The sequence below is a fragment of the Pan paniscus genome, chromosome 1 (assembly GCF_029289425.2).
Source record: "Pan paniscus chromosome 1, NHGRI_mPanPan1-v2.0_pri, whole genome shotgun sequence".
Classification (NCBI taxonomy): Eukaryota; Metazoa; Chordata; class Mammalia; order Primates; family Hominidae; genus Pan; species Pan paniscus.
The window spans coordinates 223,834,712-223,906,800 of record NC_073249.2 but is presented as its reverse complement, the minus strand read 5'-3'; the positions used below and the strand labels follow the sequence as shown (position 1 = coordinate 223,906,800).

General features: G+C 46.4%; 1 long non-coding RNA gene across 1 annotated transcript; it reads left to right on the top strand.

Annotated features, from left to right (window-relative positions):
• Window positions 1–23,966: 23,966 nt before the first annotated feature.
• Window positions 23,967–37,791, top strand: LOC130540850 (uncharacterized). Its single transcript, XR_008954854.2, has 6 exons — window positions 23,967–24,551; window positions 27,474–27,508; window positions 28,237–28,473; window positions 34,584–35,011; window positions 35,172–35,272; window positions 35,818–37,791. It is a non-coding gene; the product is annotated as an uncharacterized LOC130540850 (long non-coding RNA).
• Window positions 37,792–72,089: the final 34,298 nt, after the last annotated feature.

Below are 72,089 nucleotides of genomic sequence, written 5' to 3'. Positions count from 1 at the left end.
TATGGCTTCTGCTGCTTGTTAATTTCTTCCTATGTCTCAAGTTCTTGACCTTCCCCAATCCATGCCGTGAAGAAGGTGCTGTTGACAGGCAGGATAGCAGTGACGGAGGGTGTGGCCTGGACCTTGCTGGCTCAGCAGGTGACCTTGGGCAGTTTACCTTGACTTCTTTGTGCTTCAGTTTTCTCATCTGTACAGTGGGGATCAAAATAATAGCATTGGAAATATCACCAGGTTATTTGCAAGAATTAAATACATATATATTTCACCTAGGATGGGGCCTGGGTTCATTTTTGCTATTTTGTGTTAATGTATTTGTTTTGTGTGTGTGCTCTTGTGCATGCCTGTGCCTGTGTATGCACATGTGTGCATGCATGCATGTGAGCATATGTACCTTTGATGTGCCAAGCACTGTTCTGGTGCAAAGATGCAGTCATGAACAAGAGATAAAAATTGCTGCTTTCAAGGAGTTTATATTCTTTTGGGGGAGACAGAAGATGAGCAACATGGAAAAAGAAACTATACAATGTTTTCCATGTTATGAATGCTGTGGGGAGATATGGACCCTGGCGCAGGGTGGGGCTGCGGACGGGGCTGCAGTTCACTCTGGTTTGGTTAGGAAGTGGAATGGGGGAGGTGAGCGTGGAGGGGAGAAGAGGGAGGTGAACATCAGTCAGGGCAGGACACGTTATGCTGCTGTAACAACAACACCCAAAACCCAGGCCCTCCTGCCCTGAAGACTTATTTCTTCTCCGTGCTATGTGTTCATCCATGTCAGTGTGGCTCTGGGCTGTGTCATCTTTTGTCTAGAACCAGAGTGATGAAGTTACCTTTCTCCAGAACATTTCTGAAATCATGGTAATGAGAACAAAAACTGCACCATGTGCTGGCTCTTAAAGCTCCTCTGCAGCTGGGAAACAGGTTGCTGCTGCTCACGTGTCATTGGGTGGACTGGACCCGAACTAACTTGACATCAAATGGGTCAGGGAAGCCCCCTCCTCCCCTGGGGAGGGCCTCTGCTGTGTGAACAATGATGCAGCCCACCAGCAAAGACTGAGGAGGGATCTGAGAAGGTGAAGGCTGGAGCCACTTTGCAATTGTGGGAAATGAGGCACACTGAGCTTGGTGACTCACCGAGGGTCACTTGGCTGTGAGCGTTGGTGGCAGAGCCTTGGTTACAGCCAAGATCAGTCCTCCATGTTCAGAGCAGGACCATTAGCGCCTACGTCCCCTGAAACTTCTGAGCATCTGAGGCTATTTGAATGTGCCCCCTTTGAATCTCATGCTGAAATGTGATTCTCGATGTTGGAGGTGGGGCTTGCTGGGAGGTGACTGGATCATGAGGGTGAATCTGTCATGAATGGCTTAGCACCATCCTCTTGATGATGAGTGAGTTTTTGCTCAGTTAGCTCACTTGAGATCTGGTTGTTTAAAAGTCTGGTACCTCCCCTACCTTGCCCACCTCCAATTCTCTTCCTGCTTTTCTCTCCATGCAACACATCTGCTCGCCCTTCACCTTCTGCCATGATTGACAGATTCCTGAGGCCTCACCAGGAGCAGATGCCGGCACCATGCTTCCCATACAGCCTGAGAACCATGAGCGAATTCAACTCCTTTTCTTTATAAATTACTGAGTCTCAGGTATTCCTTTATAGTGATGCAAAAACTGCCTAAAACAGTGTCCTTGGTCTATAAAATGGGCTAGCTGTGATGACCGGGCAGGGCCATGGAGAAGATGGAGGTTCACTGCACACAGTGGCACCTGCTTAGGGATGCCATATTTTTATATCATCTTGGCTGGGGATTTCCTCCTTGACTTTCTAGTGAGTTCTCTTCAAAGTGGCCCTTGTCACAGAACTCCAGGCTATGGATTGGCATCGTCATTCTCCCAGTTGGCACTGCCTGCTGTCCAGCCCCTGCAGGCCACATGGAAGCCACCTCTCTCTCCTCCACACCAGCCAGTCCTTTCCAGAACAGCTCAGAACTCAGTGCGATTGGCAAGGCGAGCTGGCTGACTGACTTTTGGGATAGGGCCACACCAAGCCTACGCCCAGCAATGCCTACACAGGTCTGGCAGGCTGGCTCTGTGGCTCCAGGCATGTGGGCAGGATGGAGCAGGCGGGACAGGGGTTGTATTTTCTTAATCACCTCCCCTGGTGCAGCCGGCCATGCTGGACTGTGGTGACCCCAGATCCTGGCTCCCTGGTTGGTCTCCCTTTCTCCTGTGCCCTCCCTGCTACTCCACAATCAAAACTTGCCTAAGAAACGTTCCCTCCGAAACATTCCCACCTAAGCCAGTTTTCCCAGCTGTCTCCTCTAACCAGCTGTGTGGTCAACTGGAGTCCAGGGCTCCCTGCAGGTTAATTGAGAGCGATTCTTCGGCCTCCCTGCCTCCTTCTCTTGCCAGAGTGCATCTCTGCAGGGGACTTAACACCTTATTCTAGAACTATGAAAGGTGGGGTCTATAATGAGTAAAAGGAGGACCATAAGAGGTGTCTTTTGCTGGGTTCTACCCTCAGCTCTTCGCTTGGAGTGTCTCCTTTAACCATTCTGCAAGGTAGGACCTACTGCCCCCATTTCGCAAAGGAGGAAGCAAATCCCCATAGACTGTGTCACCTGCCCAAGGAGTGGGACTGAAGTGGCCTGGATTCAGCCTCAGCCACACCTCTCTGGGATGCTATGTCCCTAACAACTGTGCTGGGATTCCTAAAACAGGGCTTTCTAAGTGACTTAGGTCATATTGACAACTTGCCAAGACCCCAGGCTTTTTCTTATCTCACAAAACAAAATCATTTTGCTCCTCCCAACCATTGACTCTGCTGTCACTTGTCCTTCCCCCACCCACATTTGTGGAATCTTTAAGAATCCCTCCATCTTGGGCACAGGCCCAGGGGTTCCCAGAGGTTGCAGTGAGCGGAGACAGTGTCCTGCCCTGGTGACTCAGTCCACGCATCTATCTTCTTAACCTCTCAGCCTGTGGGCTTTCCACCCTGGTTGCCCTCTGGCTGATATCAAGGGTGCTGGTGACTGAAAATGGACAGTTCTCCCCCTGATCTCTTCCTGGGAAGATGCACTGAGCCACTGGTATATCCTCACTCTCTCTAACCATTCTTTCCTGTGTCCACTGCAAAGAAGCCCAAAGCCCTTTTGGAGCCAAGATCATAGGCCCACATCAGGGACTGGCAGCTGCACCCAATCCCTCAAGAGCCTCCCAGTTTTGCCCCCTGCCTGTCCTGCTAGCACTTACATGGACTTCAGCCCACAGGGCCTACACTTCCCAGCTTGCTGATTGGCTATGTCAGAGCAGAGGGCCAATATATGTACCCCAGCATGACCTTTGCACTGGACTGATGACTGGTCAGTCATGCTGTGTAGCCAACCCCATCTGTTGGGCTGCAGTGGACAGTTCCTCATCTCTATGCCATTGGTGTCCTGAGTGCTGACACTCTGTGGAAAGTCTTGATCCTAGAAATGGCCCAAGATTGGGAACAAAGTGATATGGTTTGGCTGTGTCCCCACCCAAATCTCAACTTGAAGAGTAGTTCCCATATTCCCCACATGTTGTGGGAGGGACCCAGTGGGAAGTAATTGAATCATGGTTGTGGTTACCCTCATGCTGTTCTCGTGATAATGAGTTCTCATGAGATTAAGGAGCTTCCCCCACTCTTCGCTCTGCACTTCTCCTTCTTGCTGCCATGTGAAGAAGGACGTGGTTGCTTCCCCTCCACCATGATTGTAAGTTTCCTGAGGCCTCCCCAGCCATGCTGAACTGTGAGTCAATTAAGCCTCTTTCCTTTATAAATTACCCAATCTTCGGTATGTCTTTATTAGCCATGTGAGAATGGTCTAATACACAAAGTAAGGATGTCCCAACTCACTACTCCTGTCAACATCATACTGGAAGTCCTAGCTAATATAATCAGAAAAAGAAAGGCAATAAAAGGTATACAGATTATGAAGAAAGAAATAAAATTGTCTTTGCTCACAGGTGACATTATCACTTAAATAGAAAATATGAAAGAATCTGAAAAAATGAAACAAAACAAAAACCCTCCTGGAACTAATTAGTGATCATAGCAAGGTTGCAGTATACAAGGTTAATATACAGAAGTCAATTGGTTTTCTATGTACCAGCAATGAACAAATGGAATTTGAAATAAAAAACACATTACTATTTACTTTGGCACCCTCTAAAATGAATTATTTAGGTGTAAATCTAAAAAAAAAATTGTACAAGACCCAAATGAGGAAAGCTACTAAACTCTGATGAAAGATATTAAAAAAAACTAAATAAATCTTGCCTGTGCATAGATAGAAAGACTCTATATCATCAAGACATCAGTTCTTTCTACCTTGATCTGTAGAGTCAATGCGATCCCCATCAAAAGCCCACAAGTTATTTTGTAGATATCAGCAAACTTATTCCAAAGTTTATATGGAGAGGAAAAAGACCCAGAATAGCCACCTCAATATTAAAGGAGAAAAACAAAGTCAGAGAACTGAAATTACCTGACTTCAAGATTTACTGTGAAGCTGAAATAATCAAGATAGTGTGGTCCTAGTGAAAGAATAGACAAATAGATCACTAGAACAGAAAAGAAAGCTGAGAAACCATCCCACATAAATATAGTCAAGTGATCTTTGACAAAGGAGCAAAGTTAAAATGACCAAGCAAAGATATAATCTTTTCAACAAATGATACGGGAATAATTGGAAATCTATGTGCAAAATAATGAAACTAGAAACAGACTGTATACACTTCACAAAAATTAACTCAAAATGAACTATAGTCCCAAATATAGAATGCAAAACTATAAAACTCTTGGAAGACAATATAGGAGAAAATCTAAATGATCTTGGATATGGTGATGACTTTTGAAATACACCAAATGCATAATCCATGAAAAAATAATTGATAAGGTAGACTTTACTAAAATTAAAAATTGTTCCTATAAAGACATGTCAGGAGAATGAGAAGACAAGCCACAGACTGGGATAAAATATTTGCAAAAGACACGTCTGATAAAAGATGTTTATCCAAAATGTGCAAAGAACTCTTAATACTCAACAATAAGAAAATGAGAAAATGAACAACACCTTATGTAAAAAAAAAAAAAAAAAAAGCCAAAGACCTGAACAGATACTTCACCACAGAAGGTATACAGAAGGCAAGTAAACATATGCAAAGATGTCCAACATCATATGTCATTAAGAATTTGCAAAATAGTAGACACCACTACACACTTATTAGAATAGCCCAAAATCCAAAGCACTGACATCACCACATGCTGATGAGGCTGTGGAGCAACAGGAATGCTCACTCATGGCTGGCAGGAATGCGAAATGATGCAGCCACTTGGGAAGGCAGTTTGGCAGTTTCTTACAAAACTAAACATTCTTACCATATGATCCAGTAATCACACTTCTTGGTATTTATCCAAAGGAGTTTAAAACATGTTCACACAAAAACTTGTGCACAGATGTATATGATAGCTTTATTCATAATTTCCAAAACTTGGAAGCAACCAAGATGTCCTTCAGTAGGTGAGTGAATGAAAATATCTGTGGCATATACAGACAATGGAATATTATTGAGTGCTAAAAAGAAATAAGCTATTAAGCCATACAAAGACATGGAAGAATAGCCTTAAATACATATTACTAAGTGAAATAAACCAATCTGGAAAGGCTGTGTGATTTGAACTATACAACATTCTGAAAGAGACAAAACGATGGAGATCAGTGGTGACTAGGGGTTTTGGGAAGGAAGAGATGAATAGATAGAACACCAGTCTGGAAGATTTTTAGGGCAGTGAGACTTCCCTGGATGATACCAAAATGGTGGACATGTGTCATTCTGCACTTGTCCAAATCCACAGAATGACCAGCACCAAGAGCAAACCCTGGACTCTGGATGATAGTGGCATGTCAATGCATGCCAATTAATTTCAATAAGTATATCACTCTGGTAGATGATGCTGATCATGGGGGAGGCTGTGCAAGTGTGGGTATGGAGTGTACTTGGAAAATCTCTGTACCTTCTGCTCAGTTTTGCTGTGAACTTAAAATTGCTCTAAAAATAAACTTTGTAGTTAAAAATAGGACTTTTTGGAGTGATGGAAATAGTCTATATCTTGATGGTGACGGTGTATGCATTTGTCAAAACTCTTCAAAATGGGGATGTTCATTTAATATAAATTATATTTCAAAAAGGCTGCTTTGAGAAAATTAGAATTGTCCCTCAAATCTGCTTCCCTGCAAAGGCAGCATTTTTACGTGCACTGTGTTTTATGATTTTGACTTGGCTAATCATAGAAAAGGATGAGGTTTCTACAGTTGATGTGGCAGCTCTGAGCTTGGGGCCTGTGTACTAACTGCATCGTCATCAGGATCGGAAGCTCCAGGGGCCCACCAGAGTCATCATGGGTGTGGGATTAATGTGTGTGATCAGCATCTGCCCAGACGTGGCCCATGTGCCAAGGGGAGAGTGAAGGAACAGTGGGCACCAATTGAAAGGCTGTGGAGCAGGGGCCTGGCAGAGTTTCACCCTCTGGCCAGTTCAGGGCAATTCAATTGAGTTCAGTTCAGCATAGGTTTGCTGAGGCCAGCTATGCAGACCCTGCTGCCAGAGCCGGCGAGGGAAGCAGAGAGGATGAGAACATCCTCCTTAAGCGGGTGGTCTGGGAGGCAGACATACACTGGGAGCAATGGTTTGTAGCTGGGGGGTCCCCTTTCATGATCTGTGTTTTGGAGTGTGGAGCAGAGGAGCTAGGGATCTCTAACTGGGGGAACTGAGGGCAGTTCCCTGCCACGGCGTCTTTACCTGGGTCTTGGCGTTGGGCAGGTTTCCACAGGTGACAATGCAAGAATGGCAAACCAGGAGGTGGAAAACTCGGGGTAAGGGATGTGCTATGTGTGAGCATATCTTGTGTGAACAAGGTAAGCAAAAACAGCAGAAAGAACCAGAAAATGGGCCAGCATCTTGGGGCTGACACCAAGGTGTCCCCAGGGGAGCGGGAAAACCCCCTCCCAGCCTTCCTCCCTATCACGTGGTGTGTCACCTGCTCTGCTGGTTTTTTGGTCTGAATGTCTGTGTCCCTTCGAATTTTGAAGTCCAAACACACAAGGTGGTAGCATTAGTGGGTGGAGCCTTTGGGAAGTAAGGAGGTTATGGGAGTGGAGCTGCCATGGTGGGATTAGTGTCCTTATAAAAGAAGCCCAGAGAGCTTCCTCACCCCTTATACCACGTGGAGACTTAGCGAGAAGGCACTGTCTAAGAACCATGAAGAGAGTTCTCATCAGGAACTAAATGAGTCAGACCCTTGATCTTGGACTTGCCAGCTTCCAGAACCATGAGCGATACATTTCTATTGTTTATAAACCACTCAGTTTATGGTATTTTGTTATAGCAGCCTGAACAGAAGAAGACAGGGGCAAAAACTCTCTTCAGTGTGTGGAGCTGACCCTCCAGCTATAGAGAAAAGAGTGGGTCCCAGACTCACTGAGCACCCCTGAGGGGCAGTAGGCTGGGGCCCTACCTATGCTGCTTTATGCCAAGAGTGTACTTGAGCCTACAGGGATGCACGAGGCTGTCTGATGCTGTGAACAGCAAAGTTGAGCTTTGTCTCATGAAGACCACCGGGCTGTGGGATGTGAATGGCCCGGAGCTAGGGAGTTCTTGCACCAGGGAAGGCTGGAAGTCAGTAGAATGGAGCCAGGTGGTGACACAGTAATAAAGGAAGGGGACAGATGCACGGAGCACTTCAGAGGTTGAGTGTATCATTCTTCAGCGCAAGTTGGACAGGAGCCATGAAGGGAGGGTAGCATGGATCTTTCTAGGACTCTCAGCCTGGGTGACTTGGAGAATAATTAACAATAATAACTACATGTGACTATTACTGAGTGCCCATGTGTGCCAAAGAAGTTGTACAGAATGCTTAGATAAAGAATTCTAATTTTAATCTTCGCAAACCCTCTAGGTGGGGAGGGCTGACAAAACAGTCTCAGGGAGGGTAGGTGTCTCGCCCAAATATCCAGGTGGGACTAGAATTCAGAGGCTCCACTCATGTTTGTCCACTCCTGTCACTCAGCAGGGGTGATGTTCCAGGCTTGAATCTGGGTGCAGAGATTCTGGGTTTCAGATCCAAGCTGACAGTCCTGAGAATAACCCAGCAGGTGGCTTGAGAGGAGTGTGGAGCTCAGGAGGCCGCAGGTGCAGCAGAAAGGGGACTGGAGGACCATGAATGCGTCCCAGTGGAGAACATGGCAGAGGCAAGGGAGGAGGCGGTGAAGGGACCTTGGAGGAGCTGTGCAAACACAGACTGCTACCTGGTCACCTCTGCTACCTTCCTGACCTCCCCTCCCCTCTTTTTCAAACCATCTTGTCTCTCCTTTCTCTCCATTTCAAACTACTAATTTCCTTAAATAAACTGTAGCTTAGACATAACGTTTCACCAGTGAAAATTAAGCACAAAAACTCCACCTGATTTTTTTTCTTTTAAGAACTATCCAGATCTAAGCAAAACTGGAGCTTTGATTTATAAAATCACTCTCCCGGGCACACAGAAGGAAAGATGCAAATGAAAGCTACTGTTTGTAGTGAACATGCTGAGTACATGACTACAGTGTTCCTTCAGCCAGGGGGGATGCAGCTGGCTGCAAACATTCATGAACCACTGGAAGGGAAGACAGGCAGAACAAAGGGCTGAGGCATGCGGCGAAGTCTGATGTCTTCATTCCCTCTCCCACAAGAAGCAATCGCTGGCGAGTGCCGCGGGCCTTTGCAAGACAGGAACAGGCCAGGGATCCAGGAGGGTGCAGGAATTTGGAAAGTAGTTAATATCAATTTTTTCATTATATGCTACTTTCCCTAAAGCAGAGCCGCCTCAATGTGCTTTGGGGTCCTCAACTTCCTTGGCTATTTAATATAAGAACCCTACATTGAAATTTGGGTGGGAAAAACACTGAAATACACGAAGAGAAGTTAGATAAGATTGGCAAAGTGAGCAGCACAAATTGATAAGCAGCTTAGATGGGGCCCGCCAATCAGCTGACGTCCCTCCAGGGTCTTCAGGTGACCTGGGTTCTTCTAGGTTAGCGGTGGGAGCTGGAAATGTTCCTGCCCCAAGAGATTCGGAAGCAATTATGGGAAAAGTCCTCGGGGAGCCGAGGGCATGCTCATGGGGTTCAGGAACACCCTACTCACCCCCTTTACTCTTCATTGTCCCAACTTCAGCAAAAGCTCAGGTTTTCTTTTAGCTGGAGCCAGGGCCAGGGCAGGTGGGAACCAGCCAAGCACCACCCCCACCTCCACAGCCCTGGGCTTCTCACTCCTCCATTCAATTTCTGTGCAGTGACTAATTACACTTGACTAGTTGCCAAACATCCTATTTTGGTGCCTGAGCTCATATGACTGAGCTGTGATAACAAGGCTGTCTTTTTTCACACCAACTGAGTCATGAATAATGATCTTATATAGATATTTTTGGTGTGGGTCAGAATTTTGTTCTGTTTCTAAATGTTCCATTTTTCTTCCTTTTAAAACCAGAGTGAGGCTTGAATGGTAGGCAGCTAAGCCTTCCTGAAAAAGGGTCAGAGACAGCTTTGATGCCAGGGTCTGCGGTCCCCCCTGGGAGCCAGGGCATCCCTCTCCTCACTCTTTTCCCTCCTCCAAACACAAACTTCCCACAAAACCAATTTTATGTGCCAAATGTTCCCCAACGCTGCAAATCTCGGTTCTGTGAGTGACATTGATTGAAAGACATGATATCAATCACAACATTTATTAAGTAGGTAAAATGTTGTACAACACCAGGTTTTTATATTGAGGAGTAAGCAGCACTAAATTAATAACTTCTGAGACCTTGGGGCCCCAAAATAGCCAGCAGATAGGCCTCGGGGAAGAGCAAATGAATCAATGTGATCAATTATTTGTCATTTACTATTTAAATAAGCCCTGGGGATAACATTAACATCGCAGTCAAAGTTGGATAAGACTCTCAGTAATATCTGGAGTTATTATTTTGGGAGCAGGTCAGTCTTTTATTCACACCTCACTTCCAAATTCCAATTATAGATGGCACTTGATCCATAGGAAAGGAAGCGGAGTGAGGATGCTGGAGGAGGGAAGGGTGCCCAAGAGGCAGCGGACAGGAGGGAAGGAGGCTAGGCTGCCTGGAATGTCTGCTCCACAGCCTGAGGGTGAAGAAACTGCTGGGTAGAAATGAAGCCTTCCAATGTGTGACTTGGCGAAGGTGGATATTTGAACACAGTCTACGGTTGACTGAGCAGCTCAGATTGTTCTAGTGAAGCTTTTCAGAAAGCGTATGAGCCTTTTTTAGTATTATTTTTAAAGAATTGGGTTGTTAATGGCAACCATTGAAAGGATGATTGAATAACTGCATGATGCAAGCAGTGTGCCGCCGGGCCTGGAAATGAAATGGGAGCGTCTCCATGGCTGTAGAGGTGGCATTCCAACCTCGTGTGTGTGTGTGTGTGTGTGTGTGTGTGTGTGTGTGTCTGTGAACATCGGTCAGGCCCTTCTCCCCTCTTCCAACCTCAGTGACTGAGAAAGAAGAACGGCTCCTATGGACAGGTTACCCCTAGGGCTCCAGTGTCCCACTCGTGGGGATGTTTTGCAACTCCCAAGAGAAGCACCCTTTGGATAAGTATTTGTGAGCATTGAAATAATCTTCAAAACGTGTCCTTTTTTCCCCCCAGCCCTCTCTAGTTAAGGGCATAACATTCAAGTCCTTTTGCCATCTCACCTAACCTTGTATTCAGCTTAGCAGCAGTGTGTGCTTTGGGTAGAAGCTCACACAGGGGGATCTCCAAGAGCTGATGAAGCAATCAATCATTTGGCTTCCAGAGTTCTCTTCCAGTGCTGGGGAGAATCGGCAATCCCCCCTTTCCCTGCAGAAAGAACATGGTGCTCTGAGTTCCTGGGCCATCGTTCTCCCTGGAGGGGCTGCTGAAGCCACAATGCTCTGTTCAGTCTTCTCAAGAATTGGCAAGAAAGACCCTTGTGCATTGAAGGCCACTGAGGTCATGTCCTCCTGGGTCTGCAGGGCTTTCCTCAGGAGACAGGACTTTTCCAAAGCCTTGGACCCATTCTCCAAGGTAAGCAAAAGCAGCAGAAAGAACCAGAAAATGAACCAGCAACTTGGGGCTGACATCCAGGAGTCCCCAGGTGAGCAGGGAAAACTCCCTCCCAGCCTGCCTCTCTATCACGTGGTGTGTCACCTGCTCTGCTGGTTTCTTGGTCTTCTTTGGATTGGGAATGCATTTGAGGAGCTGGAGAAAGCACAGTCCTGCTTGACTGCTGCCCCTAGACAAACTCACAGGATTCCACAGTCATGTCCACGGCACCTTGGAAACTTCTAGGGCAGCACAGCCCCCTGGAATGCTCCAGGGTGATGGGAACATTCTATGCCTCTATTGCCCAGTGCGGAAGCTACCAGCCACATGTGGCTATGAGCACTTGGAGTATGGCCAGTGTGGCTGAAACACTGACTTTCTAATGGTATTTAATTCGGAATCCTGGATTCAGGTCAGTGACCTTTGGCAAATGAAGAATGACAGTAGGTCCTTACGTGTTCACTCAACGGCACGTTGACCTTCACTTTCAGCTTAGGGGCTGGGAGCAGGTGGGCTTAACAAAGGAGTGTGCAGAGTGAGGGTCAGGGATGATGCAGCCATGTTTGTGCAGTGTCTCATCCCTGTCCCTGTCACTATCACCATCATCAAAGCAGCCCCAAGTTCTAACTAGCCCCTGGGCGGAGTCTTCATCTCTGGGTCCTGATTTTCTATACAGGAAGCGGCTGGACACAAATTCATCTACATTTACACCTACTTGAAGGTGGGAACCAAAAAAAGCCAGACATTGCAGGCAGCCTGTCCATGCCCCTGACAGTGGTGATGGGGACTTGATCGGCTGTGCTTCCTTTTGGAGGCAGTCAGGGATGGGCATTGTGAACAAACAGGGCAAGGTCCTTTTTGAACAACACAGAAATTTTATGACCCCAGGTCCCCCCAGGAACTGCCTTTTCTTGGGCCTTTATGAGGAAGAGAGGGACTTCTCTTGTGAGCTTTTCTAGGAGATGTAACTATCTTTGAAAGGAAAACAATTATTTAAAAGGAAAATGCCTTTTACCAACGTCCAGCTCTAGAAGCCTATGAACTAATTACCATGGGAAACAGGCCCTCCAGGTGGCATTTTAGAACAAAGTTAGGAGTGACTGTCGCTGGCAGTTACCTATAGTGATGAAATGGGACAGTTCCCTTATCCCCCTTGCAGGACATCCGACAGGGGTGTGGCCCTCTCCTTCGGTCACTGGCTGCTCAAACCCCTAGGGGAAGCATGCAGATGGGCAGGTGCAGAGGCCGTGGGGAGCACTTCTGGGCTCTGGCCCCACGGCAGCCTCTAGGGGTGGGTGTCTTTGACTCCCAAAGCCCAAGTGGGCATGTGTTACCAAGCCATTTTAGATTTGCTGTTTGCAGACAGCTTGTGTGTTAATCAGCTCAATGAACCCTCTGCCTTATCCCAAGAGCAAGGCCAGTGTGACAGGCTTCTGTATTCTGAGTTCTTGCCCAACGTACCGAAAAATTGGATCACATGTAAGCTTGAGGGATGAGTGCGAGGTTTTATGGAGCGGTGGAGGTGGCTCTCCGAGAGACGGATGGGGAGCAGGAAGTGGGGGATGGAGTGGGAAGGTGGTCTTCCCCTGGAGTTGGGCCGCCCAGCAGCTGTATTCTTCTCCCACCGCCCTCGGCTGAACTCTCCTTGGCGTCTGGACGTCCTTCCCCATCCCTCTTTCTCTGCCATGTTGTTCCGTTGTCACTCGCCTGCTGGTTCTGACGTTCAGCCGTTTGTGTGTGTGTCCACTAAGGTCTCGGGTCTATATGGGGGAAGGATGGGGAGTGTGGCAGGCCAAAAAGCAAATTTTTGGGTGCAAAAACAGAAATGCCTGTCCTCATTTAGGGCTGTGGCTCTTCAGGCTTGAGGGTGGGGCTTTTGCCTGGGAACTGCCCTCTTCTACCCAGTATTTCCCTGTCCTCTGTCCATATCAGTGACACCTGCCTCCATGTGATGTGTCTGTCCTTCGTGAACAGAGCTTTCAGCCCCGCATCCCAACAGACATTTCAGAGGTCTGTTCTCCCAACACAGCCCCTCCTCTCCTTGCCAGGACACTCAGTGTCTCTGCTCTTGAGGTCAAAAGCCAAGAACCCAATTCAGAGGACACTCTGCTGTGATGTCTCCCAGGGCTGCTCCTGCTGGTGGGAGCCTCACCACCCTGGGACCAGCCCCAGAACCCCAATACCTTCACACAGCCCTTTCCCTCCATGGGTGTCGCTGGCCCTAAAACTACTGCCACGTGTGGCTCCTGAGTCTTTTCATGGGGGTCAGAACATTTCCGCCATGTAGCTGCCTCTCCAGAGCCAGGGACAGCCTGTCCTCTGATTGGGGGTCACCATGGGCCACCCCTGGAGCTCGTCTTTGTGTTGCCAGCACCAGGCGGCACCTTCCACTGTACTCTGGGCTTTTGGGTCCCTCCACAAAGCGACATCTTGATTCTACCCTCTCCCGTGCCTCCTGCTAAGAGCGTCAGCCTTTCAGATTGGGTGGGATTGTTGGGGATGGTGGAGGCTTAAGGCAGCGAAGAAACATGGGCCTTAAATGGGAGTTTGGAGGGGCTAAGAAGGACTTAGAGGCCCTGGAGACCCCAGATTCCAGCTCTGCCTACTTGACCATGGGGTAAACCCATCCACTGGGTCTACTAAGAGCCCCTCCCTCCCGGCACTGTGGGGAGAGCTGAGGAGTTGATCTGTAAAAGCCCTCAGCCCTGCTGTGTTTGGAAAAAACTCTCCCCAGATCTGAGTGCCACATTTATCTTTTATTTTTCCACAGGTGATCAGAGTGGTGGAACTTCCTTCTTCATTTCCCCTGCCCCTAAGTCTACACTAGAGTAACCCCTTGAAGATTCCTCACAAATAAACACCTGCCCAACCTTGACAGTGAGGTTCACCCTTGTGTTTGTTGGTTATCCCACCTGGGAAGGGACCCTTCCCTCCTGTGGCGGGGGGCAAAATGGAACTCAGTTTGCCTCCTCTTTGGGGGAAGGGAGTGGATAAGAGGATCATGGAAGTACATGTGAATTAATTAAATTAAATTAAATTAAATTCAGATTTTAATTAAATTTAATTCACATTTTAAACTAATTAAATTAAGTCACATTAAAGTCAAATTTTATTCAGCCAAATTTCTCTTAGAATAAACTCAATCTTCTTTGAGGTCAGTTTTAAGATGATCAACTATTGGCCAAGTATTTGTTGACTTCCTCAACTGTTAACAATACTCTGCTAAGGTGTTGTGATGCAAAATAAGCTGTATTTTACCTCCAGCTGACAGGAGGATGAGTTCTCCCTTCCTTTCCTTTTATTTTTTTCCCCTCTGAGACAAGGTCTTGCTCTGTTGCCCAGGCTGGCATATAGTGGTGCGATAGTAGCTCACTGCAGCCTCAAATTCCTGGGCTCAATCGATCTTCCTGCCTCAGTCTTTTGAGTAGCTATGACTACAGGTATGTGCCACCATATATGGCTAATTTTATTTTACTGTAGAGACAGGGTTCTTGCTGTGTTGCCCAGGCTGGTCTTAAGCTCCTGGCCTCAAGCAATTCTCCTGCCTCAGCCTCCCAAAGTGCTGGGGTTACAGACGTGAGCCACTGTGCACAGCCCTTTCCTTTTTCTTGAAGATGACATAGCTAGGCCAAGGAGCCAAGGTTTAATTAAATGCAAGAAGTAAATTCAGAACAACGTAAGATGTCCAATTGTGTGATGGCGTGGAGTCTGTTTCCCACAGCGCAGCAGTAACCCCATCCCTGGGGCATCTGGGCACAGCTGGTGCACAGCAGGGACAAGACAAGCAGGGTGGTCTAGAGAGTATGGCCTTCTCCCTGGGAGGCTGTACCCAGTGACCAAGACCAGCTCTGGTTCCTGGGCCTGGGCCTCATGAAGTGGCCCTGCTTCTTGGGGGAACTTACACTGTCTCAGATTCTGGGCCCTAGGCTGACCTTTCTCTCACTTTGGAATTTGGTCCAGAGTTTGAAATTGGCATGATGTGAATGGAATATGAAAGTCTCCTGCAATTCAGCCATATAAGAAGGAGAAAAAGGAAAGAAACAAATGAAAACTTCCTCATAATCCTCATTCCTTAAATTTGGGCTGCACATAGCAGTGACTTTCTACCAGACACTGTGGTATGGAAAAGGGGAAGAGTCACCTCCTGGTGGAGAAACCTGACAAACACTCCTCCACCAGGGAAGCATTAGGGTCACCACAACAGTGATGCCTCAGGTGCCCTGGGTCTGATGCGATGAGAATAGCAACTTCACCTCTGGGGTCTTCCTTCCCTAAGACTCATAACCCCAGTGCAATCATGAGAAGATCATTAGACATCAGACTAGAGGGACATTCTATAAATGCCTGGCCAGTCCTCAAAACTGTCAAAGTCATAAAAAAACAAGGAAAGGCAGTGAAATATTGCTGAGCAGAGCCTGAGATGTGACGACCAATGGATGGGATCCTGGGAAGGTTAAAGGATATCAGGTAAAAGCTAAGGAAATCCAAGTAAGGTATAGATTTTAGTTGATGTATCGATATGGGTTTGTTAATTGTTACACATGTAGCATACTAATGCAAAATGCTAGCAGTAATAAGAAAAACTGGATGTGGTGTATATGGGAACTCTCCAAAATGTTTTTGAAATTTTTCTGTAAAGCTATAACTATTCCAAAATAAAAAGCTATTAAACATTTTCCCTCTTTTTATCAAGAATAGTCAAATTCATAGAGACAGAAAGTAAAAAGATGGTTGTCAGGGGCTAGGGAGGGGGCACCAGGAATTAAGGATTAATGAGGACAGAGTTCAGTTTTGCAAGAAAGAAAAGCAAAGCAAAGTCCTGTGGATAAATGCTGGTGAACACTGCACAATAAAGGGAGTGTAAATGTTATTGAACTGCATACATAACGAAGGTTAAGGTAGTAAATTTTTTGTTATGTGTGTTTTACCATGAATAAACATCTTTTTAGGTTTTGACATTTGATTTTGTTTTTTCTTTTTAAGATCTGGCATATATGTGCAGAACGTGCAGGTTTGTTACATAGGTATACATGTGTCATGGTGGTTTGCTGCACCTATCAACCCGTCATCTAGGCTTTAAGCCCCGCATACATTAGTTATTTGTCCTAATGCTTTCCCTCCCCTTTCTCCCAACCCCCAACAGGCCCCGGTGTGTGATGTTCCCCTCCCTGTGTCCATGTGTTCTCATTGTTCAATTCTCACTTATGAGTGAGAACATGCGGTGTTGGTTTTCTGTTCCTGTGTTAGTTTGGTGAGGCTGATGGTGAGATAGCGTGCCGATTCCTCAAGGATATAGAACCAGAAATACCATTTGAGCCAGCAATCCCATTACTAGGTATACGTCCAAAGGATTATAAATCATTCTACTATAAAGACACATGCACATGAAGGTTTATTGCAGCAGTATTTACAATAGCAAAGACTTGGAAACAGCCCAAATGCCCATCAATGATAGACTAGATAAAGAAAATGTGGCACATATACACCATAGAACACTATGCTGCCATAAAAAAGAGTGAATTCATGTCCCTTGCAGGGACATGGATGAGGCTGGAAACCATCATCCTCAGCAAGTAAACATTTTTTTAAAATGTCCCTCTTCAACTTGCCATTGCAGCCTTGGCCCCTAGCCCCCTAGTGTGTGCCATGGAGTGTCTTGAAAGCCTGCCTACACCTGTCCTCCCAGCTTTGCATTCCTTTTGGGTCGTGCAGCTCAAGAGCAAGACTCTGCACTCAACACTGCCATGCCTTAGGAAAACATGTGTTGACCACACATCTCTACTCCCACTTCCCTGTGGACTCAACACCCAGTGGTTTCTGCCTGGTGCTGAACAGCTTCTCCCAGCCTCCTAAGGAGCCCCCAGTGGACAGATGTGTGGCTGTCAGCAGCTGATCAGAAGAGTCCTCTTGTAACACAATTGGGGAGAATAGATTTACTGCCTTTGTAAACATTTCTGATTCCTCCATGAATGTTTGAGAGCTGGGCGGATGGTGATGACTGATTAGTCGTGTGTGCTGGGCCCCCTGTCCTGGCATGGAAAACACACAGGTGCTGTCCTCCACGCAATTACCCTTCACTGCTTTCCAGCGGTGACTTATTTCCACCGATAGCGCTCCCCTGGCCGCCTTCCCTCCGGGTGACAGCTCTTCACCGTGTTATGTGGCAGACTTCCTCTGCGCATGATAAATAGTCCTCATTTTCTTCCCAACAGTCCCACAACCAATAAAAAGCAATAAAAAGTGAAATGACACACAAATTGCATCCCCAACGGGCTGTAAAGGCCCAAGATGTTGCTGCATGCAATGATCAGATGAGATTCTTTGCCTTTAAACAAATAACCCTCATTAACAAAGAGAGATATGCAAATGAGGAGGAGGCAGGGCCTTGGGGGGCCTAGGCAGGGCAAGGAAAGGTGAGTGGGCTGATGCCAGCCCACCTCCAGGCGCTGGAGGCTCCAAGTGCATGTAGAGCAGATCAGGACGCTTCTTTGGGATGATGGCAGATGACCCAGAGACACACCTGGCAATTTTGTGCCATAGCAAATGGCCATGTCATTGCTCTGGGTTCTGGGTTAGTGAAAATGATATTGCTGCAGCTTTTTAGAAGCCTCAGGAAGCACTGATCTCTGGTTTGTGTGTGCCATAATGATCAGATGTGACTGTCCCCTAGAATCTCCCCAGGAACCTTAACAAGAACAGATGCCCAGATCTTGGGCTTAGCAATTCTGATTCTGTTGCTTTTGGAGGATGCCAGCATCTCTGTTTTTAAAGGGAAGTGCCCCCAATATGCAACCAGGTTAAGAGCTCTGGGAAACCCAGGGTCCACACTCAGCATACTGGCAGAGCCTGGTAATGTTCAAAGTTCTCCATTCTCTAAAGTGATGGACTATCATCTTCTCTCCCTCCTGGCACCCTACTCATGGGAACATGCAGCCTTTCCTGATTAACCAGAGAGGAGGAGGAGGGAGGAGAAAGCAGTGAATTCTGCCCAACTACCTATACCAGTTTAACTTCCTCCTACCTACTGAGTGCCAGGTACCTTCTCAGTCCCTCTTCACACCAGCCCTGTGTGGCATCACTGTCCTCTTGGTAAAGATGAGGAATTAGGGCAGCAGCAGGAACCCAGGCTGCTCCCCACCCCTGCAGACCACACCTGGTTTGGAGTTGGGGTCAATGATTGGGCATGAGTGGATGCTGATGGGAGATGCTAGAACAGTCTACAGAGCTGGGCATTTGCAGGGTGAGCAGCCAGGGAGGCTTCCAATGAGAGCCAGGCGTGGAGGTGGCTCTTGGAGGCTCTCTGTGCACCCATAGGTGGGCTGGCTGGAGGAAATAACACACTAGAAAGTGCAGTGTTTGAGACAACAGTTAGGAAATACCAAGTTGACAAGCGGAGTCACCACAGTTGGTTTTCAATGTGAACAATGTCTTGCCTTTACCAATATCTTATCTTTGACAAAACGCTTTTCTAGAGTGAGGGGTCTGAGTGTGCATTGGCATAGGGGGATCCCTACTTCACCTCTAATCTTTCAGAGGGAAAAGAGTAAGGTAGGCTTTTGAGCTATAGGACACACATCAGCCCCAAGCAAGCACCGAAAAGAGCAGGTGTGGTTGCCACCTCTGGTGTGCCCCGCCCTCTCTGGGACGCTCATTTTCCTTCTGTGAGCTGCAAGCAGGGTCCGTTGTCCTGGGTTTGGAGATGGCTGCATTTGCACCCTTAGAGGTGGTCTTGCCTGGAGTCCTTTGCTCGCACCCACACTGGCACTTATGGCTGCATCTCCTGCCTGCCAGACAAGTCTATCATCCCCAGGAGGCACAGAATCATCACTCACTGTCATCCCAGCAGGGCCCCAAGGGGCCAAACAGGCAGGGGCCTCTAAGCAGAACCAGGGAAACCCAACGCATGTTGGTGAAAGGCGGATCCTAAAAGTAACCCCAGAGAGACTTTGGCTGCCAGCTGCTTCCGAGGGAGTCATGGTCGTGCCTTCTGACCTGTCCAGGCCCCAGGATCAGTTGAGCCAGACGCCCAGCATTACGGTGACTCAGACAGCAAATCCACATAATTCCCTAGGCCAGGAGAGAGACAGGAATATTTTTAAATTCCAAGCAGGGTTGAAACAAAAAGACAGTTCTGGGTATTTATTTTTTATTTTTGAGACAAAGTCTCACTCTGTTGCCCAGGTTGGAGTGCAGCGACACAATCTCAGCTCACTGCAACTTTTGCCTCCCGGGTTCAAGCAATTCTCCCACCTCAGCCTCCCAAGTAGCTGGGATTACAGGTGTGCGCTGCCACGCCTGGCTAATTTTTGTATTTTTGTAGAGACAGGGTTTTTACCATGTTGCCCAGACTGCTCTTGAACTCCTAGGTTCAAACTATCTGCCCACCGTGGCCTCCCAAAGTGCTGGGATTACAGGCTTGAGCCACTGCGCCTGGGCCTTGGTATTTCAGCTGTCAAGGATCCCGCTTAACCAGGGTCCCTGGAACCCAGGCATCGGGTTGAGTGAGGTTTTACTCCCCACAGGCCAGAGAGAGAAGCCATGGAAGACTAGAGTCCAGCAAGCATCACGTGGCCTCACTGGTGTGTTGAACACTTGGCAGTCACTAATATTTCAGCCTTCATCATGAAAGCTGGACTTTTAGATGGGTATCAGGCCACCTGGGGTGTCCTAGCTGAGAACATCAAAACAGATGTGAGGACCGTGAGGACAAAACAAGGCTGAAACAGTGAAAACATCTGACACCAGTGAGGGCTATGGTCGAGTCACGCCACTTTCATCTGGGTGACTTTAAAGTTCCCCTTTAACAGGACCGTGGATGGCAGGGATTCCACCGTGCGTAGTGTGGATGCGCCAAAATCGGGATGCCGCTGGCGGGTGTCAGCAATGGGTTAGGCTATTTCTGGTGCAGACCAGCTGGTTCTCCCAGCCTACCCCTGTGACGTGGGCTCTGCTACCTTCCCTGTCAACATCATCAGCGGAGGCTTTGTATAATTTACTCATTCATTCAGTAAGCATTTACATACCTCGGTAACATTTCCTCATTGGATTTAAATTGCTGGAGATTGTTGTCTACGTTGGTGGGCCCTTAAGGAGACTAAAACAGACTCTGTCCCATTTTACGGCTAGTGGGCAGAATGGGAGGAGGCCACCCATCCACAACAGGGAGAGAAGTGGGCTGTTTACGGAATGATTATGATGAGCCCTGCACAGTGGCAGGCAGATGCCCTGCGGTTTTGAATGTTTTGCTCCACCCTGTCGGGTGGGTGTTATTTCTTCCCATGGCAGGTGGAGATATGGAGATGGGAAAGGTGGAGCAATCTGCCCAGTCAGGACTCTGACTTTGCTCCCTTTCTTCCCATATACGAGGTCGCCCCTGTGCTACACACACACACTGTAGAACAGGAAGCACCCCATGGGTGCTGTAGGAATGCTGGCAGAGCCCAAAGAGCTCGCCTGTAGATCAGCACAGCCTGGAGATAAGGCACAGTTAGGGCATGAGCTGGCTCGGAGAGGATGGGCAGGGTTCAGACAGCAGAAGAGACATTTCTACTGTCCGAGCATCAGGCATCTTGCCATTCTGTCCACAATGGGAAGGCCGGAAGGGAATTGCCGAGCAGGAAGAGAATCGCGTTCTCATTGTAGACAGAATGGCAAGACCCAAAGAGAGTTGGGAGAATGTGGGCCATCATTACAGAATGGCACGTGGCCTGGAGTCCACCTCGCATGCAGGGAAAGGACAGAGAGCAAGATACAGAGCCCTCGGGGTCATTCTGCACAGTTCAGGTGCCCTTTGGGGAGCCTGTGTCCTGGAGAGGGCAGATCAACGTGCACGCATCCATGCTGTACAGGTTTATAAGATCCAGACATGGCTCTTCTGCAGAGGCACCAGCCCCTGAGGTGGCTGAGACCCCCAGGTCCCAATTCCTGCTGCTGTGCCCTTTGCTTGATAGATCACTCTCCACAGAGCTTCCCATGGAACCCACTGTCTCGCCTCACCCAGGACTTCACACTTGCTCTTCCTCCTTCCCAGAATGTTCTTTCCCTGAATCTTAACACAGCTGGCACCTCTCATCTTTCCCCTCCTCAGACAGGACTGGCCTGCCCACCCCCACCTAAGGCACGTACTTTGTGTCACAGCAGCCTTTTTAAGTTTACCTGTGTCTCATCTAATAATCATCTCGTTATTGTTTTAACTTGTATTCCTGGATGCCTGGGGATGCTGCCCAGCCATGCATGTGTTTATTGGCTGCCTGGAACTCCTCCACCGTGGCTTGCCTGTTGACAGTCTTTGCCCGTTTTAATGTTGGGTTGTCTTTTTCTTATGATTTGTAGAATTTCTTCATGTATTATGAAAAGTATTACTATATCTTATAATCACCAGTCTCCTCCCCAATACCTATTTCTTTTATTTATGATGACTTTTGTCTGTGGTCACCAGCCATACAGAAGTTATAGTTAGATACAGTCAACTGTGATAACCTTTTCCCATGTGATTTCTGCTTTGGTCTTGTTTAAGAAATCCTTTCTGATGTGGTATGCTGAAGGTTTATTTTCCATGTTTGGTTTCAAATTCACTTAGGGCTTATTTCTGTACATGAGGTGAGCATCTATTGTATTTTCTTTCCATATGGCTGGACAGTTGTCCCTGCACAATTTATTGAATGGTCCCACAGATTTGTAATGCCTTCCATATCAGTTAGGATAAAGATCTACTGTGAGAAACACAAAGCCCCAAGATAAATGGCTGAAACTAGATAGAAGTGTATTTCTCGCTCATGTGTGAATCTGGGGCAGCCTTTCTTGGGCCAGTCTGCTGGCTCTGCCAGGAATCCAAGCTCCTTAATTCCTAGGGCATGACTGGAGCCTTCATGGTCCAAGATGAAGTTCCCACCAACCCCTGAGTTTCCAGGTAGCATGATGGAGAGAAAGAGGGAAGGAGGGTCAAGGACACGTATCAGCTGTATGTATTCTAAGCCGCTGTCCAGCATTTCTGCTTCTTCTTTTAGCCAGACTTTTTTTTTTTTTGCAAAGGATTTGGAAATTCTAAGTAGCCCATTCTCAGACTTAGAGTGGACATCCAGCAGTCTCTACCACATCTTCCGTATCTTATGCCAAAGTTATATATATGCAAATATATATTTCTGGATTTTTAATTCTGTTCTGCATATCTAGTTGCCTATTCAAATACGATAGCCCTTAATTACCATGGATACATCTTGACAGATAGAGCAATCTATCTATAGACAGTGATGTGTCTTGGATATTTGTCCCACCCAAATCTTATGTTGAAATGTAACCCCCAATGTTGGAGATGGGGCCTGGTGGGAGGTGTTTGGGTCACGGGGGCGGATCCCTTATGGCTTGATGAGTTCTTTGAGATCTGGCTATTTAAAAGTATGTGGTACCTCCCCCTGCTTCACTCTCTTGCTCTCTCCTTTGCCACGTGAGACGCCTGCTTCCCTTCGCCTTCTGCCATGATGAAAGCTTCTTGAGGCCTCCGCAGAAGCCGAGCAGATGCCAGCACCATGCTTCCTGTAAAGCCTGTAGAACCATGAGCCAATTAAACTTCTTTTCTTTATAAATTACCCAGCCTCAAGTGTTTCTTTATAGCAGAGCAAGAATGACCTAACATAGATAGAATGGTGGAGATGAGCATCTACCACTTTCTGTCTTCCCCCCCGCATCTTCCTGGTTCTTCTTTTCCTCTTCCATATGAATTTTAGTGAGAATTGGTGTATCAAGTACGACAGCACTTTTGATTGTGAATTTTATTGAATTTCATTGAAATTATAGATACATTTGGGGAAGTATTGACTTATTTATGGTATTACCCCTTCTACCTATGAAGACAGTAAATCACTCCATTTATTCAGTCTTCTTTTATGTCCTTCAATAATATTTTATAACTCTCTTTTCTAGCTCATCTTTCCTTAGATTTATTCCTGGGTAACTTACAGTTTTTGTGGTTTGGGTAAATCTTTTTTTTTTTTCTATTACGCTTTTGGATGGGCTTTTCTTAACATACAGAACGACTTCTGATTTTTGTATATTGATTTTGAATCTAGATTCACTTACTAGTTTTAATAGGTAGTAGAATGTCTTTGGAATTTCTCTGTTGACAGTCTATTCATCTGCAAACAACGTCATTTTGCCTTTTCATCCCAATCCACATTCTGTCAGTTCTGTTCCTTACATTGAATTGGCCAGCACCCGCAGAAAAGTATCAGGAAGGCACTATGATAGCAGTATTCTAGAAAGTTCCTGATGTCCTTATCGTTTCGTGACTCTAAAGTTTCGTCATGAAACTCAGTGTTTGCTTTTTCTCCTTCTCCTCAGCACCTTTTCCCCTCCCCTTCCTCCTCCTCTTCCTTTTGTGTTACTCTTTATCAAATAAAGGATGTCTTTGTCTTTTCTCTCTCGTTTTGGATTTCCTAGGAAGTTTCTGGTTTGTCAGCATTCTGTTTTGTTTGCTTCTCTTACCGGCCGCAAATCTGTACAGTTCTGCAGCAACCTCAATTCTTGCCTCCTCAGAAGAAAGAATTCGACTGAGGGGCATAAGGCAGAGGGAGAAACTGAGGCAAGTTTTAGAGCAGGAGTGAAAGTTTATTCAAAAGCTTTAGAGCAGGAATGAAAGGAAGGAAAGTACACTTGGAAGAAGGCCAAGCGGGTGACTTGAAAGATCAAGTGCGTGGTCTGACGTTTTGACTTGGGGTTTTGTATGTCAGCATGCCTCCAGGGTCTTGCGTCCCTTCTTCCCTGACTCTTCCCTTGGAGTGGGCTGTGCACATGCGCAGTGGTCTGCCAGCGCTCGGGAGAGGAGCATGCGCAGTGTGTTTACTGGAGTTGTGCGCATGCTTGCTTGAGGCATTTTTTTTTTCTTAACCAGCGCGATGTCCTTAGGAGGTCATTCGCCGGTTAAACTCTGCCATTATGCCTCTTACTGGGCATGCTCGAGCCCACGGGCCCAACTCCTGAGATCCCATTTGGAAGCTGCTGATCACCAGTTTCAAGTGTTTCTGTTTATTGGGAGACTGCCTTCCTCTGGCACTGGCAGTGACCAATTATTATTTTAGAGAGACTGTTAATGGCCTGACCATCACCTGACGAATATCAGGAAAGTGGCCTGACATTCCTGGTGTGTGTGGTGTGGGGTACAAGGGGAGCTCTCTCCTACGCTGCTTATGTCTGACTAGTTGGATTCTGCAGAGTGGAAGTGGGAAACTCCTTCTGACCCTGGCCACCTGTCTCCATGTGAAGGCAGATCCATTTGAGTGACAGTCCGAGGCAATACCTCAACTGCCTCTCACTTCCCAAGACAAATAAACCCACTTGACCTTGATGTGCTTTTTGTGAATACATTGTGAGATTGGACTTTCGGATATTTTATTTAGAATTTCTGCGTCTATATTCTTTGGGAGGTAGGCCTATAATTTTCATTTCTCATCATGTCCTTGCTCAGTTTTGATATCAAATTATACTGGCATCAGAAAATGAGTCAGGTATTTTATTTGCTTCATCTATTCTGGAACAATTTGTATAAGAAGACAATTTTCTGTTTCTTGAGGCTTTTGTGAAACTCTCCTTGAAAAATCACCAGAATCTAGTGTCTGAATAATTTTTATAAATTTTATCTAAAAACCGTTTCTTCTAGGTGTTCAAATTTATTGTCAAAAAGTTGTTCATGATAGTCCTATGACTTTTAACCTTCCTTTTGCATCTCTTTTTATGCTCCTAGTGATGCCTTGTGCTTGCTTTTTTCACCATGATCTGTCCACTCAGTTGACTATTTTTTTCCATTCGTTTCCAAAGAAATATCTTTGGTTTTATCAATCAGCCATATTTTGTTTGCCTTTTCTGTTTTCTTAATTTCTGCTCTTATCTACTGTTGATTTTCTTCTCCTTCTTATAGGCTTACTCTCTCTTATTTTAGTAGGTTCTCGAATTGAATGATTAGCTCATTTATTTTATAACATTTTAAAATGCATTAAAAGCTATAAATTTACTTAAAGAATTGCTTTAGCTATGTCTTATGAGTTCTGACATAAAGTGGGATTTCTTTCAATCAATTCTAAATATTTTGTTATTGCTACTATGATTTTTCTTTAATCTGTGAATTATGTTATATGTAGTTTTAGTACATCTTTCTATACATATTTGTAATAAATGTTTGTCTGCTTTTAGCATTACTCTTTTAAATGGCATATAGAAGGATTTTTAAGTTATCTAATTAGTCTCTGTCCGTGATAGGTAATATTGTCACATTTATTGTAAGTATTGGTATATTTATTTCTGTCTATTTTTGTTTTTTATAGATACTAGCTTCTATTTTCTCTATGTCTTGACTTGTTGTTTTTGATACAGCTTTTCTTATATCTTTTTTCCCACCAATTTGGAAGTTATTATAGTATATCTCTCCACATATTTTAGCTGGTAAACTTAAGTTGTTAACATAATAACTGTCTATTTTTCTAACAAAGTCTAAGGTTATTTGACGTTTCCCTCCTTTTCCAGTTTTCCCCACCGTACATTCTTGTTTTACATTTTAATTCAATACTCTTAAATACAAATTTCCAATTAGTGGTTAAACACATTCAGCAAAATACTTTTATTATTATTTTTTTGCTCAGTATTATCTTTAGCAGACCACTCCTTCCCCTTTGGTTCACTTTTCTTCTTGTTGGAATATATCCCTCAGTAGCTTTCTCTGCAACCATCTGAGGGTGGTAAATCATGTTTTCTTCTAGTCCATATTTTAAAAATATCTTGGCCTCTTTTGCCCTCACTCTTGAACAATGGTTTCACAGGGTGCATCGAATATGGCATTTGCAGTTAGTTTTCTTGACACTCTGAGGCTATTTATTCATTGTCTTCTAGCATCTACTGTCACTGAGGAGACATTTGTTGCCAGTCTCATGGTCTTTCTTTTGTCATGATATCTCTTTTCTTTTTGGTACCTCTAAATATTTTATTTCATCTTTCTGCACTGCAACAATGTTTCCTCATAATTCATGTATACTTATATATATATACATTCATGTATATATTTTTCCTGCTCAGCACTCCAAGTGTTTCATTAGCTGAAATTTCCTGCTTTTTCATTGAATCTAGAAAATTTCTAGCCATGCTTACTTCAAATATTGTTTATTTGCCATTCCCCTTGTTTTCTCCTTCCTGTGTGGCAGAATCTCAATTTCTTTTCCATATCTCTTAACTTATCTCTCATAAGATAAGATTTTTTCTCCGTCTGCTGCATTTAGAAGGAGCTTCACAACACTATCTTCCAGTTCACAAATCTTTATCTGACCAGGTTCATATCCATTTGTAATTTTAAAAAGTTCCAGCCTGGGTGCAGTGGCTCATGCCTGCAATCCCAGCACTTTGGGAGGTCGAGATGTGTGGATCACTTGAATCCAGGAGTTTGAGACAAACCTGGGAAACATGGAAAAATCCCATCTCTACAAAAAATACAAAAATTAGCTGGTTGTGGTGGCACACACCTGTAGTCCCAGTTACTAGGGAGGCTGAGGTGGGAGCATCCCCTGAGCCTGGGAGGTTGAGGCTGCAGTGAACTGTAATCACACCCCTGCACTCCAGCCACCTGGATGACAGAGTGAGACCCTGTGTCAAAACAATAAATAAATAAATATATAAATAAATAAATAAATAACGACTGTATGTTTTACTTCCAGAATCTTGAATTGAGCTTTAAAAAGTGATCTGTTTTTAATTCATATCCAATTCATAATCTTTCCTTATTTTTCATATATTTCTTTCTTTACATCTTTGAGACCTTTAGACCTGTGAGACCACAGGGTATTCTATAGACATCTCGAGGTTTCCTGTTGTTTGCATTTCATTGGTGATGAATATCTTAACTGATAATTGTTGCTTTAGTGTAAATCTTCTTCATGCTGTTCAGAACCTTCTGTTGTGTGGGTCTCTCTCTCCCTTCTGCCCTCCACCAAACCCCATTTGGTGGTTTCACAGGTGCTTTTTCTCTGCCCCTGAGAATCCTGGTCAGAACCACATTGCTTTGGAGGCCCCTGCTCCTGCCTGTCAATATCCTGGGGAGAGCACAGGTGCAGTCATAGGGCAATTGGCAGCTTAGCCCAAGTCTGGACCACGTGGCTGCTCTGCTTCCATTGGGACTGGCTCTCCCCGGCCTCCTTTTACTCGCTCCAGGTTTCATACGTGAATCTGGCTGGGGTCTCCTGCCATGTGGGGTGCCTGGGTCCCTGTCATTTTCAGGAGCCAGATCCCTGCCACTTCCAATAGACTCTTGCCCTGGAGCCCTGCATGTCCACAGCTCTGCCTCCTCCTAACAATTGCCTCTATTGCAGGTACACGGAGCGCCTTCTTTTCGTTTAGAACATTGGTAAGTACCTAAGTATAAATTCGATTGACCTTTGCTGTGTTGGAGAAAAGAGGACAGTTCCAAGTTTGAACTCAGTTGCAAAGTTTCCTAGCAGTCCAGCCCCACATCCCCCCAGGGCCTGGCTCACTAGAGATGTCTCTGAGTAGGAATGAACAAAGCAGAGTCGGTTCCTCCAATCTCATGTATTTTAGTATTTTAGGGTACTAAGAGTCTTCTCCCTCTGAAGTTCTAGAGAGGGAGCTTTCCAGTGCGAGGAAGACCCAGGGCACACTCTGTTCCTGTAACCCCAAGGCCACCAGGAGTCCACAACCAGGCTCCTTATCCAGTGGGGGGAGTGGAGCCTGCAGGAGAAGGAGGCAGGACCCATCAGAGGCCTGATGGAAACAGGGTCCCCAGCACAGCTGTGTGGGGGGCAAAAGCCATGAAGGGAGATAATGAGGCTGCTCTTGGGTGGGCTGGTGATGCCATCTTTCCTAATGAGATGTTAAATGAAGTTATGGCAGACACAGACTCCACTGATTTGGGAAAAGATGATCAATGAATTCCCATCTTCAAGTGCACTTATTAGCTGCTGCCTGACATGACAGACTGAAAAACTTGGAGATGAAATTAGTGGTGTCGGTGTGTCATGACCCAGCTCAGTCTGAGTGGATATGCGTGTGCGTGTGTGTGTGTGTGTGAAAGAGAGAGAGCGAGCATTTTCTTAAATAACTAAAATTCTCTCACAGGTGGCTCCACATTAGAAGCATCCTATGTAGCTGTTCTGCTTGCAGCTGCCCAAGTCTGCCTGGGCCTCCTGCATGAGGTCATGAGTCTTAATAAAGCCACTGACCCACACATTTGGAATCGTACTGACTTTTCACAACTAACAGCCAACACATTGCCAAGAAGCAATTCAATTGTTGAGGATATCACATCATGCCAGGGAAAGAGAGATGGAATTCAGAAAGCCTGGGATATTGCAGGTAATTACTAAAGCGTGTAGTTTATAGATCAATGTGCTCCATCTACTCAAATCCAAATAGTCTAGGACCTCAACTGCATGAAAATCTTTGTAAATATTTGTGTTAAAAGCCCCTTGGTAAACATTCCCTGTGGTGCATTTGGAGCACAGGCAATAAAAGATGTTTTGTTTCAGTGCCTTCTTCCCATGATTTTAAAAGGAAATGGGAGAACTGTGCAGTCACACTGCCATCCCGCATCCAAGCGGAATCTGCTCAGCCACGGTGGAGCATCTATTGGTGCACCAAGGGGGATGGCAGGGGCCCCAACACACAATGCAATTTATATCAAAGCAAGGAGTGGCCAAGTTTTCTCTTTCTAAAAATTCAGTTGCTTTAATTTCATGTTTAATGTGGCACAGACCCTATCCTATAAAGAGGTCGTGAAAAATTGAGCAGCGTTAGACTGCACTGAGGTGATAACATCGATTAAAAAAAACAAAAACGGTACCTGTAATCCCAGCACTTTGGGAGGCCAAGGAGGGTGGATCACAGGAGGTCAGGAGTTCAAGACCATCCTGGGCAATTTGGGGAAAACCCGTCTCTATGAAAAATAGAAAAATTAGCTGGATGTGGTGGTGTATGCTTGTAATCCTAGCTGCTTGGGAGGCTGAGGCTGGAGTATCACTTAAACCTGGGAGACAGATGTTTCAGTGAGGCAAGATCACGCTACTGAACTCTAGCCTGGGTGTCAGAGCAGGACTCGGTCTCAAAAACAAGTAAAAAAAAATTAAAAAAACAAATAAAAAGAGGTAGACGCGAAACTGCAGTTACAGTGACCAATAGTCATCCGTGTTCATGTCTCTTTAAAAATTCGTATTATAAAAATGTGTGTATGTATATGGCCTCTACTGAATTGAAAAGACCTGACATTGATAATGCATTTCATAATGAATATAATTTAATGATGTGATGAACATAATGCATCCCTAATAATCTCATGATTCTTTCTTTCCCTCAGCAAATAATTTTAAGCTTAGGTCATGTGTTTTAAACTGTGTTGGAGGCAGGGGCACTGTGGAGAATGTGCAGAAAGAGCTCTCTAACCGCACTTAATTTTCATTCTAGTGAGGGGGGCTGGTGGCTTCAAGAAACAAGTCAACAAAGGAGGTTATTTCAGGTTGTGATCATTGCTAGGGAATAATCACAAAGGGGCCGGGCGGTGACAGGTGTGTGCGTGGGGTGAGGCAGCTCTGAACCCTTCTCTTCTCCATGGCAGGTTCTCCCCATTCTCTCTCCCAGGACCCCCCATTCTTCATTCATGAGGCTTATGATCATTCTCTCTTCATGAGCCCCATGTGGACAGGGGCTTTATCCATCTCCTTTGCTTGGTCATCTCTGGGTCCAACATCCAGCCTGCCTGTGGCCGTTAATATTCTGCATGAAGGGATCAGTCTACAAACAGAAACTTTGGCTGCCTGGTCTTGTCTCGTGATGACTCTGGAATTATCATAATCCCATTCTTTTTAATTATTTCCACCATTCTGCTGTATGCAGTTTATGTTACAATTATACGTTGGCAACTAAATCTTTAATTGTCCTCTACTCATTTCATGGATCACTAGGAACCTTTCCCCCCCCAACTAAATTACTTCTCAAGGGCAGGGATATGTCTTCAATTTCTTTATTACTCCTCACCATCAACGCATTTGAGCACTAATGTCTGGGCCGAGCCCAGTGCTCCATCCATACTTGCCGACATTGTAGAATGTGTATTATTCCCTGCGCAGTCAGTGGGGCTCTGCCGCTGGAAGAGAGAGGAAGCTTGGATAATTGAAATATCCCCATCTCAGACATTACCGACTAAGGTTAGGTAAGGGCAAGTCAGACTGACTTTCATATCTTGGGGTTTTATTTCCTGCTGTTTCTTGTATGTATTCTTTCAGAAAACCTTAAGAAGGAAAAGTCTGGGCCACAGAGAAAACAGGGAGGTGAAGAAAGATTCTCAAATGTTTTTCTTTAGAAGTCAAGAGGTTGCTCTAATCAGTTTCAAGAAACAGCAACAACGGAACCCAAAGGCCATGATGAATCTGTTATGTCCTCTCTCCCTCGTCCCTCCTCCTCCTTCCTTCCCTCCCACTCTCCTTCTTTTGGACACAATCAGCTCCAAATGGAATAAACAAGGAAAATGATGCTTAGGTGGGTTCCACAAACACTGACGTGCTGATCACCATGAATGTGCTGGAAATACAGGATGCACAAGGTCTCCAGGAGTTCATGCCTATTGGACTTGGCAAGTGGACGAGTTGGGTGTTAAAGAAGGAACAATCTTAGTAGCTGCAAGTGAGATGGAGCACACAGTATTTGGATGGAGTGGGATGAGCCACTTAAACATGGCGGGTTGGGATTCAAGCACAGAGAGCCCTTGGGTTCTCTACCAGGACACAGTCATCTTCTTGCTCCTCTTGTCACCTCCTTCAGGCAAAATTGTTCCCTTTCTTCATGCTCTGCCCTGCCACAGACCTTTCTCTAACACCCGAAAATGACTGGTCTTGCCTTTAGTCTTTTTTAGTCCTTATCACGCAACAAAAGATTGGCTGCTATTTTATCTCCTCTTCATTCAGAGTGAGGCAGTGTGGCAGGGTGGATGGCCTATCAGTGTAGATCAATAAGACATGGCCTTGACATTTACTGGCTATTAGATCTTGGCTGAGTTACTCAATGGCTTCTGACTTCCATTTCCCCTTCTGCTAAATGGAAACAGTAATTACCACCCACTGGGTGAGAAAGAAGATCCAGTGGGTTAAGGTTGGCAAAGTGTCTTGCAGATTAGAGAGGGCTCTCTGAATGTTAGCTAGTTATCATGACTGTGGGTTGGTTTCTATCACCAAGGAGTCTAAAATGTAGTTATAGAGGCAGAGTTCTATTTTGTGCTCCCTTTCTGTTCTAATGAGTCTGTACTATTAGGAGAACAGAACAGGTGGACATTTTTTGATAGATGAGTATAGGATATGAATCTATTCCACAAACATTTATTAACCAAACACCTGCTACAGAGGCCCTCTGTTTGACCCTGCAGACAACATAAAAATGAGGAAGACAGCACCTCAATATAGTCACTTTCTTTTTCCCATTTTGTCTGATGATATTTGTGGTTGGCAGAATAATGCTCCCCCAAAGATGTCTATGTCCTAATTCTTGGAACCTGACATATGTGACCTCACATAGCAAAGGAGAATGAAGATTGCAGATAGAATTAAGGTTGTTCAGCTGACCTTGAGCTGGGGAGAAGATCCTGAATGACCCACGTTGGCCCAATGTAATCTTTAGGGTCTTTAAAAATGGAAGAGGAAATCAGAAGAAAGAGTCAGAGAGAGAGAGAGAAGCATGAGAGACTTGGCCCAATGTTGCTGGTTTTAAAGATAGAGGGGGCCACCAGCTCAGGAATGTGGGAGACCCCCAGAAGCTGGAAAGGGCAAAGAGGTAGATTCTCCCCTTTTGTCTCCAGAGGAATGCAGCCCTGCTGCTGATGCAGGATGTTTTACTCCTTTGCTTAGCTAGGTCTGGGTTCTTGTCTCACAACCAGGAAGAATTAGGCACACAGACACTCAAAGACTGAGTGGAATAGACTTTATTAAGCGAAAAGAAAGCTCACAGCAAAGAGAGGGTTCCTGAAGGCAGGTTCTCAGTTGCCCCCTTCCCAGCTGAATACCAGGGTGTGTGTGTGTGTGTGTGTGTGTGTGTGTGTGTGTGTGTGTATATGTATAAGGCACGAATTCCTAGTGGCTCTACCCCATTACCCCCTTGTGCATGCAGGCCTTTAGTCCACTGTGTGCCCCACTGTGCAAGTTCCTTTATCTGCACAAAACATCCGGTATAAGCACCTTTGGGACAGGTCAGAGGTTCTCTGGGGACCCTTCCCTTAATGTCTGCCTAAAGCAAGCTGGCTAACTCCTTTCACTGCCACCTTGATTTCATCCCAGAAAGACCCATTTCAGACTTTGATCTCCAGAACAATGAGCTAATAAACTTGGGCTATTTTCACTACAAGTTTGCAGTAATTTATTATAGGACTGATAGGAAAAAAACACAATACTCATCATGCTCTTCTTTTCAAACATTTATTTCATTCAGCCAATGTGTATTGAGTGCTTACTTTGTATCAGCCATGGATAAGTAATCAATATGAAATGTTGGCTGGGGACCAGACATGATTGATCCCTGCCCTCATGGAGCTTACAGTCTAGCTGAGAATACAATGTTAATCAAATGGGGGGAGATTATCAATTGTCATGAGGGCTGAACAGGATGGGTACATGGCTCATGTCTTCTATTATCCCAGGCAATTTAGCAATGTTTCAGAAAATCACCCTGAGCCCACCCTGCCAGCCCTCATCCAGCCACTTCCTCTTCCAAGGATCAGAGAAAGGCAGGGACATAACTGGCAGCAGAGGCCACCTTGTCCCCAAAGTGCTGGGGGACCTGTTCATCGGAGTGAAGCACTTGACCAACTGCCCTTGACATTCCACCTCTGACCCTTTCGAGGCCAGATTGGTTGGCCAGGCTGCCTCCTTCTGTTTTTTTCCTGCACTGTCAATCAATAGAAAAGACATCAGAGACATTTAAGAAGCACAACTAATCAGTTAAGCATTCAATTAATTAGGCAATCATTTTTCTGCACTTGATTTTCATTACAGTGAGTTTATTTTCATTTCTTGTGTAGGAAAAAACAGGTGCTCACATTTAGCTTCATCAGCTTCCTGTTGCCGTTGGATTCACGTATTATTTTAAAAATAAGTTTATTTTAGGGGAAAATGTGACCTGGGAAAACCCACTCGTATTTACTCCCCAAGGTTGCTGCTTTTGTTGTGGTGTTGGTGGTGTTTCCCCCTGCCCCCCAACACTGGGATGGTTTAAAAACATAAGTGAAGCTGTATCACATTCCACCAACCGTTGCTGAAGCCTTTGTTCCTTCTCAAAAGTTATGCCTTTTCCTTTCTCAGAGAGGAAAGAGGCCTAAATTTACATTTACTAGGAGCCTCTGAAACAGGTTAGCCTCAATGTAGGTGGTGGGTAACATTATTTCCTAAAAGGCGACTGTGTTCACCCACTGACAGTTTCCAGGCCCCTCCCAGGGGGCTCAGAACTGCTGTAAACCCAGACCCAGTGGCATAAGGCTGGACGTGAGCCCAGGTGCAAACCCAGAATAATGACCTGCATACACACATTTCTCACTGCCTCTAGGATCAAATCCCCCATTCCGAGGCTCGCAGATCCCGGGATGAAAATGCTGCTGCCTGAGTTGGAATTGTCCTCGTGGTGCAAATAGCAGACTTAACAACATTCATGTTAATTACTTTTCCTGAGTGTCATTCTAAAAGAAAGAAATATACCAGTCTGCTTTCCGTTTTCAGATGATGTTGGCGGTCTTGTCCTCCAGCCCAACTGCACTTGTGAGGTCTTTAAAGCACAAGTGAAGATAGTTAAGCTGCCCCTCCCCATCTCTCCCTCTCTTATTTTTCCTTTGTTTGTGATACGAAGGGTTAATGTAAAAATAGATGTTCTGCAGGCATCATAGAGTTCCTCTTTAGGTTCCCATGGAAACCAAGCAGCGCAAGTATGTGAAGAATTTTTTTAAGTTAGCCCAAGATTTTATCCTCCAAAGATTTAGGGTCATTCTGCCTTGTGGTTTGGGGGCATTTTTTTAAAGTTTTTTTTAAGTAATTAATAAAATAACTTCACCTTCCCTCCATCCTCCCCAACCTACTCACAGAGCATTCTTTTATTTAAAGTGTCCAACACAAAGGTTATTTTGTGACGTTTTGAATAATGCAACCCCTTAAGGGTATTTTTTTAAAGTTCTTTTGCAACAAAGTTTCTCCTCCCCAACCTCAGAAGACGGAAACAAAAGAGATATTTATTTCCTTCGATTTAAAGTGATTTGGAATTGCTGCTGGGGTTAGATTATGGGAAATTGCCCACCAGGGAAACAAACTTGGTCACCACCCCTGAACTGCAGTGATGACATCCTATGGGGACACACAAGACAAACAAAATACTGAGAAAACCGAGGTTCTCGCTCTGCCCACAGAGGGAGCTCCGAGTTGCCGCTGCCTCTTTCTGCTCCTTTTCAGTTCAGATAAATGGCACTTGGTCAACGGAAATGTCCTAAGGGCACTGCAGCTGCAGCTGGAGAATGAAGAAGACATAAAATTAGGGCTTTTGTCACTGTCGCTTGATTTCATTAAAGGGCATTAGTTCTCGGCGAGATGTATGGGGTTGGAGAGGACAGGAGCCAGAAGCTCCCAGTGCAGCAGCAAGGCTGGCCCACGTGAGCACCTGGAGCATCATTTCTGCTGCCATATGCTTGGGCTGCCCCACCCCGCCGTGCCCTGCTCAGCCGTGCCCTGCTCCATCTCCCTCGCCAGGCCTGAGACCGGCCCCCAGTGTGTTGTGACTCCTGAGGTCTCCCAGCTGTCCCTCAACCCCCAGGAGAATTGCTCTCCACTCCAGAAGCCACCTGATGGGGAGGCTGACCCCTCTCCAGGACTGACTGATCGAGGTACAAAGGGTCCCCTTGCAGCAGTGGTGGAGCACCCTGTACAGCAGTTTGGGCTCTGGGCTCTCCTTTGAGATCAGGCCAATGCCTGAGTCATCCTGGCTTGACAAGGTGGGATGAAGGTCTCCTCCACCTCCAGGTTCCTTCCTTCTCTCCTTTATAGTTTTATCCTGACAGTAACCTCTCCCCAGGTCAGAAGACCTCTCAGGCTCTGTTTCTAGGGAGGCTGACCTGCTGACAATGCTCCTAGCTGGATTTTGTATGGTAAATATACCCTTTTATATGGGTTGAGTTATGTCCCCTTAAAAGATGTCAAAATCCTGACCGCTGGTATCTGAGAATGTGACCTTATTGGAAATCGGGTCTTTGCAGATCATCAGGTTGACAAGAGGTCACTGAGGTAGGCCTTACTCCAATAAGAAATGTCAAAGGTCAATGTCAAAGGATAAATCAAGTGTGTAAGGTCAATGCCAAAGGACAAATCAGATGTGAAAGGTCCATGTCAAAGGTCATATGAAATGTGTAAGGTCAATGCTAAAGGACAAATCAAATGTCAATGGTCAATGCCCAAGGTCACAAGTGTGTTCCTGACAAGGTCTTTCTCATTGACCAAGCTTTTGTCTGTCTTGGCCACCCCCAGTTGCAGCCCAGTTGCAGCAGGAGCCCTGCTGAGTCCACAGTGAGAGTCCCTGTCCCTGGGTCTCCTCTTGGTGGTTCCATCCACCAGCTCCTCATGGGCCCCCAGACTACAAATCCCAGGTGTCTTCATTGCATTTGGCATTGATCTCAGTCTCCCTCCTCCATTGCAGTGGTCTTGAATAAAGTCTTCCTCACTGTTTTAACAAGAGACAAGGTAATGTTCATTGAACATCTTATACAAAGAGGAAACCTGGCACAGAAGTGGACACGCACTCGGAGGGAAAATGCCAAGTGAAAATGAAGGCAGAGATCAGGTGATGCATCTGCAAGCTGAGCAACATCAGGAATTGCCAAAAACCACCAGGAGCTGGAGAGGCCTGGGACAGAGCCTCCCGCGGAGCCTCAAGGGAGCCAGCCCTGCCCACGCCTTGATCTTTGACGTCTGACCTCAAGAACTATGAGAGAACCCATTTCTGTTGGTGAAGGCTCCCCGTCTGTGGTCCCTGTCCTGGCAGCCCTAGGAACCTGACCTCTGGTTCCTCTGCATCCCTGGCATCACTCTGCCTCCCTCTCTTTTTCTCCAGTGAATCCGACACACTCTCAGTGAGACAGCCAGGTGGCAAGGGGTCCTCGGAGAAACTCCAGCCGGCCTGCTCGCTGGGCATGTACACTGGAGTGGAGCCACAGAAGTTCACGGTGTTTGCAGCAGGGAGGAGCCTGGCCACTCCTCTTCCTGGTTGGAACCTGGAATTTATTTTGTGAGGCGGGAAGCCTATACTGGGGAGACTCTTGCTCTGCTGAGTCCCCATTCCCCCTTTATTTTCCTTTTTGCCCAATAAATCCTATTATTCTCAGTCTTCGAATTGTCTGTGAGCCTAATCTTTCATGGCCATGTGACAAGGACCCCGTCATTAGCTGAGCTAAGGAAAAGTCCTGTGACATCAGAAGGCTGAGTCCCAGGTCCTTTGTTCCAAGAGCTGAGCTTCCTCATGGGATGTGGGGAGGGGGGTCAGCGCAGGTGATTGGGAGGACTGAGGCTGTTGGAGGGGGACCCCAGAGGGGGGCTTCAGTGGCTGCATCCACAACTGGGCCACCTGGGCATCCTTCTGAGGCAGGTTTCTCTCCACGTGCATGGCGTGGCCCTTCCACACAGCTGTCACAAGCTAGGAGGCTCACATGCTCTTGGGATTCTCTGGACATCATGGGTCCCTGAGGGTGGCGCGGGCTGAGGGTGCGCTCCCCCGCCGGCCTGGTACAATAACAGTAACATTAACATGCTTCTCCAGACCAAAGAGGCTGCTCTCAGTGTAATCAATGATGGCAGGGACTTCGAAATGTGCGTTTCCAGTGAACAACAATGTTTGGCCGCATGTAGTCATCAGGCACACCTAACTGGCTCCGGAAAGTGTTATGTTGTGAATTAAGATGACTCACGGAGAAATGTCAGTTTTATTAACATTCTTCCTTCGGACGATGATTTTATGTCTATAAGGATGAATTACAAAGGACTTAATGAAGGCGTCGGTCCAGAATGATGGGGTCCTTTTAGCAAAGCCTGCTTCCTTCCCTCGCTCTGTGTGTGGAGGTTTGATCTCTGCGTGGGGTACGGTTTCCACGTGCTGGACATGATTGGGCAAAAAGTCAACAAAACAGGCTGCTTGGCTTCAGGCTGACTGTGTAAAAGCCTCACCGGCTCAAGGAGGGATCGTCCTGGGCCCGACGGCAGCGAGTGAACTAGCAGCAGCGTTGCCATGGAAGATGGTTCCGTGGCACCCAGACATCAGCAGTAGGGCTAATGGGACTCACATCCACTCCATCACGACTTCATCTCCCAGGAAAGTGTCCTCCAGAGCTGGGAAGGTTCTTCCTTTGCTTCAGTCCCCGTTTCCTGCTCGTGTTCTGCCCAGGAGCCTGTGCAAAGGGCCCGTTGCCTCTCTCCGGCCCCTTGTGATGACTCCTCTCTGGGAAGTCCCCCACTTCCCGCACATTCCACTCTAGAAATTCCTTCTCTCTGCAGCGATCTGGTCATGTTTTCAAAAGGTGAGGTGCATTTTCAATTCTCAGCTCGCACCTAAGCTTCTGGCAGCTTTCAGGTGCCCCTAAAAATGGCATCCAAGGCTTCATCCTAGCCTACAGCCCCGCCCCCTTTCCGCCTGTGCCTCCTCCCACGGCCCCACCCACTTCCCTGCTGTGCCTCCTCCCACAGCCCGCCCCTTCCTGTGCTGTGCCTCCTCCCACAGCCCGCCCCTTCCTGTGCTGTGCCTCCTCCCACAGCCCGCCCCTTCCTGTGCTGTGCCTCCTCCCACAGCCCGCCCCTTCCTGTGCTGTGCCTCCTCCCACAGCCCCGCCCCTTCCATGCTGTGCCTCCTCCCACGGCCCCACCCCTTCCCGTGCTGTGCCTCCTCCCACGGCCCCACCCACTTCCCTGCTGTGCCTCTTCCCACAGCCCCGCCCCTTCCTGTGCTGTGCCTCCTCCCACAGCCCCACCCCTTCCCGTGCTGTGCCTCCTCCCACAGCCCGCCCCTTCCTGTGCTGTGCCTCCTCCCACAGCCCGCCCCTTCCTGTGCTGTGCCTCCTCCCACAGCCCGCCCCTTCCTGTGCTGTGCCTCCTCCCACAGCCCGCCCCTTCCTGTGCTGTGCCTCCTCCCACAGCCCGCCCCTTCCTGTGCTGTGCCTCCTCCCACAGCCCGCCCCTTCCTGTGCTGTGCCTCCTCCCACAGCCCCGCCCCTTCCATGCTGTGCCTCCTCCCACGGCCCCACCCCTTCCCGTGCTGTGCCTCCTCCCACGGCCCCACCCACTTCCCTGCTGTGCCTCTTCCCACAGCCCCGCCCCTTCCTGTGCTGTGCCTCCTCCCACAGCCCCACCCCTTCCCGTGCTGTGCCTCCTCCCATGCCCCGCCTCTGAGCTCTTGCCCTTGCTGTCCCCTACCCCCGGCATACCGTCCCCCTGGAAGCTTCCTTGCCCTCTCCGTTGTGTTGTGAGGTTTGAGTCAGGATGTCATTTATGAACAGGCCTGCTCTGAGCTCCCTCCTTGAGCTCTCGCCACCTGGTTCCGTGTTCTCACCTGCAGATTAGCCACTGCTGAGATCTCCTGCATGGACTTCCTACTTATGGAGGATCTCACACAAGCTAGAAGGTTTCATGGGGAGGCCCTGGCTGCTCTGTCCAGGGTCTGGAGCAGGGCGGGTGCACAGCAAGGCAGCTCACTGCATGGTTGTTTGTGGAATGAAACGACTTTGCCAAAGCCATGGCCGCAGACATACGATGCTCTAAACATGTTTGTTATAACCATGTAAACACGCTTCTTTAGGAAAGCTTATTTCTTAGGAAACCTCTTTCAGTTTCTGTGGCAACAACTCAGATATTCCTGAGGTCCAGAAATGCGGCTGCTCTGCACGCTGGTCACGGGCCTCTCCTCACCTGCCCCCAGGACGGGAGCATGGGCTCCATCTCTGGGCCTCCTGAAAAATGAGATGTCGACTTGAGTGGCCTCCGACCCTGTGAGGCTGATGTCATCGCTCACCAGGCCCTCAAATTCAAACCCAGACCAACCTGTCACTCTCCTTTCCAAAGCATGGGCCACTCATCATGATCAAATGTCCCCTCTTCAATCTACACACTGCTTGGCGTTGCCTGTTTGACTGTGAGAGACTCTGTGTCTGTGTGCATGCAACTGTGTGTGTATGTGAGCGTGTGTGACATTGTGTGTGAGTGTGTGTATGTGTGAATACAAGGAGGAGTGAGTGACTAAGAATGTGTGTGTGGGCATTTATGTGTGTGAGACAGAGTGGTGAGAGACTGCAGAGGCTAAGTGTGGGTGTGTCTGTGTGAGTGTATACAAGATGGGGAGTATGTGAAGCATGTTGGTGTGTGAGTGTGTGTGAGTGTAAGAATGTGTGTCAGTGTGACAGTGTGAGTGTGTGTGAGTGTGTGTATGAGTGTGAGTAAAATTGTGTGATCAGTGGGTTTGAGGTGGTGTGCCAGAGTGTGCAACAGATTGTGTGTACAAGATGCAACAGAGATAGAGTGCATATGTACATAAGTGTGTAAACATGTATATGATATCCATGCATATATATATGGTGTGTGCCTAAATGTGCAGATGATATGTAGTATACATATGTGATATGTGTGTATAAACATGTATGTGATATAGATGCATGTATATATTGTATATATGTGATGTGTGTATAAACATGTACATGGTATAGATGCATATAAATATGTGATGTGTATGTATACACATGTATATGATGTGTGTGTGTGTGTCTTGGGAGGGTCTTGCTAGTCAGGGTGTAGTTAAAACATCAGCTGGGATCCTCCACCTACACAAAAACAAGGCAGTCAAAGGAGAACTTCACGTGGCTTGATGTCATTTCAATGAATGCAGAGTAGTGTTTATCTCTGGGCCAAATTCAGAGGCAGGGGATGGGTTTCAAGAGGGGCATGCACATGCAAACACACACACACATATACACATGCATGCATGTATACACACTTGCATACACATACATGCACACATACACACATGCACATATATATACGTACACACATATGCACACATATACACGTGCATACATGTGTATGCATATATGCACACGTATGTGCACACACACGTATACACACATACACTCATGCATGCACACATACATGCACATATATACACACATACACATATATGCATAGATATACACATGTATTCACACATATACACATACATATATACATGCACACATGTATATGCACATATATACAGTTACATACACATACACACATACATATGCACACATATACATACATATACACATACAAACATATATACCTACAGACACATATGTCTATACACATATAAACATACATACACTGATGTGTACACATATATACACATATACATATGCATACATGTATACATATACACACATATACACATACACACAGGTGTATACACACACATATATACACACACATATATACATACATACACACAACACGGGAGTTTCACCCATATTGTTGATACTCTGGCTTTGAAGACAACTGCTGGTTTCAGTGTTTTCTACTTGAATATATGGCATTTCACAGTAAAAGCAGTAACCGAGCTCTTGTTAACAAAATGAACGCTCCACATTTTTCAATTTTAATTATTATGAAAAATCCAGCCCTTTTGTTGAAGGCACTTACAGGTGGCTTAGGTTCAGCTTCCTTTTTTACCCTTTGCTGGCTGTTTGTACTATGCAGAAATATCGTAGGAGAAAGAGTATCTACTGTCTTTCAACTGCACCTTGACTATATTCAGGTTTCAGTAGAATCCACATTGCGAAGTTATCTAGGCTCAATGAGATCTGATCATTTCTGCTCCCTCCTGCACCCCGTCAGCAAAGAGCAGGATTTGGGACCTCAGTTATGCAAAGTAGGGGCCTGGTGAAGACTGTGGGGCTTACGGACTGTGGCAGAGTCTCTTGCCATACGCGTGGAAGAGAACTGGAGTTTTTTAAATCTGGAATTTCATAGCATAAGGCCCCCAGCTTTTAATTGCAGGAAGTCTCAGTGAAATAGTAGGAAAAAAATAATAACAAGAAGAAACATATATTCGGTCTCTGTCCTCAGTTCCTGGCAGAGCTCCCCAGATCCTTGGAATTTCCTGAGTGGTAGGGGTGCTGTGAGAAATCTCTTGTTCAAATATTTCGTCTTTGACCTGGTTCCTGACACAGAGCTCGTAAATTTCGTCTTTGACCTGGTTCCTGACACAGAGCTCTTAAATTTCGTCTTTGACCCTGGTTCCTGACACAGAGCTCGTAAATTTCGTCTTTGACCCTGGTTCCTGACACAGAGCTTGTAAATTCTTTGGCATTTCCTGGGTGACTGGAGCATCTTTTAGTCTAATAAGGTGACTCTTGAAGGCTCCTGGATGGGGCCTGGTCATCAGAAAGATTGAGCCAGGATTAGGAGCCTGGAACTTTCAGCCCCATTCCCTTCCTCTGGGAAGGAAAGAGGGGCTAGATATTGAGTCAGTAATCCATCAGGCCTGTGGGACAAAGTCTACATGAAAACCCCTAAACTATGGGGTTTGGAGAATTTCCATATGAGCAAACATGTGGCTGAGCCTGTAGGGTGCAGCTCTGTAGAGAGAGTGTGGAAGCCCCACCCCCCAGCCCCCATGCCTGGCCCTAAGCACCTCCCGTCTGGCTGCCCCTCTGTGCCCTTTGGAATCCCCTCTATTGGCATAAAATGCCAGTGAACGTAAGCATGTGTTTCCCTGAGTTCTGTAAGCCATCCTAGCAAATTAATCAAACGGGAGAAGGGGTCGTGGGAACCTCCAATTTGTAGTCAGGTCAGACAGAAGTTGGGGGCAAGCAGACTTGCAACTGGCATGTGAAGTGTGGGCAGCCTCTGGGACTGAGCCCTTCACCTGTGGGGTCCGATGCTACCTCCAGGTAGGTAGCATGAGGATTAAATTGAACCGGAGGACACCCTGTCAGTGACCCCTGGAGAACTTCTTGGCGTGTGGGGGAAAAGTCCCACTGGTCTGGTGTAGGAAGTGAAGTATGGGTAGCGGTGAGAGTAAGAGCCTGACTGGTGTTGCTTCTCTGTTTGCTTTTCTGTGGCCTCATACAGAGTCCCTGCAGAAGAGAGCCTGAGTTGGGTGCAGCGTCAAGGGCTCAGGTGCATGGTTGATAAGCCTGTAAGAATGAGGAAATCCACACCTTCCCTGCTGTGCTCTGAATTTCTGTGCTCCTCAAAACCTCATATGTTGAAAGCCTCACACCCAAGGGGATGGAATTAGGAGGTGGGGGTCTCTGGGAGGTGATTACATCATAGGGACTGAGCCCTCATAAAGGAGATGAGTGTCCTTATAAAAGAGACCCCCTGGCTGGGTGTGGTGGCTCACATCTGTAATCCCAGCACTTTGGGAGGCCGAGGCAGGAAGATCACTGGAGCCCAGGAGTTCAAGACCAGCGTGGGCAACACAGCAAGACTCTGTCTCAAAAAAAAAAAAAAAAGAGACACGTAAGACCTGCCTTGCCCCTTCCACTGCATGAAGACACAGCAAGAAGGTGCTGTCCATGAAACAGGAAGTGGGTCCTCAGCACCACTGAGTTTGCCGGTGCCTTGATCTTGAACTTCCCAGCTTCCACAAGTGTGAGAAATACACGTTTTTGTCGTCTATAAGACACTAAGTTTATGACATTTTGCTCTAGCAGCCCGAACAGACTTGGACCTTCCACCACGCATTTTTCTTAAGGAGGTGAATGTAGTCTTTGCCCTTTGAGCTGGCAGCTCTAGTTTGAGGGTGATGGACTCCCATAGACAGCATATCACCTGGTGTTTCCAGGAAGGGCCCCGGGGGATTTCTGGCTCCTTGGGTATTGTGGCTCACTGTCAGAACCCTTCTCTCAGTAGGAGGATGAGACACCTTTACCTGTTGCCACCAAACCTCAGAGCCTTCCTGATGGAGAAGCTGTCTCCTCCACTTGAAGCTGGAGGTGGGCACGTTGAGGGGACAGGAGTGGATCTGGCAGTTGTCTCATTGAAGCAGTTCCCAGGAGCAGCACCATTCTGGAAGCTGGCCTCGCTCCTCCCAGTGCCATGAGAAAGGCCAGTCCCAGGCTCAATGAAGAGACTTGTGGAGCAGCTCCGCATGGCCCGAACTGGAAACAAACCTCTGCGGCTTGGGAGCCACTGGGATTGGGGGATTGTTTCTTACTGCAGCCTTTTAGTGAAACCTGGCTCCCATTGGCATGTTGCCCCCAAATCCTCCTTTGGGGACTTCAAGTCTAAAAATCCTCCTGAGCAAGAACTTGGGGCCTGTGTGGATCCAGGCACTGGAGGTTTTCACAAGAGAAGCAGTGGCGAGAACAGATCCAGACCACGACACCCGTGCTCCTTACTGAGATGGGGATAGCATCAATAAGGAGGTGCCCAGTGCACATTTCTAGTCTGAAATATTTATGGATTGGCACATACCCTAGAAAGAAGCTGTCACAATCGGTGGCATGTGCTGGAATGCTGGCAGGACAGAATGATCAGAAACCAAGCTTAGAAACAACCCTGCTCACTGGCTTTCTTCCTGGCGAGTTATTGGGGCTAGTCCAGCCCTACAGCTCTCAGCTTCAACACTGGCATGTCTTGTCCTCCCTGCAATAACAGACAGACCTGATCCCTGCAAGATGGCCAGGACGCTGTCACCAGCCATCTCAGCCCATTCTCCCTCCAACCCTGGCAGGTTGGTAGGACAGATCTTACCCCTGTTTTAGACACGAGGGGCTGGAACTGGGGGAGTTTAAGTGGCCTCTTCCGTCCAGGTGACAATGAAACTCTGATGATTACAAATCCCACATTATTGACATTATATCTGTGTCTTTCAATGTGCATTTTGCAGAAAACTACTTATGTGGATTATAAAAGATATGCTTTAAATACAGGACATATGTTTAAAAATATGGGGAATGCTGGGCTGCATGAAATTGATGCTGTCACCCCAGGGAGTCTCAGAGCTTTGCTACGCGATGGTGAACTGTGGATCTCCAGGCAGCAGCAGCGATCCTGTCACTGGTTGAATTTGGGTCTCAATTCTGCCCTCCCCTACAGTCGTGTCCTGTCTTGGTGTGGTGGCTGACGTGTACTTCCTTCTGCTTGAGTTGGAAGTGGCCACATGACTAGCTTCAGCTGTTGGAATATTCCAGGACATGACCAAGCAGGATCTGAAATATGTTGTGTGATTGGCTTTGCCTTCTTTCACCATAAGAAAAGATACGTGGACCAGGCGCGGTGGCTTATGCCTGTAATCCCAGCACTTTGGAAGGCCTAGGCAGGTGGATCACCTGAGGTTGGGAGTTTGAGACCAGCCTGACCAACATGGAGAAACTCTGTCTCTATTAAAAATACAAATTTAGCCAGATGTGGTGGTGCATGCCTGTAATCCCAGCTACTCAAGAAGCTAAGGCAGGAAAATCACTTGAACCTGGGAGGCGAAGGTTGTAGTGAGCCGAGATCATACCATTGCACTCCAGCCTGGGCAACAAGAGTGAAACTCTGTCTCAAAAAAACAAACAAACAAAAAACAACAACAACAAAAAAGATACCTGAGTAGCCACTGATCCAAGCCAGATGAAAGGCCCGCAGGTAAGATGCGGACCCCACCAGCTTGCCACCCAGCCCAGCTAAGGCCAGTCTGGACAGGCCAAACTCCTGCTGGCCTGTGGTCGTGTGGGCGGTGGATATTACAGAGCTTGAGTTCCAGGGAGTTCTTCTAGACAGCAGTCTTGTGGCAGTAGCTGACATATTGTGCTGTTTTTTTCTCTCTTTTTTGACCACAGAATCCTTTGTTTGGTGAGTAGCTGCAGAACACACTTGGGGTATATCCAGAAATCTATCCTAAGACTCTGCCAGAAAGCATGTTCATAGCATGGCCAAGGCATTTACTGTGAGTGGATGGCCTGGCAGAGGCAGGGAGGGATGCTCACTGCACATTCAAGCCTCTTGCTTATTTCTTAAAAAATCCACCTCTGCAAATTTCATACAAAAGGGGATAAGGTTAGACCAGGGCCATTGAGCACACTTTCCCTGCCTGAGCACAATGCGTGCATCCTTCATGATCAGCATTCCTGTTGTGTGATGTCATGGCCTGTAGAAGAAAGAGGTGGGCAATGTCCATCAGCTGAGAGGACCCTATCAGGGTCATGGCTTCTCGGAGCTAAGGTGCATGGCCCTTGCCACAGTGCTTGGCAGCAATTAGCCAATCCCTTCATCCCTGGGGATCACCACCATGGGTGGTGTGGTCACAGGGTTGGATCTACTGTAATATTCATGGGGCTCTGAGGTTGGTCTTGTGGTTCTTCTTCTTTAGGACACAAATATGCATTCATGAAATGAGAGCATCTTTTTCTTAGACTCCCCCTTATTTACTGTAAGACCCTGTCGAGCTGTCACTCAGGGAAAAGAACCTGAGTTATCTCCAGGGTCTTCAGACTTTTGCTCAGATCCTCAATTTGGATGAAAAGAGAAAAAGAAGAGCAGTTTCCAGTGTGGCGCATCTGTAGTCCCGTGGGGAGAGGCTGCTGGCTTGCTCCAAAAGGGACCTGCTGGGTGCGGGGTGGAACATTCTGGTGGGTTCTCAATTTGCTGCATCCCACGGGGTGGATCCCTGAGGGTGAGGCATCCATGGGTACTGCTGCGTGCGATGGGAACATGGGGATGTGCCATCTCCCGCTACCTCTCCCAGGTGCCCCCTCATGTCTTCCTAATGGAAAACAGCCGTGGGATGTGTCTTCATGACATTGGGATGGCCACACAGAAGCAGGTCACCAGGAATGGCAGTGCCTCTGAATCCTGGTGCAATTGGACCAGAGAGTCAGTATCTCCCAAATGTATGGGAAAGTCCCCATCCCAAGAACAGATCAAGAAAGTCTTTTCTGACTTTTGCCATGGTAAGAAATTGTGAAAGAAGCAAGCCCCAATAACTCAAAGCAGATGAAGTGTGACCTATCTGAAATTTGTAATCCTTCAACCCTATTAATCCCCTGGCATTTTCTTTCCTTCCGGCTTAAAGGGAGGTCGTTTTTCAACCTTTCCAAGCACCACTGGACTTGCAGTGTCCCCAGGCTTTGGGATTAGAAGATGCAGGAGGAAGGGAAATGTCTTCTCTGGCTTTTGGCCCCAGCTCTTAAAGAGGCAGCAAGGGTTGACGTCCACCTCCAGGGCACTGATATTTCTCATTATTTATATCCAGTGGCAGGGTAGAATGTTGGAAGGAAGACAGAGAGTACTGAATCCCTTGTCCTGAAAAAATTCTGTAATATAGGAGCAGCCAGTTGACTTCCCTGTGTCCTTATCCCTCTGTACACAGGACAAAACAGGCCTAGGAGGGCAAGAGAGTGCTGAGAAGGGCCTGGGTGGGCAGAGCATTCCACAGAACCAAGGGAACACTCTTTGTGCACAAAGAACCTCTGTAACGTTTCCTTGCTGCTTTTTTTCCCCCTTCAAAATGAATTTGTCCTGTTTTGGGAAAAGGCACTTAAGGTAAGTCTAACTTTTTCTTGATTTATTTCCTAGGTAGGATCTGAAATAAATGAAAACAGGTGCGTTGTTTGCCAGCTTGAAGCTTGAGAGACCTAAATTGAGGAAAATCAAAGATGCAGAGCAGTTAAATGCCTGGCCCTTGCTAGCCGGAGGGGGAACATGGACAGATAGACAAGCCAGAGGTCGGCAAGGATAACCTGGGGGACACAACCAGCTCTCCCCTGCATTTTTTCCAATTGTGGTAAAATACACATAAAACTTAACATCTGAGCCACTCTTTTTTTTTTTTTTTTTTTTAAGACAGAGCCTCACTTCACCCAAGCTGGAGTGCAGTGGCGCCATCTTGGCTCACTGCAACCTCCGCCTCCCAGGTTCAAGTTGATTCTCCCGCCTCAGTCTCCCAAGTAGCTGGGATTACAAGCGCCCACCACCATGCCCAGCTAATTTTTGTATTTTTTAGTAGAGACAGGTTTTCACCATGTTGGCCAGGCTGGTCTTGAACTCCTGACCTCAGGCGATCTGTCCACCTCGGCTTCCCAAAGTGCTGGGATTACATGCGTGAGCCATCACGCCTGGCCCTGTTTTATTTTATGAAAGGGAGTCTCGCTGCAGTGTCCAGGCTGGAGTGCAATGGTATGATCTCAGCTCACTGCAACCTCTGTTTCACAGGTTCAGTGATTCTCCCACCTCAACCTCCCGAGTAGCTGGGATTAGAGGCCATGCCACCACATCTGGCTAATTTGTGTATTTTCGGTAGAGACAGGGTTTCACCATATTGGCCAGGCTGGTCTCAAACTCCTGACCTCAAGTGATCTGCCTGCCTCAGCTTCCCAAAGTGCTGGGATTGCAGGCATGAGCCACCACGCCCGGCCCCTGAACCACTTTACATGTACAATTCACGGGAATTAAACGCAAATGATGTTGTGCAACCATCACCACCCTCCATCTTCAACTTTTTGTATCCTATGAAATCAAAACCCTGTCCCCTTAAACACTCACTCCACAAAGCCCTTCCCTGAGCCCCTTGCACCCACCATTCTACTGTCTGTCTCTATAAATGTTACGACCCTAGAGAGCTCCTATAAGAGGAATCCTACAGTCTCTGTCCTTTTGTGATTGATCTCAAAGTTTATCCATTTTGTGGCGGGTGCCAGGGCTTCTGTTTTAAGGCTAATTTTCCGTGGTGTGGATGGACCACATTTTGCTTACTCATTCATCTTTCTCAGAGGACACTTGGGCTTCTTCCTCCTCTTGGCTCCTGTGGGTAATGCTGCTGTGAACACGGGTGTGCAGGCAGCTCTTCAAGACTCTGCTTTCCACTCTTTTGGTATACACCCCGAAGCGGGATTGCTGGATCGTTGGATAATTCTACCTTTAATTTTTTTGAGGAGCTGTCATACTATTTTCCATAGCCTCTGCACCATTTTACAATTCTCACCAACAGCACATAGAGTTCTGATTTCTCCACATCCTCACCAACACCTGTTATTACCTGTTTTTTTTTTCCATAGTAGCCACCCTCCTCCCCCTGCATTTGTAAATAAAGTTTTATTGGGACACACTGGGACACAACCACACCCATTCATGTACATATTGCCTATGGCTGCTTTCCCGCTATAGTGGCAGAGCTGTGTCATTGTACAAGACCACTTGGCCCACAAAGCCTAAAATATCGATCAGCTTGTCCTCTACAGAATAAATCTGCCAGCCCCTGACACACACACACAGATTCCTCAGTAGAATTCCTGGATTTGCAGGGGCTTCTAAGATCCCCCAGGGTAACTGAGAGTCATGTGAAGAAACTGTGCTTGATTAAACCATGTCACATTGTGTACATACATCAAAATATAGCATTGAGCCTCATAAATATACACATTTATGATCTGTCAATCAAGACTATTGTTAATACTAATTTAAAAAGAAGAAAAAGGAAGTCAGCTGTCAAAACTTTTCGCCATCAGTCTCCTGGGCCGATGACATGGCTGACATATAAATGAATGAGCAGGTCTTAGCAGGGGCTATAGTTTCCCCACTCTGTGGCCTCAGTCCATCCCAGTCTCCCACAGCTTTGGACAGTTTCCAGAGAGCTGGGTATGAGGGGTCACTATAATTCCATCAACCCATGGGCACAGGAGGCAGTAATGTACACCTCCCACATCTGCAAGACTGTCCCCAGCAGGCTCCCTCCCCATGGCTGTGGTTTCTCAGAGGACCTTCATCAGGAGTGAGGCCCAGAGGCCACCCCTTAGCACACTTTTGTTTCTCTCCTCCCTGTCTCTTCATTTTTCTATTGCCTGCTGTGATTCTTGGGTCTCTTGGCAGGTAAACTACCTGAACCCAAGTCCTGTCTTTGGGGAGGCCCTTGGGATAACCAGTCTAAGAAGCTAGTACTTATGAGGCATTTACTCCATGCCAGATTCTGGGCTAATTGCTTCCATGTGAATATTATGTGTGCCATTTTCCACATAAGCACCTTCACCCTGAAAACATCTTTCCTGGGCAGGCAGTGATAGCAGTGAGGGCAGAGGCAGGTTTGCTGAAGCCTGAAACTTGTTCAATTTTGAATGCTCTCTTTAAGAAAAATTACACTGGGACATTCGTATTTGTTTAGAGTGGGAAAATACATTTGAAAAATTACAAATTTTAAAAAGCTGATAAGTGCCACAAACAAACAAATAAAAAGTATATCGATAACATTGTTTTATTTAACCACCTGACACAGCTCTGACCTGGTGCCCCACATCACAGCATGGGATGAGTTGGCCCAGTAGATGATTAGAAAGTTTGGGGGGTCATTCTTCCATGGGTACCCTAGCTGTTATGGGCTGAGTTATGTCACCCCAAAATTCACATGTTGAAGTCCTAACGCTCAGTATCTGGGAATATGACTGCATTTGGAGATAGGATTTTTAAAGAGCTGAATAATTATGGTGGACCCTCATCCAGTAGGATTGGTTTCCTAATAAGAAGAGATCAGAACACAGACACACATGGAGGAATGACCATGTGAGAACACAGGGAGAAGATGTCATCTACAAGCCAAGAAACCTCAAAGGAAGCCAACTGTATTAGTCCATTCCTGCATTGCTGTAAAGAACTACCTGAGACTGGGTGGTTTATAAAGAAAAGAGGTTTAATTGCCTCACGGTTCTGTAGGCTGTACAGGAAGCATGGCTGGGAAGACCTCAGGAAACTTACAATCATGGCAGAAGGTGAAGGAGAAGCAGGCATGTCTTACACGGCCACAGCAGGAGGAAGAGAGAGAGAAGAGGGAGGTGCCACACACTTTTAAACAACCAGATGTCATGAGAACTCTATCATGAGAACAGCACTAGGGGGATGGTGCTAAACCATCAGAAACCACCTGCATGATCCAATTACCTCCCACCTGGCCCCACCTCCAACACTGGGGATTACAATTCAACATGAGATTTGGATGGGGACTGATATGGTTTGGCTCTGTGTCCCCACCCAAATCTCATGTGGAACTGTAATCCCCACATGTCAGGGGAGGGACCTGGTGGGAGGTGATTGGATCATGGGGGCAGATTTCCTATATGCCGTTCTCGTGATAGTGAGTGAGTTCTCATGAGACCTGATTGTTTAAAAGTGTGGCACTTCCCCCTTTTCTCTCTCTCTCCTGCTGTCATAAAAGATGTGCCTTGCTTCCCCTTCATGTTCCACCATGATTGTAAGTTTCCTGAGGCATCCCCAGCTGTGCAGAACTGTGAGTCCTTTAAACCTCTTTTCTTTCTAAATTACCCAGCCTAAAGTAATTCTTTATAGTAGTGTAAAAATGAACTAATACAGGAACATAGATCCAAACCATATCACCAACCCTGCCAACACCTTGAGCTTGGACTTCCAGCCTCCAGAACTGTGAGACAGTAAGCTTCCATTGTTTACAATGCCCAGTCTGTGGTACTTCCTTCTGGCAGACCCGGGAAGCTCATACACTAGCAATAATTAGCCATATGGAGAAGTGGCTGTGATTGCAGGATCCATCCCATTGACTCAAACTAAAGATATCCCCAACTCAACTTCCTCTTGGTTGGATCCCCAGCACCCATGGCCACTCCACCAATACCTGAGCCAAGGGTCAAAGGTCTGTGTGACACAGACTCTAGTGGAAGGAGATGGCTGTGAGGATCCCTGAAGTCTCATTTTCGTTGGCCTCCTGGTGAGTTCTTCAGCCATCCCAGCCCAGAGGCCACCTTGGCTTCCATGTTTTCATGAGGTCTTGGTACCTTGAAGGAGCTAGTCCAATGTGGATCACTGCAGGACTCTCTGCCGTCGTGGTGAGGCATTTGGTCAGACATTAGACATAACACAGCTGTGCTCCTCGACTCAGCTGATTTCATCCTATCCCTAACCAGCTCTGGCCACCCACTTGCTCAAAAACCTCCAGGGTTCTTCTAGAGTCCTCAGTCTTTTCTGATACTCACATAATTTATGGGATACCCAAAACATGATGGATGTTACAAAAGCTATGGTAGAATTATAGAAGTATAGTTACTGTAAGACCTACAAAATGAGGGAAAAGGAAAAAGGATGGTTTTAAAAGATGGAGTGAAACAGGTCTGAAATCCCAGAGCATAGGAATAAGATTATTGTAATAACCACAGCCTACACATTTGCATTCTACAAAGCACTTTCACAGGTTGAGGGTGTAAACAGATTTCAAAAAGCTTTGCTTAAACTCATTAGGCCTGGGAAGACTATTAGAATATCCCCATCATGTAATCTCTGTTTTACAGCTCAGAGAGATCAGATAACTGCTCACCATAGAGAAGCTCCTCGAGAGACTAAGCCTGGATACAAATGTTGGCCTTCTCACTCCAAATCTTCTTCCTGCATTCCCACAGCAGGCTCAGCGGGGCATCATGAGACAGAAAAGCAAATGAGAAAGGTAGGTGGGACCACTAGTGGGTGGAGAGCTGACTCCCAGGCGGACACAACTGGAACACTGAGGTGGGGAGGCACATTGGACAGGAGCTGAAGCCCAGGGGGTTGATCACATCAGGGACTCATCAGGGAGCCATTTGTCAAATAGGGTTTGGATTGAGGAATTCAGCATTGTCCAGTTGACCCTCCATGCCCGCTGCCTGAGCACTGAGTTCACCTATGCCCCTCCTTGGGCAATATCAGGAAATCCAGACTTCTCTCTGGACCACTCTGCTGGGCTCAGGAACTGCAATGCTCTCAATGGTTCATTGGAGATGTCCACAGGGTGACTCACAGACCTTATGACTCAACACCCTACCACATCCAAAATGGAAGTCAACTTTCCCCAGCCCCCGTGGGTGCCACCACCTTCTCCTTTGTCAGTGGGGGTCCCTGTTAGAGAATGACACCATTACGCAACCCAGGTCATAAGGGTGGTGCCCTGATGCTTATAAGAAGAGACATCAAAGAGTTTATCTCTCTCTCTCTTTCTGTATTCTTGCACCAAGGAAAGGCCATGTGAGGTCACAGTGAGAGGGCACTGACCCACAAGCCAGGAAGAGAGCCGTGACCAAAAACTAACCATGCTGGCATCTTAATCTCAGACTTCCAGCCTCCAGAACTGTGAGAAAATAAGTTTCTGTTGTTTGAGCCGCCGGGTTTGGGGTCTTTTGTTATGGCAGCCTGAGCCCACTAAGACATTTGGGTTATGAACATCTTCCATTCCCACGTTCATGGTGGTGTCCCTTATATGATTGTTTTTATAAGATAATCTTACAAGAAATCTTCTATTCAAAAGTGGTCAAACATATCAACCTTCTGTTTTCTGGTTTGTTTTTTTCCTCTTGTTTAAAAATCCTTTCCTGTCTGATGTCCTGTGAATTGTCTCCCCTGTTTTCTTTGGAAAGATATTGCACTACTGGCTTTTTATATTCAGGTGTTTAATCCATCCAAAATGTATTTTGTGTACATGACACAGAGGAGCACTTCTTCTCCAAGCCCGGCATTTCTGCCCATTGGAGAGAGCTCCATGTGGGCGATCCTGGAAGCCTCTCTCCAGCCTCTTTCCTTCACCCCAGGGAAGTTGAAGCACTCATTGGGTTGGCAAACCTGAGAGACAGCCTTTGTTCAGCAACTTCTTTTTGGTTCCCGTAAGCTAGTTCCCTGCACACTCTGTGCTCCTCCTGGATGGACCCATCCTTTATAGAAAGGAGGCCCTGCCCTGTCCGAGTTCCCTGGGACTGGGTGGGAGCTCTGGCCATTTCTTGGGGGCAGTTAGAAGAACTCATCACTATGCCGACCCCCATCCTCATCTCAGCCCTACCCATAATAGAGGCGAAGTTGTAGACTTCCGCAACACCTTGGTCCTAGAGTTTGTTTTATGTTTCCATGTGTTCAGAAGCCAGGGGAGAAAAGGGTGCTGTGTAGTCTGTCCCCTCAAAGATCCCAACAGGAAGGGGTGTAGTGGTAACATGTCCACCTAATTTCATCAAGAGGAGATCGTTCTTACCCCTCTGGTCTAAAACTGTAACCTCCCAATGGGTTCACCTTGCCTGCTGCCCAGACAGAGCCAATTGGTTAAGACTGGGGAAGTGCAATGGAGAAAGAATAATTCACGCAGCACCAGCTATGTGGGAGACCAGAGTTTTACTATTACTCAAATCAGTCTCCAAAGCATTGAGGGATCAGAGTTTTTATAGATAATTTGGCAGGTAGGGGCTTGGGAAGTGAGTTTTTCTTGCTGCTTTCTGTTCCTGGGTGGGTTGGCAGAACTGGTTGAGCCATTTTACTGGTCTGGGTTGTGTCAGCTGATCCACCCAGTGCAGGGTCTGCAAAATATCTCAGGCACTGCTCTTAGGTTTTGCAATAGTGATGTTATCCACAGGAAGCAATTTGGGGAAGGTTCAGATTCTTGGAGCCAGAGGCTGCATGACCCCTAAACTGTAATTTCTAATCTTGTAGCTAATGTGTTAGTTCTGCAAAGGCAGACTGGTCCCCAGGCAAGAAGGGAGTCTTTTCGGGGAAAGCGTTATTATCAATTTTGTTTCAGAGTCAAACCATCAACTGAATTCCTTCCCGAAGTTAGTTCAGCGTACACCCAGGAACGAACAAGGACAGCTCAAAGGTTAGAAGCAAGATGCAGTCGGTTGGGTCTGATTTCTTTCACTGTCATAATTTCCTGAGTTATAATTTTGCAAAGGCAGTTTCAAAACGGTGCGTCTGTCCTAGACCGGCTTCCCAGATGCAGGTGGATTTGTGTCTGGTGCTATCTTTGGTGCCGGAGGTCTATTTTTCTCCCATATTTCAATCACTGGAGCTTCTGTCTTCTGTCTCAGCATGTAGTAAGGAACATCCTGACCTTTCCTTTTTCTTCCCCTTTAAAATACTCTTGACTCTTCCCAAGTTTTTATTCTTTCATACAAATTTCAGAATAAGTTTGTTAAATTTTTTTAATTGAGGTTTTTATTGAAATTGCATTGACTTTATAGATTAATTTGGGAAGGATTGGCAATTTCTATGACATTATATCTTTTTTCTCCATTTAGATTTGCTTTCATTTTCTTTTACCAACAAAAGTTTGTCATCTCTGTGAACACCTTGTACTTCTTTTGTGGGGTTTATTTTCAGTAACTTGTACTTGTTTTCCAATTGCAAATGATATTTTTAAAGTAATATTTTTTGTTATTGGTTGTTGCCAAACTACAGGCATGTTGACAGTTTTGGGGGTTTGCACCTCATAACCAGAAGCTGTGCAGAGCTCTATTATTTATACTGAGTTGATCTCTGTTCTCTTGGGTCTTGTGCGTTGTCAGTCATAACAGCTACGAATAATGATGGTTTTTGTGTCTTCCTTTTAAACTCTTGTAACATTTATTTCATTTATTTTTGTTTTTCTTGTCTAACTGTGCTGGTCAGGACCTCCAGCACAAAGCTGAATACAAATGCACCTCCTTTTCTTGTTTCTGATTTTGAAGGGGACTGTTGCTGGCATGTTTCCATAAAATGTAATGTTTGCCACATGTGTTCTGATAAATATATTTGATCACTGTGGCTTTCATGAACCACAGTAAAAAACAAAACAAAACAACCTTTTGACTCCGTGACTAGTGCCCATGTACCTGTGTAAACAGACGTATACCTGAAACAGACACGACCCCAGATGTTACTTATCCTGCCTGCATGACACTTGCTCTGGCGGTTTCTATTCTATTCTATTCTTTCTCTTACATGAAATATGCTAAATTCTATGATTTTTCTCATATCAAAAATGATTACAACTCTAAAATGCATGGCAACCCATAACTTGAAAATAATGACAACAGCAACAATAGCATTGCTTTAGCAGGTTAAGAAGATGAGGAGATTTTTTCTACTTGTAGGAAATTTATTTCATATTGTTTTTAATCATGTATTGGCTTGTTGGGAAGCATGAGAGGAACAGACGGGTTAAGGATGACTCCAGGGATCTGGTCCTGGGTCCCTGGAAAGGTGGCATTGTCCTCTCCTGAGACCGGCACTAGGAGGGAGATGCCAGGCGTGTGAAGTGTCCGTCAGCCCTCCAGGTGGAGGTGGGAGCAGGCAGTGTGCAGGAGCCTTGCATGAGGGGAGAGGCTCAGGCTGGACACAGGTCCTGTTCTGTTACTTCCTATGACTTTCATTGTTTTAACCACACTTGTGTTTTCTTGCAGGGCCCCAAGCTCATGCGCGCTCTGACCCTCTTGTATGCTTTCACCCACTCATGGGAGAATGGGTCCTCACATATCTCGAGAAGGTTAAATGGAGACTCATCTTCATCATGGGTTTGGATTCCCTTGTGAGGCTTCCACGGACATATGGGGAGGGCTTCTCCAGAGAGGGTTTGGATTTGCTGCTGTCAAAGGGAGGCACCCCTGGACCACATTGATAATGTGAAGCCGAACTGCAGACCTGCACGAGGCACAGCTCCAGGCTGTTTGTTGTTGGGGCAGATTTTTATTTTTTCATCCTGAACCCAGGTAGAGGTGTCTGCATTTCCTCATCTCTCCCCATACAGGTGGTGTCTACAGCATCTCTAAGGCTGCCACAACTGACGCAGCACTTTTAGTCAGGGGTCTTGCCTCTGAATCCCCAGTTGCATGGATTCATTTGCTGTTGACACTTTGGTGTTAAAGCTCAAGTTCTTGTTTACAAACATACCTTTCCATTTCATCTACCTACTTTACCTGCACACCTCACCTCCTCACCTCATCGTCTGTCTCACCTGTACATCTCACCTACCCACCTCACCTGACCACTTTACCTGTGCACCTTACCTGCACATCTCACCTCCTCACTTCACCTGACCACTTCACCTGCCCAAACCACCTCCCCATCTCCCCTGTACATCTCACCTGCTCACTTCACTGGCATACTTCAGCTCCCCACCTCACCTGCCCATCTCACCTGCGCACCTCACCTGCCCACTTCACCCTGGAGCAGCAGCCTTAGCTCAGGGCTCACCATATTTGCTTTCAATTCTGTCTTTATGCTTGAGACCAGAGGGTGTCCTTTCCTCCTTGGGTGCTCATATAGGCACCTAAAATAGACTTTTGTTATCTTTTATCCAGCATAGCTGGGGATAACTTTGAGGTCTTTGGTCTGCCATCTTGCCAGAATCACAAGTCCTCCGGAATAATCTGTCTAAACACAAATATGACTGCATCACTCCCCTGCTTAAACTTTTCTGGATTTACCCCTTCCCCTCAGGATAAGGTTGTTACCACTTTTTGGCCACATGACTTGTGCTGCTCCCGACGTTGCATGGGTGTGAATTTGAATCTGGACCCTGCTGCTGGCTCCTGGGCCTCAAATTTTCCCCTCTCTCTGAGCTGTGTTCACAGTGTTCATCATCTTTTAGAATGATGCATATCATTCTGGACCCAGTGTTTTAACAGATGCCAGCCATGGGTGTAAGAAAGCACACATTCAGAAAATGAATGTTCAAATTGAATAATAAAACATCAATAAGCTTATGAACAATAAATATTTTCTACCGTAGAATTCAAGGACTTGTGTTTTTGTCGTGTGCTTTTCTTCAATCATGGCATATTTTAGTTGCTTTTCTCACGGGACTAGCATGAGGCCCAGCCACCTCACAGCCGATGTCACTGTATGATGCAGATATGTGTGTCCATAGCAATATCAGGGTCCTAAAGCTGTCCTATGAGATCGCCTCCCTCTGCTCTTCCAGACACTGACCTAGGGGCTGCTGTGAAGGGGTTTGACAGACATCATTAAGTTGACTCATCAGCTCACCTTAAAACAGGGAGATGCCCTGGAGTATCTGGGTGGGCTCAGTGCAACCACCCTCAGTGCAACATGAGCCCTTCAAAGCAGAAGAGCAGCTCACAGAGATGTGGCGAAAGAGCTACCAGAGAAAGGTGAAGTGTGAGAGGGATTTGACTTACTGCTGCTGGAGGGGCTGTGTGGAAGGCACGAGAATGTGCTTGTCCTGGGAAGGGATTCCCCGATGACAGCCAGCAAGGAAATGAGACCTCAGGGAAGTGGAAACTGCGGGGTACTACATTTGACTGACAACCTGAGGGAGCTTGGACATGGTATCTTGCTCAGAGCCTCCGGAAGGTCAGAGCCCAGCCCAGCAGACACCTTGATTTTAGTCCATGGCCCCGCTGAGCCCCCCTGTGCCTGGACTTCTGACCCATGGGATGATAAGACAGAAGTGGATGCTGGTACAAGCCACTAAGGGGGTGGCACTTTGTTAGAGCAGCAATAAGAAAACCAGGACATATACGGGCATGCTGGAATGATCTCTCTCTTTTTTTTTTTTTTTTTTTTTTTTGAGATGGAGTCTTGCTCTGTCACCCAGGCTGGAGTGCAGTGGTGTGATCTTGGCTGACTGCAACCTCCGCCTCCAGGGATCAAGCAATTCTCCTGCCTCAGCCTCCCGAGTAGCTGGTATTACAGGCAGGCACCACCACACCTGGCTAATTTTTGTATTTTTGGTAGAGACAGGGTTTCACCATGTTGGTCAGGCTGGTCTCGAACTCCTGACCTCGTGATCCACCCACCTTGGCCTCCCAAACTTCTGGGATTACAGGCATGAGCCACCGTGCGCAGCCTGGAATTATCTCTTATAGGTTATGTGTTGTACATCATATGCTGCTAGTGGAATGTGTATTCTATAGGATATAGCATTTATCATACACCAAATGATTTGCACACACATACATTTGTGCTGCTCAGATGCTATCTCAGCCATCTGCTTCCCTTCTCCTTCTTTCTAGTCATCTTGGTTTTGGTGGAGGGAGGTGGGATGTGCAGTGAGGAAGCACAGCTGCAGGGTACACCTTGGGTTCATGTGTGGTGCATAAGATAACTTCATCCACAAAACCTTTTTGAATAACACAAACAAACAGATGACAATGAGAAGGCAATCGAGTGTATAGGTTTCTCTCCTGACTTTTTTTGTGAGATGGTTTGCAGGCGTTGGGTTAGGAAATTAAATGCTGCACGTCTTTTGCCTGCTGAGTTGTAGGGAGAAAGCCTCATTTACTACAAGACTAAAAATTAATTAGAGGTTCGCAATTAGATATTAAACCAGTAACAAATTAAATGTAAATGATGAGGTCTATTATTAATAAAGATAAATCCAGGATAGTATAAAATAAGTGGTTATATTAGAATTCTTTTTTTTCCCTGAAAGATCACTGCTTTCCAACAACACTAGAATGTTGGTAGCACATGCCATAAACAAGCTGCTTTTCACTCCTATGACCGTGACACTGGTGTCTCTACCGCCCCAAAGGGCGCGCTCTGATTTCTTCCTTAGCTTGGCCAGTTCCTCTGCATCCTTTAAGGTTCTGTCCAGATTCCCCCTCCTCCAGGAAGTCTGTTCTACCTGGTCTTGTGGCACTAAGACTTCTCCTGCCATGGTGCCCTGGTCTCCTCTGCCTCCTCTAATAGACCAGGGGCTGCTGGAGGCAGGGGCAATTGTATCTGTATACAATATACCTTTATCTTATTGATCTTAGTCTCTTCAGAGCCTGATGCTGGGAAACAGAGGCCTATTGCCTGAATGACCAGCCCTCTCATTGCAAAGTAATGACATGAATATGTAATTGATTATCTCAACAAGGCCTGCAGAGAGTGAAGAGGGTGTATGAGTAACCTCAGTGGGACTGCAGGCCTGCCCTGAGGCCATCCTGCTGGCTGGCAGGAATCAGGTCTTGGATGGGGGTCAACTGGTCACTTTAGCCATTCCATAAAGACAACAATGGGATATTAATCGATCATGGTGATACCTTTGGTAAAACTTTCCACACTCATTGGATTGGAAATACACAGCACTAGCTGACAGAGCAGGAGCATTGCCATCCTGGGCAAGCCCCTCATTCTAAAGTTCACCTTAATAAAAAACTGCCTCAATCCAAAGGGCATCAGCCTAATGGCTAAGGTCAGCATGACCATAAACCACAAATAACATCTCCAGCCAGAAACATTCCAAACTCCTCCTTGACCAGAGACATGCTAGCCCCAAATAAACCCCGCTCCGGGCCGGAAAGATGTAGCCCCAAAATAACCTCCCCTCCTCCCAGAGAGATTCCAACCCCACCATAAACTTCTCCACACACGTAAACATTCAGAGCTTGTGATAAGCCCCCTCACCCTAAAACCAATACATACTCTTAGTCTGTAAGAGAAAGCACTTCTGACCGCAACGGGCCAGGAGCACCTGTCAGGTTTTACATAAAGGAAACCTGTCTTTAACTGCCAAGCCGCATTTCGTGCTTCTTTCCTGTCTTTTACTCTTCCATTAGTATGTTGTTTGTTCAAATTTGTTGCGATCCACTGGCTGCTCACATCTCAGCATCCTGTCAACCTGTAGATCACAGGTTGGCAGACGATCACTCATGGGCCAAATCCGTTCATCATCTGGCCCTCCTGCCCAGTTTTGTAAATAAAGTTTTGTTGGAACACAGCCCTGTTCACTGGTTTACATGTTATCTACACAGCTTTCAAATCACTGTGGTAGCGAGGTTGTGGAAGGGAAATAAATCTTGAAAACCCAAAATCACTAAGCTAAAGGGAAAAGTCAAGCTGGGAACTGCTTAGGACAAATCTGCCTCCCATTCTGTTCAAAGTCATCCCTCTGCTCACTGAGATAAATGCGTATTTGATTGCCTCTTTTGGAAAGGCTAATCAGAGACTCAAAACAATGCAACCATTTGTCTCTTATCTACCTGTGACCTGGAAGCCCCCTCCCTGATTTAGAGTTGGCCTGCCTTTCTGAAATGGACCAATGTTCTTCTTAGGTATATTGACTGATGTCTCATGTCTCCCTAAAATGTATAAAATCAAACTGTGCCTCAGCCACCTTGGGCACATGTCCTCAGGACCTCCTGAGGCTGTGTCATGAGCGTGTGTCCTTAACTTTGGCAAAATAAACTTCCTAATTTGACTGAGACCTGTCTCAGATATTTGGGGTTCACAAGGTTTTGTGACAGGGACCTGTGTGGTGACAAAAACAGAAAACATTTACTAAGTAGCCCTTTACAGGAAGAGGTTGCAGACTCTGTTATAGATGTCATGAACTTCTGGAAGCACAAAAACGGTTCTTTTTCTATATTTCCAGCCTAGAACAGCTGAGCCCACTGTGATCAGATGCCAGCAAAAGGCCCTGGGCTTAGCAACCACAGTGGGTACTGATTAGATACAACAGCCTAAGCAAATCACCTGCTCATCCCTGTCTCAGTTTCCTCATCTGTCAAACACAGATAATGCCACCTTCCCTGCCTGTCCTAGAACCTGCTGCGGTAGTCAGATGAGGTGATACAGTAAATGCACTGTATGCCCTGTGACATGCTCTGCAAACCCTCAGCCTGCTGCCCCAGAGCACCGCAGCACTGGCCAGAGTGAGCCCCAGCGAAGGGGCGTGCAGGCCTCCCAGAGAGTTCAGTCCAAATGGGGAACTTTCCCCAGAACTACACTGAAGAGCCCTGGATCCCGACCACAGAGACTGAAAGTTTTCAGAAATCCTTTGTTCAAGCAGTGTTTCTGAATTTCCCGGTGGCTGAAAGTCCCTGCGGGAAACAGGGCTAATTGTGAAATGGCTTTGGAGTTAGACGTGCAGTTATTCTCAAAGAATGAGGCGGGATTTGCATTTGAAATGCATGGTGCTGACTGTGACTAGGAAAGCTTGGCGGGGTTGGTTTTAAGACTTCTAGGCTCTTAGTGCAGTCTCCAGTAATTTTCCATCTCTGAGATGCTCATCACCCACTGGGGCCCTGGAGAAACTGTCTCTGGCAGCCCCCGACTTGCTGGCGGATCTAAAGAGAATTCTTGGTTCAGAGATGGGAAAAAGCAAGCCAGACCAAAAACAAAGATGCTTTGGGAGGCGCACACAAATCATCTGTGAAGAATTCCAAGTCTTTTGAGGGAAAAATTAATTTATAAAGGAAAAAAGAGATGTCCAGCCACCAGAAGTTGCTTTCTCCCTCCATCTCCAGCCACATTTGCATAGAAAGTAAGCTCCCCAGTAATGCTTTAAGAGGAGTACAGATTAACATGGGATTTGCATACTTTTTGTGCATTCCATTTCCAGAGATGTTTAAATGAATTGCTTGATTAAGCCTTAGTCAATTTATTTCTTAATTTATTAGAATTTTGTTAAGTCACTAAATGTTTTCAAGGTGGAGAAGAACATCTAAGCTTGGAATGGAATAGAGACTGTTGGAGGCATCTCATCTGTCCATCCCTAGCCCATCAGCCTCCCTTGCAGAAGGAAATTTATTTTATTTATTTATGCTTTAAAAGTTGCATTTTAGGTTCAGGGATACATGTGCAGATTTGTTATGTAGGTAAATTGCGTGTCGCGGGGGTTTGGGGAACAGATTGTTTTGTCATCGGGGTAATAAGCATGGTACCCGATAGGTAGAGTTTAGCTCCTCACCCTCCTCCTGCCCTCCACCTACAAGTAGGCCCCATTGCTGTTATTCTGTAGGTATCTTGAAACTATGTATGACCACACTTGATCTCTTGATGGCTGGCCTGGAGTGCAGCAGAGTGAACTGGCTGTGTACCAATTACAGGGTTCCCTGCATGAATTTCAATCCACTTTCTGACATCGTGACCTTCACAGTAACTCACTTCCCTATGCCTCAGTTTCCTCCTTCATACAACATGACAGAATGCACTCACCTTGCAAGCTGTTGTGAGGAACGAGTGGGAAGATCCAGGTAAAACAGCTAAACAGAAGCATCCACCTTGTGCGAGGCACTGTGCTGACCTCATCTTTATTCCACTTAACATCCCTCACCCGCCCATAATGGAGGAGATCGGAGGCGGGAGGACATGGGCTATGGATCCCTGTAACCCCAAAGCCTGGCACACAGGAGGCCCTCAATGAACTCGGTGACGTCGAAGTGTGCAGGCACCACATAGGTTCTCACCTACAGTGACTCAGAACCTTGGCATTGAGGTCACATTTAACCCGAGTCTCGGCTGGGCGTGGTGGCTCAGGCCTATAATCCCAGCACCTTGGGAGGCTGAGGCAGGCAGATCACCTGAGGTCAGAAGTTCAAGACCAGCCTGGCCAACATAGTGAAACCCCATCTCTACCAAAAATACAAAAATTAGCTAGGCAGTGTGGCGGGTGCCTGTAATCCCAGCTACTCGGGAGGCTGAGGCAGGAGAATCACTTGAACCCAGGAGGCAGAGGTTGCAGTGAGCCGAGATTGCGCCATTGCACTGCAGCCTGGACAACAAGAGCAAAACTCCGTCTCAAAAAAAAATAAATAAATAAAAATAAAAAAATTACCTAAGTCTCCTTGGAACCAAAGCTGCCTCAGAGAGGGACTGGTGGCTTCCTACAAAGCCAAACGGCATTAATTTTATTTATTCACTTTTTTAATTGACAAATAAAAATTGTACATACTCATGGTGCACAGCATGATGTGTTGAGATATGAATGCATTGCGGGACAGCTCAAGCTAATTAACATATGCATTACCTCTGTGAAAGCTGCCTAGTCAAAGTGGAGTCACTTGTGTTAAAAACCCTGACAAATGGAGCCAGGGAAGGCCAGGAGGGGAGGTTCTTATGCACGGATGCCTGCAGACAAAGCCATCACAAAAGACTCTGCAAACACCACAACCCTGCACAAAGGCCATCACAGCCTTACACACAAAAATATTTCTGCATGGACATCTGCTCAGCAACTGCCTGTCCCCAACCTGGACTGGCATCACTCATGTTACTGATCCTTATAGACAGGGATAATTATCTCGAAGCAATTATATGATCCTCCTCATTTTTCCCCTGAAAAACCTTTGCCTTCCTGTTTCTCCCTGAATACACATGTAGTTTGCTATGGCACGTATACTCCCATTGCAATACTGACTCCCAAGTAAATGTCATTTTCCTTTAGAGAGCCTTTCTTGGTTATTTAGGTTGACATCTCATACACTTATTCCTTTGCGAGAACACTCGAAGTCTGCTCTCTTAGCAATTTTCAAGTCTACGGTGCGGTGTTATTAACTACAGTCACCAGGTTGTTAGGTAAATCCCCTGAACTTATTCTTCCTGTCTAACTGAACTTTTGTATCCTTTGACCAGTGTCTCTCCGACAGTCCCTCCCTAACCTCTGGTACCAAGTGGCATTAACTCATAACCCCTGATTGCCTGGAACGGGCTTAGGCATCATACATCGCATGCTCCTTGGGCCTGTTTCCTTTAATCAAGAATGACCGTGTTCGGTGCTGTCCATGGTAGGGTCTGGAGCATTTGCTGACAGTGAGGCTGTGGGCTCCTTGACGAAGACTTGGCCTTTCTTATCTCTTGTTTGTGGGTTTTTCATGCCCTTAGAATTTGTCCAGCAGTGGGGCTGGGCACACATCACATGCTTGCAATGTGGTCATTAAATGGGGTTCAGCTTCATCAGCTGGTGGGAGAAGATGGTTTGGGAGTAGGATAGTGGAGAGCTGGGGATGGGGACTCCCCTGGTCAGTACAGAGCTGGAAGCTGACCTGGAGCTCCCATCCATTCCTGCTACCTGCCATGGTGCCAAGACGAGGCCAATGAGGTGTGGAGTGTGTGTGCCGGCAGCCCCTGCCCTCCCAGCTGCTGTGCCCACACTGGTGCCCGCCCACAGGCCTCCCTCCAGCTCTCCAGCCCCTTCCTCCTTCCCAGTCCTTCACCACCCAGTCAGTGATGAGGTTCCTGTGGAGTCCAGCCTTGGAGCTCTACTTTTCTCATGTAACACGACACCCTGTAACCCCACCCAACCCCAGGTTTCAGTTATACATCAGACATAACCAGGGTAGCCAGAAATGAAAATCCCTCCAGATGACAACAAGCAAAGGCAATTTACTCAGAACTTGCTGTAACTAGGGAGTTGGCCACCACTGCTTGCCATGGCAGAGACTCAAAGACAGGCAGGGGAGTGGGAAGCCTCAGAGTGGAGAAGGAGAGGCTCCAGGTGAGGCCCAACGGAGGCTGTTGGCCTGAGGAGCTGGAGGCAGCCAAGAAACAGGTGTCCTGTGGGATTGGGGAGGGGGCATACTTCAAGTTGGAATATGAGTTGAAAATGAGGACAAAAATTAGGGAAGCCATTAGTTACTTCTCAAATGCTGGCCATGTGGGACTTGTTTCTGCCCTTGGTGGTCAGAGCTGCGTCTCTGTGTACCGCCTACCTGTTGTTCATTTCTGTATTCAGTCTTTCTGCTCATATATTAGACATCTACATTGCCTGGCCACTCAAGATTCTGCCAGGTCCCCATTGCCTCCCCTCAGCTTCACGTGGATGGCCTGCAGGGGCCTTACAGCCAACGTCTTCTGCCATCTTTTCTAACCTTACTGCTGTGGTCTGAATGTGTGTGTTCCCTCCTAATCCCCATGTGAAAATCCTCATCTCTAAGATGATGGTATTAGGAGGTGGGGACTTTGGGAGGTGATTAGGTCATGAAGGTGGCGCTCTCGTGAATGGGATTAGTCCTTTTTCAAAAGGGGCCTCAAGCCCTTTGTCCATTTCAAAAATGTTTTCTTATTTTGCTATTGAGCTATTTGAGTTCCTTATAGGTTCTGGATATGAACCCCTTGTCGGACGCGTAGTTTGCAAATACTTTCTACCATTTTATAGAGTTTTCTTTTCACTTTATTGTTTTCTTTGTTGCGGGGAAGATTTTTAGTTCACTGTAATCCCATTTGTTTATGTTTGCTTTTGTTGCCTGTGCTTTGTAGGTCTTATTAAACAAACACACAAACTAAAACCATATCCTCGCACAGGCTAACATCATGCTGCTTTTCCCCAATGTTTTCTTTTAGTAGTTTCATAGCTTTGGGTCTTACATTTAAGCCTTTAATTGATTTAGAATTGACTTTTGTATATGGTGAGAGATGGGGTCTGGAAGACATATGAATGGACAACAAATATATGAAAAAAATGCTCAACATCACCAATCATCAGATAAATGCAAATCAAAACCACAATGAAATATCACTTCACCCCAGTTAGAATGACAATTATCAAACAGACAAAAAAAAATCACTAACGCTGGCAAGGATGTGGAGAAAACGGAACTCTTTTACCTTGGTGGAGGGAATGTAAATCAGAACACTCACTATGAAAAACAGTATGGAGGTTTGGAGGTTCCTCAAAAAATTAAAAATAGAACCACCATATGATCCAGCGATCGCATTACTGGGAATATATCCAAAGGAAATGGGCTAAGTATGTCAAAGAGAACATCTGCCCAACCATGTTTATTGTAGCATTATTCACAATAGCCAAGATATGGAATCAATTTAAATGCCAATCTAATGATGAATGGATAAAGAAAATGTGGTATATAGAAAATAGAATACTATGTAGCCATAAAACAGAATGAAATCCTGTCACTTGTGGCAACAGGGATGAACGTGGAGAAAATTATGTTAAGTGAAATAAGCCAGGAACAGAAAGACAAACACTGCATAATCTCACTCATATGTGAAATCTAGAAAAGTTGATTTTATAGAAATAGAGAGTAGGGCTGGGCACTGTGACTCACGCCTGTAATCCCAGCACTTTGGGAGGCCGAGGCAGGTGGATCACAAGGTCAGGAGATCTAGACAATCAGGTGGATCACTAGGTCAGGAGATCTAGACAATCCTGGCTAACATGGTGAATCCATGTCTTCACCAAAAATACAAACACAAAAAAATCAGCCTGGCATAGTGGTGGGTGCTTGTAGTCCTAGCTACTTGGGAGGCTGAGGCAGGAGAATGGCTTGACCCTGGAGGCGGAGTTTGCAGTGAGCCAAGATCGTGCCACTGCATTCCATCCTGGGTGAGAGAGCGAGACTCCGTCAAAAAAAAAGAGAAAGAAATAGAGAGTAGAATAGGGTTATCAGAGTCTGGGAAGTGTGGGGAGAAGGGGAACTGGGAGAGGTTGGTCAATGGGTGCAAAGTCACAATCAGATAGGAAGAAGAAGTTCTGAGGGTCTGTCACACAGTAGGGTAATTACAGAAAGTAACACTGTGTCGTATATTTCAAAATAGCCAGAAGAGAAGATTTTGAATGTCACCACAAAGAAATGATAACTGTTTAAAGTGATAGATAAGGTAATTGCCCTGATTTGATCATTAGACTATGTATACATGCATTGAAACATCACAATGCACTCCATAAATATATGCAATTAATATGTGTCAATTATAAAGAAAAAAATTAATAAAACAAAAGAAGGCTCCAGAGAGCTCCGTTATCCCTTCCACCTGAGGACACATAGAAGATGTCATTGATGAACCAGGAAACAAACCCTCACCAGACAGGGAATCTGCCACACCTTGACCTTGAACTTCCCAGTCTTCAGAACTGTGAGAAATAAATATCTGTTCTTTATAAGCCACGGAGCCTGTGGTATTTGGTTGTAGCTGCCAGAATGGATTAAGTCACAGCCCCTCATCCTCAGTGCCTGCATCTCAGTGAATGCCCCACCCTCCATCTCTTGCCCAGGACAGGTGCTCTCCCCTGCCCCCGCTCCCAGCCCTCCCACACCAAGCCACTCAACACCAGGCCCTGTTGATGAACCCTCCTCCCAAATAGCTCCCAACCCCATGCCTCTCTTCTTGCTTGCTGCCTTCATCATCACCCAGGAACCTGCTAGCACCTCTCACCTGGGCCACCAGGGTTTCCCTGCCCCAATCCAGCCCCCTCCAATCTAGTCTCCCAGCTGCAGTTGAAGGGATCCCCTCAAGTGCACACCTGACCATGCTACTGCCCTGCCCTCCCTCTGAAGACTTCAGCCCGCACGCTGGGCTACTCTCCCGGCTCAGACACTTCACCCATAGAGGAGTGGAAGGCTAGGGGGAGGAGAAAGGGCTCCCGGAGGACCCCCTTCCCCACCTGTCTTGGTGTGGATCATGACTCCTGCCCTTTCTCCAAGTAGCAGTCTGGGTCACCCTGTGGGAGGCTCCACCCCATGGCGTAAGCCCCCAGCCCTCTGCTCTGCCTTCGGAATACTCAGGAGATGGCATTATGGTGACCCATCATAATGCAGTTAGGCTGCAAGGTCCCTGTGCTTGAGTCCCAGGTAAGTCTTGCTCACCATGGAAGCCCCAGACCCAGCATGGGATCTGCATGAGCAGCACAGGGGGGCTCAGGAAGAGTTTGTTGAACAAATGGAGACCGTTTCTACCACCACACACTGAGACTGACACCTCTCACCTGCCAGGGGTACAGCCAGGACTGGGGGAAGAGTATTTAGAACAACAGGCACATTGCTACCCCTTGGTGAGCCGGGTACCAGGAATACGACTTCCCACATCAGGAGAAGCCTGTGTGTGGCGTGCCCAGAAGCCCACAGTCTCTCCACAGAGTGACGAGCAGCCACTGGAGAACCAGTGGAGAGTGTGTCCTAGAGAAGAAGAAGGGACAGCACAGGATTAGGGGGCAGGGAAGAGCACCAGATTAAGAGCCTGGAGACTTGAGTCCAGCCCTGGCTATGCCATCATGACCACAAGGAAGCAGATCAACTCCAAAGACAGGGTATCATCTGCTAGACAGATGGGTAGGGGGAGCTAAACAAGTGTAGGATTAAAAACTCTGCCTCCAAGAGTGGTAGCTCACTCTTGTAATCCCAGCACTTTGGGAAGCCAAGGCGGTCAGATCCATCGAGCCCTGGAGTTCAAGACAAGCCTGGGAAAAATGATGAAACCCCTTCTCTACAAAAAATACAAAAATTAGCCAAGCATGATGGTGCATGCTTGTAGTCCTAGCTACTCGGGGGGCTAAGGTGGGAGGATCACTGGAGGCTGGGAGGTTGAGGCTGCAGTGAGCCGTGATCATGCCACTGTATTCCAGCCTTAGTAACAAAGTGAGACCCTGTCTCAAACAACAACAACAACAACAACAACAACAAAAACCCTACTGAGTGCTGTGTGGGTGACAGATGATTATTATTCCCTTTTAGGGTGCGGATACTGTTATTATTTTGCTTTGGATTTTTGTGTGCAGGTAAAATTCATGTGACATACAATGAATCATTTTCAAGCATACAGTTTAGTGGCATTTAGTACATTCACGATATTGTGACCATCACCTCTATCTAGTTCCAAAACATTTCATCCCCCCAGAAGAAACCTCGTACCCATTAGCAGTCACTCTCCATTCCCCTCTCCTCACAGCCTGTGGCAAGCACTTATCTAATTTCTATTTCTAAGTAGTTCCCTGTTCTGGACGTTTCAAAGAAATGAAGCTGTACAATGTGTGGTCCTTTGTGTCTGGATTCTTTGGCCTGGTATAACTTCTCAGGGTTCATCCTTACTGCAGTGTGAACCAGAACTTCATTCCTTTTGTGACTGAGCAACAGCCACCAGATGGAGAGGCCTCAGTGTGCTGCTCCTCTCAACCAATGATAGGCATCTGGGCTGCTTCTGCCTTTTGGCTTTTGTGCACGGTGTTGCAGGCATTAATTTTATGGTATAATAAGGTCTAAGATGAAGGTGCAGCAAGTTCCTGCTGAGGTCCTTTGGTCTCTGGGTGCTCATAGAGAGGAAGCAGAGATGTTCCAGTTCCCTATCCTCTCTTGCTGTGGCCAGAGCTTCTTTCCTTGTTTGCTTGGGACATTGGTCTTCTGCATCAGGTGATATTTAAATGATATGGTTTGGCGGTGTCCCCACCCAAATCTCATGTTGAATTCTAGCTCCCATAATTCCCATGTGTTGTGGGGTTTGGCTGTGTCCCCACCCAAATCTCATGTTGAATTGTAGCTCCCATAATTCCCATGTGTTTTGGAAGGGACCTGGTGGGAGATAATTGAATCATGGGGGCAGTTTCCCCCATACTGTTCTTGTGGTAAGAAATAAGTCTCATGAGATCTGGTGGTTTCATAAGCAGAAACCCTTTTCATTTGGCTATTTCTCTCTTGTCTGCCACCATGTAAGGAGTGCCTTTTGCCTTCCACCATGATTATGAGGCCTCCCCAGCCACATGGAACTGTGTGGCCATTAAATCTCTTTTCCTGTCTCGGGTATGTCTTAATCATCAGAGTGAAAACAGACTAGTACAGTCATCCTGCCTCAAAAGGATGCCTTGAGACCTCTGACTTCTCCCCAAACACCTTTCCTCAGCCAAGGAAGCTATCACCTTAAGTACAGTAACTTTCCCAAGGTCACAAAATTCTCTTTCCCAAGGTTACCTGGTTCTTTGTTCTTTTTTAGACAGAGTCTCGCTCTGTCACCAGGCTGGAGTGCAGTGGTGCAATCTTAGCTCAGTACAACCTCCACCTCCCAGGTTCAAGCAATTCTCCTGCCTGAGCCTCCCAAGTAGCTGGGATTACAGGCACGTGTCACCCCACCCAGCTAATGTTTGAATTTTTAGTAGAGACGGGTTTCACCATGTTGGCCAGGATGGTCTCGATCTCTTGAACTCGTGATCCACCCGCCTCGAACTCCCAAAGTGCTGGGATTACAGGCTTGAGCCACCGCGCCTGGCTGGTCACCCGATTCTTTAGTGGCCAGGCTGGGATGGACTCGCAACACTGATTGAGCTCTCACTTGAGGTCAGACTTTGCACTTGGAGTGTTCATAAGGTATCTCTTTAGGAACCTGCTCTTAGGGCTCTGTTCATATCCTCTGCCATGACAAAGCTACTCTGTAGACTGCCTTTAACCCATGACAATGGGACCAAGGGTGATTAATTATCAGCCCCTCATTCCTGAGCTGGTCCAGAAACAATTAACATGAACTTTCTGGGGATCCTGAAAACAAAAAAATCCCCTCAACAACCACTTGTAGCCACAGATGGTCCACAGCTCTTTTATTGGTAATAACAATGAGAACACAAGTCGCAGACTTGCGAATGTAGGTTTTAGGCTGGGTGTGGTGGCATGCACCTGTAGTCCCAGCTACTTGGGAGGCTGAGGTGGGAGGATCACCTGAGCCTGGGAGGTGGAGGCTGCAATGAGTTATGACTGTGCCGTTGCACTCCAGCCTGGGCAACAGAGGGAGATCTCATTTCAAAAAAGAAAAGAAAAGAAAAAAAAGAAAAGAGAGTGTAGGTTTCAAACGGGTTCTGTCACTTAATGTGTAGTTTGCTGTTAGAGTTCTTACTGTTATAGGCAGTATCAGAAGGTGATGAGGGCCCCATGCACAGGAGGTATCCAAATAGAGGTTAGGGGACTGACCACCAGGTGTGCTGCACTGAAGGAAGCAGGGAGAGGCTTTGCCCGGTTGCCCTTTGAGGAGGGTATTATTTGAATCCACTTTTTTTTTTTGTTTGTTTTTGAGCTGGAGTTTTGCTCTTGTTGCCCAGGCTGGAGTGCAATGGCATGATCTCAGCTCACAGCAACCTCTGCCTCCCAGGTTCAAGTGATTCTCCCGCTTCAGCCTCCCAAGTAGCTGGGATTACAGGCCTGCATCACCACACCTGCCTAATTTTTGTATTTTTAGTAGAGACAGGGTTTCACTATGTTGGCCAGGCTGGTCTTGAACCCCTGACCTCGTGATCCACCTGCCTTGGCCTCCCAAAGAGCTGAGATTACAGGCACGAGCCACTGCACCCAGCCTGAATCCACATTTTGAAAATGAGAAAACTGAGGCACAAAAGTTAAGTAACTTGCCCATGGCCCTGAATTATGTACCCAGTTTAAGGGGTATTCAAATCTTTCTGTTTCCGGAGCCCATTTTCTTCATTGATAATTGTTCCCTGCCTACTAACCGAGATTATAATCTCACATAGTGTTTTAAAATCTGCTTTTCCATTTAACAAATATATCATAAATATTTTTCCATGTATTTGAATATTCTTCAACAACATAATTTTTTAAAGCTGTGTAGTATTTCATCATATAGCTGTAGTATAATTCATTTACCAAGCCTCTACTCTTCAATATTTAGGGTGTTTCCTATCTTTCCATGGTTATAAATATTGCTGGGAGAAATATCGCAGCAGATAAATCTCTTTGCTTTTCTGTGGTTATTTCCTTTGTGCACAATCTCAACAGCAAAGTTGCTGGGTCAAAGAGTATTCTGCACCATTTTAAAACAATTTCCTAGGTGCACTGTGAATTTCTTATGATCAAAACAATTTTGAAACCTGCAAGAATTAGTATATAGTGTTTGCTGAACCAGGTGTAATAATAAATTAGACTTCTGTTTGCACTTGAATTGCAAAACAAATGAAGGCGGCAGTGACTAATAAACTATCATTAGAGATTGGTGTATTTTACTAAGGAAAAGGTATGTTAATAAAAGCATGATTATTGTCATTGATGGTGGTTGAACTCGCATTACCTGAGAATGAGATGATGATGGAAATAAATCAATTTCAGGTGGTTTTAGACAACACGTGCCCTGTACATGCAAAACTTTATGTACCCTTCTCATTTGATGTTCCCAGAAAACCTATGAGTTCAGAATTATTGCCTCTGGCAGAGAATGTTAATCAACCCTTCAGCATCTATTTCATGCCTTTTCTTTTTAGCAATACAATTCTGCTTTCTCTGAATTTTAACAGGACACCTCACTACGCAGTTGGAGATTCTGTTCCCAGCCTCCTTTGCAGCTAGATTTGGTCTCTGGACTAAGTTGTCATCCTTGCAAAGTGACCAGAAAGTGGTATATTGCCACACATTGTATGTCCTTTCCTTCAAAGAAAATCCTGCTTTGTGCTTGTTTCCTTCTTTCTTCAATCATGTGTATTGTGATGGGGTTTGGTGAGCAACTTTCAACCATGCAGAAAAGGATGATTTCCAAGAGTATTATTCGGAGCTAGGTTGAGAGAAACCCTGGTCCTGATTGAGCTCACAAAAGGAGGCCACCTACCTGTAGATGTTATGTGAGCTAGGAGCAAACATCTCTCCTGTTGAAGCCATTGCATCACGGGTCTTTTTTGTTAGAGCAGTTGAACCCATTTTACAGATGAGGTTAACTGAGGCTTGGTGAGACCCCCTAAGCAGTAAGATGTGGGATTGGATTCCAATCAAATGGTCAGTCTGACTTGGGAGTGCACTCTTGGGGCTCAAA